This window comes from Enhydra lutris, unplaced genomic scaffold (genome assembly GCF_002288905.1).
Source record: "Enhydra lutris kenyoni isolate GAN:26980312 unplaced genomic scaffold, ASM228890v2 scaffoldscaffold54, whole genome shotgun sequence".
NCBI lineage: Eukaryota > Metazoa > Chordata > Mammalia > Carnivora > Mustelidae > Enhydra > Enhydra lutris.
The window spans coordinates 2,647,428-2,719,200 of NW_019154138.1; the positions used below are offsets into that span (position 1 = coordinate 2,647,428).

General features: G+C 48.6%; 1 protein-coding gene across 1 annotated transcript; it reads left to right on the top strand.

Moving 5' to 3' along the window:
• Positions 1-8,263: 8,263 nt before the first annotated feature.
• On the top strand, positions 8,264-31,228 carry LOC111157317 (chromosome unknown C16orf78 homolog). The gene is made up of 5 exons (XM_022518621.1): positions 8,264-8,419; positions 12,015-12,152; positions 12,679-12,787; positions 28,200-28,455; positions 31,081-31,228. Exons 1-5 carry the CDS (start codon positions 8,264-8,266, stop codon positions 31,226-31,228), a joined length of 807 nt encoding a protein of 268 aa, XP_022374329.1.
• Positions 31,229-71,773: the final 40,545 nt, after the last annotated feature.

Genomic DNA, 71,773 nt, shown 5'->3' on the forward strand with positions numbered 1-71,773 from the left:
AAGGGTTCCATCAGGTGTGCAAGGGTGAAAGGGGAGGTCTATTCAAGATCTCTGAGTGTGCAGGTGTGGTTGTGGTGTCTATCTATACATTAAAAGTAACTCAACTCAAACAAGTGTAAGGAACAAAAATAAACCTATAGGCAGAGAGTAGGAGACTTCAGGCATGGCTGGATCCAGGGGTACACATGAAACTACCCGAGTGGATGGAGCCTGAACCATCAGAGCAGCAGCGCTGGTGTCCTGGGGACAGCCACCTGCATTTGGGAAGCTTATGAGAGGCATGAACAAGATAGCAATGTTGTCACAATGTTCCCTTGCTCCTCTCTGATTCAATTATTCCCTCCCGCTCCTGGGCTTCCAGTTAAATCTGGCCCTATTTCTTAGCCTTATTGCATCTAATTTTAACCATTTGTTCACATGTCTCTGTTGCCCGATAGACCAGGATTCCCCAATGTCATTAGCGCTATTGACGTTTGGAGTCGGACGATCCTTCATTGCAGGGGCTGTCCTGTGTCCTCTAGGATGTTCAGCTGCATGTCCGGCCTCTGCCTGCTAGATGTCAGTAGCGTTACCTCTGTCACAACCGAAAATTTCGCCAGACGTTGCTAAATGTCCGCGGAGGCAAATGCTGCCCCCATGGGAGCCTCTGCAAGAGATGCTGCGGCATGAGGAGGATTACGCCCTGGGTGCGGGTGCAGGGCCTGAGACCCGGTGGGGCTCCGGTGACGAGGGTGGGGGAAGGAGAATGCAAGAAGGGCCTGACGCACGTGGGTTCTGCCCATGACCTCTCACGTGTGCCCATCTCAAGGGGGAAGATGCTAACCCTGTCATACCACATCGTTCATTTACTGAGCGAATCAGAAACCTGAATTTGTTTATGACATGTCCTGATTCCTAAAATACATACGCAGGCTGAAAAAAATACACCAGTTTGCAGTTTGCAGCCCCTCCCCGAGTCCTATTCACTATGAGACTACAGAGGCCAAACAGCAAACCCAAGGTCACACAGACAAAGGGAGCAGAGCCCGCTGGGCCTCCTACTGGGCCGCTGGCTCCTTGATCAGCAAAGTCGGCCCAACCCCATGCTGCTCCGTGTTCTCCATCACCCTTGGAGCCATCCAGCCCTGAGGCCTGGCCCCTGGGAAGCCCTGGCAGACTCCTTGGGGCCCTGCAGAGTGAAGGAAGGACATTCTCAGGACAGAGGAGACTGCAGGGCTCGGAATATGTAAATCACACCCCACTGCCCACCACATCCGTCCTGCGGCCTAATTGAGACATTTGCTTGGAGTGTCCTGGAAAACTAGGGCAGATGTGGCCTTCGGAGAATGAGAGCCACCCTCCTCGGACGCCCTGCCGAGACTGGGGACCAATGGCTGTTCTCTGGAAACGGCACCAGCCACAGGAAAACAGTTTTTGCTAATAAGATGGTGTGTGTGTGTGTATATATATATAACCATTTGTTCACATGTCTCTGTTGCCCGATAGACCAGGATTCCCCTGGTCTATCTATCTATATATATATATATATATATATATATATATATATATTTTAAATGGCCGTTGAGTATTGAACACCCAGTATCAAGGGTGTTCAAATGCCAGAAAGGAGGGCAAAGTAAAAAAAGATAGCACGCCCATCTCTACACAACCATGCAGTACCAAGTGGGAAAACCCACTGATTTTACCCACATGTATCCCTACAGCCTGAGCCTATGAGGTTGGAGTGTGTGCAAACCTTTCCTGACACCAGAGGTTTCCTCAACCTGCAGTTCGCCTCAGTGAGTACCACTTGGTGATGGGGGCCGGGGAAGCACGGTCCCCAACTCTACCCTTAATATCATCAAAGTTTTGTTCCTTTCTCGCAACCCAACCCCAGGCCCCACTCTGGCCTCAGGATCCCAGCCTGCCGGCAACAGTGCTCTATCTGATGTTGCCTACAGATATGCATGGAGCCTTCTGGGTGCTTCTCTGGCTCAGCCTGCCCGCTCTCCTCCCCACCTGCCCCCATTTCTGCTCACATTACTCAGACCCAGCCCACTGGAAGCAGTCAAGAGCTGCTTGTTGAGTGGATGAGCGAATGAATGAATGAGGGAGCTTTCTTTTTTTTCCTGTTTAAAGATTTTATTTATTTATCTGACAGAGAGAGTGTGGTTGGGAGGGGGTGGCAGGCAGAGGGAGAGAGAGAAGTAGGCTCCCCGCAGAGCAGGGGAAGCCCGATGTGGAGCTCGATCCCAGGACCCCGGGATCATGACCTGAGCCAAAGGCAGTCACTTAACCAACTGAGCCACCCAGGCACCCAAATGACTGCCTTCTAAAGCAGTGAAGCATTTTAACACTTTTGTTCTCTGGCTCTGAGCTCATTCTCCCCTCCCTGTCCCCATGCCTCCACTCTTAAGACACACAGGTGTTTCCTCCTCCCTGCACACCTGCATGACTGGGCTGCTGCTGCTCCCCCCAGGTGGAATGTGATTCCCCTGCTGTCGGAGACCCAGCTGCACTGCGTCCTGGGTGGCATCTTCTCCCCGCCCCCTCCCCATGCCCTCCCTTGTGTTCCTACAGCACATTGTTGTGATGTCACCCCATGCTCTTACCATCTCCCCTATACTAGCTATTTGTATCACACAAAAGATTTGTATCGCACATGAGAGAAAACACAACTGAGGCTCATTCAAGTTCTGAAAAGCTGTTTTGCAGTGAGTCCCTTGGCTCTGTCCTGCTCTTTGAATGGCGTTCCTCTTCACCACAGCTTCCCTCCCTCCTCAGAGCAAAATGCCGCCATTCCGGACCTTACATCCAAACACCCCACCATTCACAGGAGAGGCTTTTTCCTCACATTCCCAGCAGAAGCTCCCAAGTCTATGCCGACTGGACCCCTCTTGCCTCGATCGCTCCAGCCTGGTGAATGCAGGGTTTTGACTGGCCTTACACCAACCTGATCCCTTCTCTCAAACCACAAGGTGGGGGGCATGGAAGGGGCCGTGGGAGATAAGACCACGTGCCTACTAGGCTTTGCAGGTGTTTCCCCGAGGAAACAATAAGCTCCATGAGGGCAGGGACAGATTCTACTTGATTTCCATGTCCCCCTCCCTCACTGCCCAGCACAGCACTAGGCACCAGAGACACATCCATAAATGTCCCCTGATTTGAATGTCCTCCTGTCCCGTGAGATGATCCTTTGGGTCCTGGGTGTCCTGGGTGTCCTGACCTCCCTCCAGTCTCTTAAAATGATAAAGCTGGCTATAGCTGAAAGGGAATGCTGATACTTACATTCACAAGCATAGAGTTCTGGCAACCCAATTTCACTCCAGAACAGGGCTTCTAGAATGTAGACGCTGATTTCTACTACAGGTTTGGGCATGAGAAACCGGGTACAGAGGCCCCCATGTATCGTCCATTGACTCACTCACTCATTCATTCACCTACTCAATGCATTAATGCCTATTTATCATTGCTTTCCACCTCTCCCCCCTACACAGCCCCCACTCCACAGGGACAAACCATGTGACTGCCCCCACCCATCCCAACCACCCTTGATTGATTACAATTAATTATTTATTTGGTTCTTAATGGGGGTGTACCATTCCCTAAAAGGCATTTGGAAAATTTGGAGGATTGCCTTCTATTTTAGTTGTGACCAAGCATTAAAATATTGAGGTAGACCCAAAGGGAGACTATTTTTTTTTTATTTCTCCCTTGTATTAGTTTGGGGGAAAAAACCAAAAATTTATGTTAAGATAGAAGGTCTTACAAAATATATAAAAGGTGTATTGGCAGGGGACTTCTGCCTATGGCTGAGTAGGGAGACAGTAAATTCTCTTCCCCAAAAGCAATTATAAAGCTGGACAAAACTGACCAAAACAACCATGTAGCACTCTGGACATTAACCAAAGGCAGACCACAATGGGAGCAGTATTTGTGCATGAAAGCTAGAAATTTGGGCAATAACAGAATCTGTGGCATTCTTGCCTAAGGCTGCTCCGATTCTCTCCTCCCAGCTCCCAGCAGAGAGCTTCCACTAGTGTGAAGAAGTTTCTCTGCTTTGGTTAAAAGGGGATCTCTGGATCTGGGGCAGTAAGCAAAGCCCACGCTTGGCAGCCTCATAGGTTCAAGTGAAAGTCTCCAAGGCAGAAAAGCAGGAGGGCCAACAGCTCTACCCAGACTGAGGTTGCCAGTCGTGGTTGGGCAAATCTATCCCTGGCTAAAGCTACATGCATGCTCTGTGGAAACTAGAGAAGACCCAATCCAGCCATACGCTCCTAGCCAACCCCTGGGTTGTGCATGGGGGCAAAGATGAGAGAGAATCCAGCAGAAAGTAAACCGTAGGAAACATATGAAGATGGCCTGAATTTTTAGTGTGCTCCTGCTATCAGCTGTTCTAAAACAGCTCCTCACTTCCTAGGATTCCGGCCCCATGTAATCCTCACTTTGGGTGAGGCCAGCACATAGTGACCGGCTTCTAATAAAGGGAACACGGCAGAGGTGATGAGTGTCACTTGATGGCTAGGTTATAGAAGAAAGACTTCTGCCTTCCCTTCATGCTTGCTCTGGTTCTTCTCCCTTGCTGCTCTGATGAAGCAAGCTGCCGTGTTGTGAGCTGCCCTATGGAGAGCCACATGTCACAAGAAACTGAAGGTGGCCTTCTGCCAACATCAGCGAAGGACAAATTCAGTTCAATGACCTGCAGGCAACCCCGTCCTGCCAACAACCAGTTCAGGAACTTAGAGGTAGATCTCCCCCAGTTGGGGCTTCAGATGACTGCAACCTGGCCAACACCCTCATTTGAGCCTGAGTGAGAGGACCCAGCTAAGGTACTCCCAGAATCCTGACCCACAGAAACTGTGCAAAAATAGATGTTTTTGTCTGAAGCCACTAAACTTTGGGATGATTTGTTATGTAGCAATTGGATGACTGACAGAGCTCGCCTCTCTACACACAGATTCCTCAGCAGAGGACAGACTGTTTACTGACTTGAGGTATCTGAGCACAATCTCTGTCCATTCAGATATGCAGACAAGGTAACAACACTTTGGAAGCCAGACTTACATATAAAAACAAAAATACAAGAAATTTAACTGGAAATTTCAGTGGCTTCACACCATAAGGAAGACAGGAGTCCCAGACTGGAATTGTCTGATTCACAGATCTTTTATCCCTGGATAAGTTATTCAACAAATAAACACATAAAAAAAAAAAAAACCCAGCAACAATAAACCTGGCAGGAATCAGAATCCAAAGTTGCTACAATATTTTTTAATGTCCAGTTTTCAACAAACAAATTACATGATATGCAAAGACACAGGAAAGTCTGACATACTCAGGAAAACATCTGTCAATAGACCCTGTCTCTGAGCATTCCTAGATGGTGGATTTAGCAAAGACCTCAAATAGCTACTAAAATATGGCCAAAAAACTAACATAAATGATGTTTAAAATGTTAAATGAAAGTATGACAACAGTGAACCAACAGAAATTCTAAATAAGGAGACAGAAATTATTTTTTTAAAGGGAAATTCTGGGGTTAAAAAATACAATTGAAATGAAAATCATCCTGTAAAGATTCAACAGAAGATTATATAAGGCTGAGGAAAATTAGTGAACTTGGAGAAAGGCTGATAGAAAGTATCCAACTAAGAACAGGGGGAAAAAATGATTGAAGAAAAATGAACAAAACTTCAGAGCCCAGTGTGGCTCAGTCAGTTGAGTGTCCTACTCTTGGTTTCAGCTCAGGTCATGATCTCAGGGTCATGAGATAAAGCCCCAAGTTGGGGTCCGTGCTCAGTGGAGAGTCTGCTTGAAGATTCTCTCTCTCTGCTTCTTCCCCAACTCGTGCTCACACACTCTCTCTCAAGTTAATTTTAAAAATACATCTTAAAAAAAAAAAAGGCAGGGCATCTGGGTGGCTCAGTGGGTGAAAGCCTCTGCCTTCAGCTCGGGTCATGATCCCAGGGTCCTGGAATCGAGCCCCACATCGGGCTCTCTGCTCATCCAGGAGCCTGCTTCCTCCTCTCTCTCTCTGCCTGCCTCTCTGCCTACTTGTGATCTCTGTCTGTCAAATAAATAAATAAAATCTAAAAAAAAAAAAAGGCAACTTTAGAGTCCAGTGGGACAACATTAAGCATATCAATAGATGTGTAATGAGGGTGCCGTAAATCAAAAGACAAAGGAATAGAAAAAAAAATGGAAAAAACAATAGCCAAGACCTTCCAGGATCTGGTGGAAAACATTAAATACATATCTCAAAAGTTCAACAAGCCTCAAGGAGAATCAATACAAAGAGATCCACACCCAGACACACCATAGGAAGCATTTTTTAAAATATATTATTTATTTTGAGAGAGAGAGGGGCATGAGGAGAGGGGAGGGGCAGAGGAAGAAGCAGACTCCCCACTGAGCAGGGAGCCCGATGTGGGACTCGATCCCAGGACCCTGGGATCACGACCTAAGCCGAAGGCAGATGCTTAACTGACTGAGGCACCCAGGCGCCCCACAGTAAATGTTTAAAAGACAACAATGGAAAAAATCAGCAAAAGAAAAATGACTCATATGTACAGGGGAGCAACAATAAGATTAACAGCTGACCTCCCATACAGAACAATAGAGAGCAGAAGGCAGTGAAATGGCATATACAAAATGCTGGGGTGGCGGGGGGACTGTGAATCAAGAATTCTACTATCCAGCAAATCTTTCACCAGAAATGAAGGTAAAATAAAGACATTTCCACATACATGAAGACTAGTAGAATTCATTGCTAAAAGCCCACAAATATATTTGTAAAAACAAATGAAGCCAGATGCAAAATACTACATGTACATAACTCCATTTATATACAACTCTAGCAGACGAAACAGATCATGAAATTAGAAGTCAGGATAGTATTTTCCCTTGGAGGGAGACTGTGACCAGCAGGAGCCATAAAGGAGGAATGCTGGGGAAACTGGTTACAACAGCTGTCTTCATTGGTGATTCTGGCACATTTTATATAGATACTTTCCTTCTTTAAGAGTTTACTGAAACAGGGCGCCTGGGTGGCTCAGTGGGTTAAAGCCTCTGCCTTCGGCTCAGGTCATGATCCCAGAGTCCTGGGATCGAGGCCCGCATCGGGCTCTCTGCTCAGCAGAGAGCCTGCTTCCTCCTCTCTCTCTGACTGCCTCTCTGCCTACTTGTGATCTATCTCTCTATCAAATAAATAAATAAAATCTTTAAAAAAAAAAAGAGTTTACTGAAACAAAAAAGGAAGCTTGATCATACCATTCTACCCCTCTTTTTGAATCCCTTTATTGTTTTCCACTTCTTTCCCAATTTGAGCAAACCTATCACTTCTACGGACCTGTCTTGTCTGGTCTTTGACCACCTCACCAGCATCATTTCTCTAGACTTGATACTCTGATACTGATACTCTAGACTTCGCCCTTCTGTTGATCCTCAAGTCTCCTGTGCTTTTATCCTGCCACAGTGCCTTTGCACATGCTCACCCCTCTGGTCCAGAGCCCCCCTGAGAACTCCTTACCCTTTAGCTCCAAGCTTGAGTCATGACTCACCCATCACCAATTCAAATCTAGTTCTTTTGTTTTGTCTACTATACAGAATTGCCTTTCTTTCCTTCAGAGCACTCATTTTCCTTGTTGTTATGGATTCATAGACTAATTTGACTGCTGCTTTATCTTTCCCATTGGTCCATATGTTTTAGGAGGTCTGGCTAGGTTATTTTGCAGGGTGTCCCCAGGCCCATGCCTGGTACACAGTAGGTATCTGATAGCTATCTGCTCCATGAACATAAAAGTTATTGAGGCTATAAAAACTTCATTCTAATTAGAGTACATTGTAGAAGGCCTGGATACCAACCTAAAGGAATTTGGATATTTTTATAGGCTGCAGGGAGCCACTGAAGTTTCTTGAGAAAGGGAGATATGTGACCTCTGTTTAGGAGCTCTGTGGAAGTGGAGGTGGAGAAGCCATGAGGGAAGTCATGGCGGAGTCCCAACAAGGGACTCCAGAGGGGCAGCGACCGTGTGGGGAAGCCGATGTTGGACCCCACTCTGCCCCCACAGGCCAGCCTGACAGTGACCTCACAATCACCTTGCAGACCTCCCACTCTTGGGAGGCCAACATCCCAGCTGTCAGCCTACCTCTGCCTCTTCCATCCACCACCTAAAGGCCACACCCTGCCAACCGAGGTGCTCCAGGCCAGCTACCAGAAACAGAGGGATCGACAAAGCAAGAGTGAGCCACCTTCCTGAACCCAGCACACAGCCAGGACTCCTAAATGACGGAGAAATCAGAGCACCTAAAGAATGCAATGCCCACAGAGAGGAAGTCCACGTGGAGAACGGCGGAGGAGAGGCGGATGTCAGACCTCACGCGGGTGCTGGAGTGGCTGGAGCGGAGGCAGGGGAAGAAAAAGCAAGTGTATGATCTCCAGGTATGGACTGCCCCAGCAAAGCTGCAAGGCAGCTAAACTCAAGGCTATTCCAATAGGGGAGAGATTGAACTTGACTCCCAGAAAACAGAAGGCAGGAGGAGCTTTAAGCAAGGGAGTGAACTAGTAGAAAAATCCTGGGGGGAGACAGGGGAAGTTGTCCATGTGGTTAGGCCAGCTGTGTTGGCCACTTGTCGCTCAAGTTATTAGACTCCTACCTTCCCATAGAGACTGGGAGGATGGGGTGCTCTCTTTCCTGATGATTACATTTCATCTTTTTTTTTTTAAGGTTTTATTTATTTATTTGACAGAGAGAGAGAGAGGGAGAGAGCAAGAGAGCACAAGCAGGGGATGCTGCAGAGGGAGAGGGAGAAACAGATTCCCCGCTAAGCAGAGAGCCCGATGTGGGGCTCAATCCCAGGACCCCAAGATCATGACCCGAGCTGAAGACAGATGCTTAACCGACTGAGCCACCCAGGCACCCCACATTTCTTCTTTTTTTAAAAGATTTTACTTATTTATATGAGAGAGAAAGAGCACGAACAGGGGAAAGGGAAAGGGAGAGAGAGAATCAGACTCCCCACTGAGCAGAGAGCCCGACATGGGGCTTGATCCAAGGACCCCCAAGATCATGACCTGAGTGAAAGGCAGATGCTTAACCCTTAACCAACTGAGCCATCCAGGTGTCCTCTGATGATTACATTTCAAAGGGATGGCTTCCAGGTCCTTTAGAAGAACATTCCTGGATTATAAAGCTGGCAAGAGGCTAGGAAAAGACTTACATCTCAAAGGGCAGAAAAAGAACTTACAAGTGCCAGTTTTTAAAGGAAGAGAAAAGAGCAGTCATGGCCCTAGAGACAGGAAGGAATCTATCAGGAGTTTAATCAAGGTGAGGGGAGCATTAAGGCTGTCTCGGTCAGTGTTCCAGAAGAGTTTAGGGCCAATAGCTTCTAAGATCTTGGTGGTGGCAGAATGGGTCCTCCCCACTGTCCCCAGACACTTAAGTCCTGATGATGGCTCTAGCGTCAAAGGGCATTCAGTCTCCACTGACACTATCCCACTGGGACTCCCACTAACAAACCTCTTTTCTACCCTGTATCACAACTAGTTCTCATCCTCGGGTCTTATTCCTTTGGGGCTGCTATAATAGAATACCATAGATTGGGTAGCTTATGAACAGCAGAAACTAACTTCTCCCAGTTTTAGAGGCTGGGAAGCCCAAGATCAAGGTGCTGGCAGATTTGGTGTCTGATGAGGGCCCAACTCTTTCTTCACAGATGGCCACCTTCTTGCTGCGTCCTCACAGGAAGGAAGAGAGGGAAAACCTCTCTGTGGTCTCTTTTATAAGGTCACTAATCCCATTCTAGAGGGTTCCACCCTCATGATCTAATCACCCCCCCCCCCAAGGCTCCCTTCCTAATGCCATCACATGGCAAGTTAGACTTTCACCGTAGGAATTGGGGTGGGGGGAGGTCACAGACACTCAGTCTATAGCACTGCCCTTCCCTCTTTTTCCAGGAACTATGGCAATGAGTTTTACATCAGTTTCCCCCAGAAATCCCCCAGGTCCATCATCTATTGGAAAATCAAGCTGTGTTCTTAGAAAGTGGTCTCCTCTGTAGAAGATGCTGCCTGATCTTGAATTCCCCAGCCCCCAGAGAAGAAGGGGTGGAAAATGGTATTACTAATGACAGTGCTAACGTTTATTTAGCATTTACTGTGTGCCAGGCCCTGAGCTCAGCATCGCACGCGTGTTATCTTGCCAACTGCTCCCCGCAGGGCTGCAAGGGAGACACAATTCTTACCCACCCCAGCTCACGGGAGGTAATGAAGCTGAGTGAGGGTCAGAGAAGATATGTGCCTGCGCTTACCGAATTAATGAAGGGCCAAGCCAGGACTCCAAGTCAGACTTACCCTGTTCTCAAGCTCATGGGCTTTGTCAGGTCAACTCCCCATAGTCACTTCCACTTTCTCGGTTCCAACCACTCCAAAAACTGTGGTGCCCCCCCCCCCCGTCTTTCCAAAACCTCCCTTCTGTGTATATGCTTACTTATTTATACTTATTTATATTCAGAAAGATCTGAGTGCCCGTTCCATCAAACTTACTAAATCACATCCTGATAAACATATTTTACATTCAGGTGCTAGTGATTTATGGATAGGCTACCTCCTGCCCCCATTTCAACTGCTGGGTCGCTCAGAACTCAATATCACTCACAGAAATTTACATCCACTTCTATGATTAACAGGCATTTCTTCTCATGAAAATCATATTCTAATAATGTTTTCACAGCCTTACCTTTAATGTGGCATTTGCTGGAAATAATTTTGGATTCAGGAAGGGAACGAATTTTAAATTGAAAATACAATGAAGGGGCACCTGGGTGGCTCAGTCAGTTAAGCATCTGCCTTGGGCTCAGGGTCCTGGGATCGAGCAGGGCATCCGGCTCCCTGCTCAGCAGGAGGTCTGCTTCTCCCTCCCACTTCTCCTGCAGTCTTGTGCTCCCTCTCCCTCTCTCAAAAAAAGTAAATTTTTTAAATCTTTTTAAAAAATAGAAAATACAATGCAATCTTCAAGCATCATTATCCTTCCCAGAGGCACCTGGATTTTGAAAGAAGCTCCTGTGATTCCAGGAAATGTCTCAGACAGCACAGGTTGGGGGGGGTCCTTTAATGTAGATAGTTGGAGAGGTGCTGTCTGTGGCCTCCTCTCCCTTCTCCTGGCATCTGCACAGGGATTCATTAATTTCTCAGAATAACTCTAGGAGATAGATCCTCCTCTTCCCTCCGTCTCTGGAGGAGGAAACCAAGCCACGGCTGCTCAGCCACCAAGCAATGGAGCAGGATCCCCACCAGGCGTCTGACCTGGAGACCAGTCCCGGCTGCCGTGTCTCCACAACCACCACAAGTGGAGACCCAGTCCATTCAGCTTTCCTTGAGGAACTCGGGCATCCCCAACCCTCATAGATGGGCCTGGAGGTCCGTCTGCAGGCCCCTCCCCGCTGGACCCTGGAACTCCCTAATGAATGCGTCCTCCCTGCCTGCCTGATAGGAGAAGAAAGCCAGGCAGGCGCACAAGAAAGTCCACGTATGCCCCGAGAAGCCCCCGAGAAAAGAGAGAGGCAGGATGAATTGTGATGATAAGATGGGGAGGGCTTGGGAGAGGAGGGAGCCCTGGGGACAGAGGAAGGGTCCTGGCTGGACTCTGAGACACGGTGGCCTTCCTGTGGTTTCAGACTGGAGGCCTCGGCAGGGAAGTCACAGCTGCATAGGCCGATTGGGGGTCAGAAGGCATCCCTACCAGGTTGGGGAGAGGGGCCCTTGTATAGAGGGTAATAGGGAGCTAGGGGTGGGTTCTGAGGTTGGGAGGGACAGTCAGACCTGAAGTTTTTAAGTTTTTAAGGCAGTGTGACATTACACCGGGGTGTGTCTGGAGGCAGAAGGACAATTGTGGGAGTGGGGACAGAAGTGCCACCATGGAGGCCAAATCTGGAGGTGGGAGGGGGCAGCCCGCTCACCAGCGTGCCGTCCCTCTGTGGGGACAGAGGGTGGCCTCTGCCCACCAGACAATCACAGGGCAATCCTCTCTGTCTTCAAGCAGAAACCCAAGGGGGTAACTGCCCCTAAAACAAATGGGAAGGAAGGAAAGAAAGACCTAAACATCCTGAAACAGCAGAAAGGGAACCGCCAGGTGGCGTCTGCCAAGCAGGTGACACGGGCTTCCCACGCTGAGAGGGTCCCCGCTCTGCTCCTGCACAGAGCCCGGTTGCATTTTTTAAAATTTAAGGCTCTAAAACCCACCCCTGCCCCACATGAACCCCCAAATGAATCACCTGCCCCTTTACCCCTCCAGCCCTCATGCCACACACTGCCCCACCCGATGGAGACCGGTCCTGTGGTAGAGGGTCCTTCTTCCCAGGTGCCTGTCTTCCTCCTCTCAGCAGGCACTTCCCCGCCATGAGAACCCCCGGGGCCTCCCTGTCCCCTGAGGGCTGCGGCTTCCGTGACCCCTCATGACCTCCCTCTGAGACAGGTGGGACCAAAAGTGAGGAGTGGGTGAGCAGGCACCAACCTGCCCTCCCTGCCCCCCTCACCGGCCCCAGGGCCTAGAGCGGCCTCTCCTTTGGCCCCTTTGCCTGCTTTCAAGCAAACCCTTGAAATCACTCATTTTGGGGGTGGAGGAGGCCATGCCGAGACCTGTTCCTTGTGATTTAACTTCTTTCCCACACCCCTCCAAGTCCCGAAGGCAAAGCACCAAGAAGGACAGGGACCCCACCGTGCACGGAAAGATCTACGGCAGCGTGGACCCAAAGGGAAAACGCCTTAGCATGATTCCCAGCAGCTACACCAAGGATGGCCCCAGGAAATCCGGTAAGGGAAGCATCTTGGTCCTGGGGTGCCAGGCCGTCCTCCCGTCCTCCCTAATCGCCCGCCTCTCAGAGGGACAGGACGCTCACAGTGTTTCCAGAGCAGCAGTACCCACGTCAGCCCGGCAGCTGTGAGCCTTGGCAGAGCCCCACGTGACTCTTCAGGGCTCTCAGCACAAGCTGGGTGTGACCCGGATGGCAAGCAGGTGGAAATCTAGGCTCCACCCCCACTGGGGCAGGGGTTCTCTTCTCAGGTGCAGCAGCATGTGCCCCCCCCATGCCATTCCTAAAGCTGGTGACAGCAACCTCGTGAGCTCCAAGTTGTCTAATTAGGTACTGTGACAATGTCAGGGTAGCATACGAGGTACCACACCGGCTGGCCCGAAACCTGCCATGTGTGGCTCACACCCAAGAAGAGGTATGCTAAGTTATGCCCCGTCTCCAGTTCCCAGGGCTGCCCAGGGTTCGAATCTTGGGTCCACCACTCTGTAGTGAACTCAGAGTTGTGTGAACAGGAGTGGGTCCGCCGCTCCATCTCTGGGGCTTGGTTTTCACATCTATAAAATGGGACAATGGCATGACTTGCCTCCCAGTCCAGTTTCATGAAAGGAGGCATATAAAGCATGCACCCCAATACAGACTAGGTACTCCATAAATGGTGGCAAATAATTATTTCTAAGGAAAAAAAAATGCTGAAATGCTCAGGTGGTCTAGACCATTGTGTTGGAAAAACAATTGCTTTTATTGTGCCTGGCTTCTTGGAGAGGAGGTGTGTGGTTGGAGAAAGATGGAAGGGATTCCAATTAGCCCAAAGGAGGAATGGGCAGAAGCTTTCCAGCAGGAGCTGCCAATTCTCCTGCACCAAAGTGCTCCCATTGTGCCCAGCAAAACGTCCTTTCTCCCCTTCTCGTTTGATACACTCAAGCCGTTGAAACCAGACTGCACTCACTTGCCTATCAGATTTAAATATGATTGGCTCTAAATGCCGTGCAGGATCCTGGACTGAATCCTAGAACAACACTTCAGTGGGGAAACTGGAGAAATCCAAAAAAGCTGTTAGGTGCCCATGTTAATTTCTGAGTTTTTTTTTTTTTAAGATTTTATTTATTTATTTGTCAGAGAGAGAGAGAGAGGGAGAGAGAGCAAGCACAGGCAGACAGAATGGCAGGCAGAGGCAGAGGGAGAAGCAGGCTCCCCGATGAGCAAGGAGCCCGATGTGGGACTCGATCCCAGGACGCTGGGATCATGACCTGAGCCGAAGGCAGCTGCTTAACCAACTGAGCCACCCAGGCGTCCCTTAATTTCTGAGTTTTGATGAATGTGCCCCGCTTGTGTAAGATGAAACTTACCCCTCAGGGAACTTACCCACTGAGGGAAACTGAGCAAGCAGTGCCCAGGAGCTCTCTATACCATCTTGCCAACCCTTCAGCAAATCTAAAATTACTCCAAAATAAAAGGTTTATAGATAGATATAGATGTGGATACAGACACAGATATAGATAGATAGATTGACTGACATATGACTTATGGGAGACCCTACATCTTTCCCAAATTTTCTGTGATTCCCGGTGCAAGTCTGGCTCTGAAGTCCAAGTTCCGCTGAACCCCTGAGCATCTGCAGATCTTGATTCCAGTCGTTGCTCCCTGCTCCCTGCGCCCTGCCACTGCACACAGACACAGAACACAGCTCTGTTTCCTTCATTTGCCCCCAAGCCTCTCACATGAAGCCTTTGTGTGTAAACAGACTTCACCGAAGGTTTGGGGCAATGAAGGGAAAGAACTTCATGGCAGGATTCTACAAAAAACAAAAAACGGAATTATGAAACTCCCTTCAGGGTTCTCCCAAATCTTTTGTCCCCTGCCACCAGGAGATGGTCCCTGAATGCATTTGCCTACAGGGGGTTCCCCTCCAGCTGTTTTGCTCACCCATGCACTGGCGGGAAAGTGAGCCCAGCCACCACCCAGGTCCCAAGGTTTAAGGAGGCGCTCACTCTCCAGTTCTGACTCTGCACTTGCATGAGCCCGAGAGTGAACACCTGCTTAAATTTTGTCCCTCCCGCCGTGGCTGTTCTCACCCTGGTCCTGGGCCTGCCTAGCTCCCGCTTCTTCCTCTCTCTTTCCTCTACCCTCTCCTCCATCCTCTGCTGTCCTCACCCCCACAGTTCCCGCTGGCTTGTTACCTGGAAGGGTCACTCACTTTCCTTTGTTTCCCTGTCTCAGTCCACACTCAAAAGGAATCTATCAAGATACTTTCCTAAACAAAGGCCGTTCCTTCCCTAAGAGAAACTCACATACCAGCTGATTAAATAATTCTTTTCATGACACTGCACAAAAATGCCAGCAGGACAGGTGGAACAGTTCTTTGGTTTTCTGCATTGCCGGCTTCCCGCCAAGACAAATGCACCCTGTTCAAAGAGGGGACTTTTTTCCTACCTGATGTAATACAATAAATGGCCACTGGGGGGTAGCAGGTGCTCAGAGGCTCCCATGAACCACCAGGGCATCCAAGTGTGGTCTCCAGGAACTGGGTCAGGGCTGAGTCTGAGCAGGGCAAAGGAGCTTCCTGTGCAGGCCAGCAAGAGGCCTGCCATGAGTGGACAGGATCTGGTTTTGGAGTCAAGTTCCAGACAAAGCAGCTCCTGGGAAGGGCATGGGGCCAGTTAAGGGCTGGGGCAGGAGTCCAAGTGGAGATACACAGGGATCGAGGAAGGGTATTCTAGAGCAGGACTTCTGGTTCTGGCCTCCCCAGACCCACTCAGTATCCTGAATCATCGCTGTCCTGGTTTCCCTAGCAGCAGAGTGAGCTCTTTGCTCTCCTGACATTACATTTCTGTGATCCAGGGAGCAAGGGTCTGCGGAATGACCATCATCAGACACAACACTGCATGTGTCCACTGGGTCTGTACAGAAACAACAGCTTCTACTCGCCCACATTTGTAATGTTGCGGTGGCCCCAGGATCAAAATCTCTGAAACACGGTGTGCCCCGCCCACCCCCCGAGGGATAGATCACTGTCTCCAGCTCCAGAGCCCCAAAGCCAATAGAAAACAGCAGTGACCACCCCAATGCGAACCATAGTGCTTTTCAGAGCTGATTATTTCATATTTGTCTCCTCTCCTCATTTTCACAGAAGCACCCATTCACTCCTCTCACCAGCTGAAATGCCACGTCCATCCTGCCACTGACCACCACCTTGCCATCAGCCTCTGCCCCACCACGCTGTGTGCCATGGGCCACTCCCCTCTGCCCACGACTTCTCCTCCCTTGAATTCCCGGAGGACAGCCTTTTCCGTTTCCCCTTCCTCTTTCACCGCTCCCCCAGCCCCTGTCGGAGGACCACCAAGTTGGTTCTGAATCTGTAAAAGGTCACTCCAGCTTTGGGCCAGTAAAAGACCCTGGGAAAGCAATTGGAACATGTTTCCAAATAAATCTTGGCAGAGTCTGAGCTGCTAGACTAGAAGGGGGCATTCTTTTGACTTTCTCTCCCCTGGCACCTATGCCCAGAGCTTTCTGTAGGTGCCAGTGCAGAAAGACATCCTTAATGTGGAGGTCTGGAGGGCAATGATAACCCTCTGTTTCCATGAGTACAGACTAAGCCCCGGGAGACCCAAACACAGCCCTCTAGAAATCACACTTGCTTGTTCAGCCACAGACTCAGGAATATGTGTCATTTTTGCCCAGATGATAGCCTTTTTCTGGGCACCAGCAACCTAGGTTCACATTTTCTTGGATCCCCCAACTACTTAGCCCTGGTGTCTTGGGCACATGACTTAATGTCTCCAATCCTCAGCTTTCTCATTTTGTTAAATGGACAGGATATGCTTGTGAGACTCTAGTGCCCCCCCCCCCCAGAAAGCTCCTTGAACACTGCTGGACACCTAAGTCACTCACTACCTCTAAGTTCATGTGTTTAATTATCATTACCATTTATATGACTACTCTTCTTTCCTACATGAGACCTACCTTGACCCAGACAGTGCTCAGATATCTCAGAAAAGGCTATGGTTCTTTCTCCAAGGGATTTCCCATTTGTGTTAATGAGGACACACAGCTCATGATTCTTCTAGAACAGAACACCAGTTTCCAATATGCATAAATAGGGACTCCTCAGGCCCCCTGGCCAGGGACCTGCTGTCAATCCAGAATGCCAGACTAGGGCTAGAGAGTCCCAATACAGCCCCTAATTGATATGAGACCTTGGGCAAATCACAGCATCTTCCCAGGAGGCTGTTCCTCCATTTACATAACTGTGGGGGATCTAGACTCATTCCCCCCAGACATATCCCAGTAAAATTCCTGAACTTTATTGATGAAATCTTGCAGGCTTACAGGAAGAATGCTTTACTTACAAAGGGGGAAAAATGCTCTAGGTGAGAGCAGAGGCACCAAACTAGTTAAACTAGTTTAAACTAATTGGTTTAAATTAATTGGTTTAAAAATCAGCATCTAGACAGACTGAAAATCAGGTTTACGGGGCGGGGGGGTTCAAGATGGTGGAGGAGTAGCAGACTGAGATGACATCAGGTAGCAGGAGATCAGCTAGATAGTTATCAAACCATTCCAAACACCTACAAACCCAACAGGAGATCGAAGAGAAGAAGAGCAGCAATTCTAGAAACAGAAAATTGACCACTTTCTGAAAGGTAGGAAGTATGGAGAAGTGAATCCAAAGAGACAGGAAGATAGACAGTGGGGAGAGGTGCCGGCTCCAGGCAAGCGGCAGAGCAACAGAGCACAAAATCTGAACTTTTAGAAGTCTGCTCCACCTAGGGACATCGCTCCAGAGGCCAAGCAGGGGTGGAGCCCACACGGGAACAGCATGGTCTCAGGTCCCACAGGGTCACAGAAGGATCAGGGGTGTCTGAGTGTAGCAGAGCTTGCAGGTATTAGAGCAGGGAAGCCGGCTACAGAGATGGAGTGGAGGAGTGAGCTCTCAACTCGGGGTTACCTTAAACTATGATCCGTGGCACAGTCGGACCATTGCTCTTTGAGCAGGGGCTCCACAAGTGGCAGATCCAGGGAGACTCACCTTCCTCCTCTGGAGGCAGGAATCTACCTTGGGTTTGGAGACTTCAAGCGGGGCTTGAGTCATGTGCCAGAGACAGAAACATTTGGCCACAAGCCGGGTGAGCTCGGAGCACAGCTGGAGACCAGGGAGATGGGCGGGATTGAGCGCTTTTCTCTGAGGGTGCACTGAAGAGTGGGGCTCCAAGCTCTCAGCTCCTCCAGCCTGGAGACTGGGAAGCTGCCATTTTCATTCCCGTCCTCCAGAGCTCAATGGAAGAGCTCAATGGAAAGCGTTCAGGGAACAAAAGCTCCAGAGAGGGAACCCGAGCAGATGACAGCCGGGCCCCTGGCAAGAGCGGTACAATTCCGCCTCGGGCAAAGACACTTGAGGATCACTACAACAGGCCCCTCCCCCAGAAGATCAGCAAGATCCAGCCAAGACCAAGCTCACTGATCAAGGAGAACACTGAACTCCAGAGCTAAGGGAAAGCAGCGCATAGAATTCGTCACTTTTTCCCAATGATCCTTTAATCTTTCAAACTTTACTTTTTTTAATTTTATTTTTTTCTTATTCTAATTTTTTAAACTTTTCCTCTTTCCTCTTTTAACGTTTTTTAACTACTTTATCTTAACAATACCTTTCTTTAAAAAAAATCTTTTTAAAACTTCATTATTATAGTCACATTTTATCTTTCATTGTATCTAACTTTATTTTTTGTATACATATCAGGTTTTTTCCTCTAAAAAGTTTTGGGATACAATTTCTTCTAATAGATCAAAATATACCCTAAATCTAGCACAGGGCTTTGTTCTAGTCTCCAGCCTGAGCAAATTCTCTCCACTTTCTTTTTCTTTCTTTTTCCAACCAACTTATATTATCCATTCCTTTTTTAGAATTTTTAAAAAATGTTCATCTTTACAGTCATATTCCATCCCTTCATTGTGTTTACCCTTATTTTTGTATATATATGTTTTTCTTTCTTTAAAATTTTGGGAGGTAGTTTCTTCTAACAGACCAAAATACACCCAAAATCAAGAGGGTGGCTCTGTTCTATTCACCAGTCTAATGTGTGTATATATATATATTTTTTAATTTTTTATTTTTTTTAATTTCATTTTACCCCCATTCTTCTCCCCCTGATTTGGCATCTCTTCTGATTTGGTTAGCATCCATTTTTCTTATGTCTTTGCCACCCTTCTAGTATTTTATTCCCTCATTCATATATTCTTCTCTGGATAAAATGACAAGGCTGGAAAAACTCACCAAAACAAAACAAAACAAAACAAAACAAACAAACAAACAAAAAAGGCAGTACCAAAGGCTAGGGACCTAATCTATACAGACATTAATAATATGTCAGATCTAGACTTCAGAATGACGATTCTTAAGGAGCTAGCTGGGCTTGAAAAAGGCATGGAAGATATTAGAGAAGCCCTGTCTGGAGAAATAAAAGCCCTTTCTGGAGGAATAAAAGAACTAAAATCTAACCAAGCTGAAATCAAGAAAGCTATTAATGAGATGCAATAAAAAAAAATGGAGGCTCTTACCGCTAGGATAAATGAGGCAGAAGAGAAAACTGGTGATATAGAAGACCAAATGACGGAGAATAAAGAAGCTGAGCAAAAGAGAGACAAATAACTACTGGACCACAAGGGGAGAATTCGAGAGATAAGTGATACTATAAGATGAAACAATATTAGAATAATTGGGATTCCAGAAGAAGAAGAAAGAGAGAGGGGAGCAGAAGGCATATTGGAGCAAATTACAGTAGAGAATTTCCCTAATATGGCAAAGGGAACAAGCATCAAAACCCAAGAGGCACAGAGAACCCCCCTCAAAATCAATAGAAATAGGTCCACACCCTGTCATCTAATAGTAAAACTTACAAGTCTTAGTGACAAAGAGAAAATGCTAAAAGCAGCCCTGGACAAGAAGTCTCTAACATACAATGGTAAAAATATTAGATTGGCAGCAGACTTATCCACAGAGACCTGGCAGGATAGAAAGAACTGGCATGATATATTCACAGCCCTAAATGAGAAAAACATGCAGCCAAGAATACCATATTCAGCTAGGCTATCATTGAAAATAGAAGAAGAGGGGCACGTGGGTGGCTCAGTGGGTTAAAGCCTCTGCCTTCAGCTCAGGTCATGATCCTGGAATCCTGGGATTGAGCCCCACATCGGGCTCTCTGCTCAGTGGGGAGTCTGCTTCCCCCTCTCTCTCTGCCTGCCTCTCTGCCTACTTGTGATCTCTGTCAAATAAATAAAATCTTAAAAAAAAAAAAAAAAAAAGAAAGAAAGAAAGAAAGAAAATATAAGGAGAAATAAAAAGCTTCCAGGACAAACAAAAACTAAAAGAATTTGCAAACACCAAACCAGACCTACAGGAAATATTGAAAAGGGGTCCTCTAAGCAAAGAGAGAGCCTAAAAGTAGTAGACTAGAAAGGACCAGAGACAATATACAGTAACAGTCACCTTACAGGCAATACAATGGCACAAAATTTATATCTTTCAGTAGTTACCCTGAATGTAAGTGGGCTAAATGCCCCCAATCAAATGACACAGGATATCATAATAGATAAAAAAACAAAACCCATCAATCTGCTGTCTATAAGAAACTCATTTTAGACCCAAAGACACCTCCAGATTTAAAGTGAGGGGTTGGAAAACAATTTACCATGCTAATGGACATCAAAAGAAAGCTGGGGTGCCAATCCTTATATCAGATCAATTATATTTTAAGCCAAAGACTATAATAAGAGATGAGGAAGGACACTATATCATACTCAAAGGGTCTGTCCAACATGAAGATCTAACAATTTTAAATATCTATGCCCCTAACATGGGAACAGCCAACTATATAAACCAATTAATAGAAACACATTAACAATACAATAATAGTAGGGGACTTTAACACCCCTATCACTGAAATGGACAGATCAAGCAAAAGATCAACAAGGAAATAAAGGCCTTAAATGACACACTGGACAAGATGGACATCACAGATACATTCAGAACATTCCATCCCAAAGCAACAGAATACACATTCTTCTCTAGTGCACGTGGAACATTCTCCAGAATAGATCACATCCTGGGTCACAAATCATGTCTCAACCAGTACCAAAAGATTGGGATCATTCCCTGCATATTTTCAGAACATAATGCTCTGAAGCTAGAGCTCAATCACAAGAGGAGAGTTGGAAAGAACCCAAATACATGGAGGCTAAAGAGCATCCTACTAAGAATGAATGGGTCAACCAGGAAATTAAAGAAGAATTGAAAAAATTCATGGAAACAAATGATAATGAAAACACAATGCTTCAAAATCTGTGGGACACAGCAAAAAGAGTCCTTTCCAAAAGGAGAGGAAAGTATATAGCGATACAATCCTTTCTCAAGAAACAAGAAAGTTCTCAGGTACACAACCTAACCCTACACCTAAAGGAGCTGGAGAAAGAACACCAAAGAAAGCCTAAACCCAGCAGGAGAAGAGAAATAATAAAGATCAGAGCAGAAATCAATGAAATAGAAACCAAAAGAACAACAGAACAAATCAACAAAACTAGGAGCTGGTTCTTTGAAAGAATTAATAAGATTGATAAACCCCTGACCACACTTATCAAAAAGAAAAGAGAAAGGACCCAAATAAATAAAATCATGAATGAAAGAGGAGTGATCACAACCAACAACAAAGACATACAAACAATTATAAGAACATATTATAAGCAACTATACACCAGCAAATTTGACAATCTGGAAGAAATGGATGCATTCCTAGAAACGTTTAAACTACCAAAACTGAACCAGGAAGAAATAGAAAACATGAACAGACTCATAACCAGTAAGGAAATTGAAGCAGTCATCAAAAATCTCCCAACAAACAAGAGCCCAGGGCCAGACAGCTTCCCAAGGGAATTCTACCAAACATTAAAAGAAGAATTAACACCTATTCTCCTGAAACTGTTCCAAAAAATAGAAATGGAAGGAAAACTTCCAAACTCATTTTATGAGGCCAGCATTACCTTGATCCCAAAACCAGACAAAGACCCCATCAAAAAAGAGAATTGCAGACCAATATCCTTGATGAACACAGATGTGAAAATTCTCACCAAAATACTAGCCAATAGGATCCAAAAGTACATTAAAAGGATTATTCACCATGACCAACTGGGATTTATTCCAGGGCTGCAAGTTTGGTTCAACATCTACAAATCAACCAATGTGATACAATACATTAATAAAAGAAAGAACAAGAACCATATGATACATTCAGCATCAAAAGATGCTGAAAAAGCATTTGACAAAGTACAGCATCCTTTCTTCATCAAAACTCTTCCCAGTGTAGGGATAAAGGGTACATACCTCGATATCATCAAAGCCATCTATGAAAAATCCACAGTAAATATCATTCTCAATGAGGGAAAACTGAGAACTTTTCCGCTAAGGTTAGGAACATGGCAGGGATGTCCATTATCACCACTGCTATTCAACATAGTACTAGAAGTCCTAGCCTCAGCATCAGACAACAAAAAGAAATTAATGTGGAAAATTATGTGGAAAACCTAAAAGACTCTGCTCCAAATCTGCTAGAATTTGTACAGGAATTCAGTAAAGTGTCAGGACATAAAATCAATGCACAGAAGTCTGTTGTATTTCTATACACCAACAACAAAACAGAAGAAAGAGAAATTAAGGAGTTGATCCCATTTACATTTGCACCCAAAACCATAAGACAACTAGGAATAAACCTAACTAAAGAGGCAAAGAATCTGTACTCAGAAAACTATAAAGTACGCATGAAAGAAACTGAGGAAGACAAAAAGAAATGGAAAAATGTTCCATGCTCATGGATTGGAAGAACAAATATTGTGAAAATGTCTATGCTACCTAAAGCAATCTACATGTTTAATGCAATCCCTATCAAAATACCATCCATTTTTTTCAAAGAAATGGAACAAATAATCCTAAAATTTATATGGAACCAGAAAAGACCTCAAATAGACAGAGGAACGTTGAGGGACTCCTGGGTGGCTCAGTGGGTTAAAGCCTCTGCCTTCAGCTCAGGTTATGATCTCAGGGTCCTGGAATCGAGCCCCGCATTGGGCTCTCTGCCCAGGGAGGAGAATGCTTCCTCCTTTCTCTCTGCCTGCGTCTCTGCCTACTGTGATCTCTGTCTGTCAAATAAATAAATAAATAAAAATCTTAAATTAAAAAAAAAAAAAGACAGAGGAATGTTGAGAAAGAAAGCCAAAGTTGGTATCATCACAATTCCAGACTTCAAGCTCTATTACAAAGCTGTCATCATCAAGACAGTATGGTACTGGCACAAAAACAAACACATATATCAATGGAACAGAATAGACAGCCCAGAAGTAGACCCTCAAATCTATGGTCAACTAATCTTTGACAAAGCAGGAAAGAATGTCCAATGGAAAAAAGACAGCCTCTTCAACAAATGGTGTTGGGAAAATTGAACAGCCATATGCAGAAAAATGAAACTGGACCATTTCCTTACACCACACACAAAAATAGACTCCAAATGGATGAAAGACCTCAATGTGAGAGAGGAATCCATCAAAATCCTTGAGGGAAACACAGGCAGCAACCTCTTCGACCTCAGCCACAGCAACTTCTTCCTAGAAACTTCGCCAAAGGCAAGGGAAGCAGGGACAAAAATGAACTATTGGGACTTCATCAAGATCAAAAGCTTTTGCACAGCAAAGGAAACAGTCAACAAAACCAAAAGACCACTGACAGAATGGGAGAAGATATTTGCAAATGACATAACAGATAAAGGGCTAATATCCAAAATCTATGAAGAACTTATCAAACTCAACCCCCAAAGAACAATTAATCCAATCAAGAAATGGGCAGAGGACATGAACAGACATTTCTGCAAAGAAGGCGTCCAGATGGCCAGGAGACACATGAAAAAGTGCTCCACATCACTCGGCATCAGGGAAGTACAAATCAAAACCACAATGAGATACCATCTCACACCAGTCAGAATGGCTAAAATTAACAAGTCAGGAAACTATAGATGCTGGCAAGGATGCAGAGAAAGGCGAACCCTCCTACACTGTTGGTGGGAATGCAAGCTGGTGCAGCCACTCTGGAAAACAGCATGGAGGTTCCTCAAAAAGTCGAAGATAGAGCTACCCTATGACCCAGCAATCGCACTACTGGGTATTTACCCTAAAGATACAAATGTAGTGATCCAAAGGGGCACATGCACCCAAATGTTTTCAGCAGCGATGTCCACAATAGCCAAACTATTGAAAGAAACTAAATGTCCATCAACAGATGAATGAATAAAGAAGATGTCATATATCTATATGTCTATATATATAAATATATATAGATATACATACAATGGAATACTATGTAGCCATCAAAAGAAATGAAATCTTGCCATTTGCAATGACATGGATGGAACTAGAGGGTATCATGCTGAGCGAAATAAGTCAATCAGAGAAAGACAATTATCACATGATCTCCCTGATATGAGGAATTTGAGAGGCAAAGTTGGGGGTTTGGGGGGTAGGGAAGGAAAAACGAAACAAGATGGGATCAAGAGGGAGACGAACCATAAGAGATTCTCAATCTCACAAAACAAACTGAGGTTTGCCAGGGGTAGGGGGGTATGGAGAGAGTGGTTGGGTTATGGACATTGGGGAGGGTGTGTGATATGGTGACTGCTGTGAAATGTGTAAGCCTGATGATTTACAGACCTGTACCCCTGGGGCAAATAATACATTACATGTTAATTTTAAAAAGTTAGCCATTTAAAAAAAATCAGGTTTAATATAGAAAGATTGAAAACAAAAGGATGACCAAGAGGAAGCATGAAATGCAAACAGACGAGGTGGAATTAAGGCTAAAGGAAACATGTAGGGTAAAAGAAGGATATTTTTAAATGTTAAAGAGAATAAATAATCATAAGCCTGCACATACCAAAAATATAGTAGCTAAACAGAGAATTATTTAGCTGCAAAAAGAACTGCAAAAGAACCTAATAAAATACAATTATAGTGGGAGGTTTTAATATACCTCCTTTAGAATCAAAGAGACATAACTTCATATTTGAATAAAGAATGCATTTTTATGTGGCTAAAAAATATCCACAAATCTCATCTACTTATTCACTGCCTAGAAAACATTAACTTCCAAAAAGTTAAGATTTTAGGGCAACCTACATTATCCTAAAGCAATAATTAGAAATAAAATTTAAATTAAAAGATATTCCCAACTTAACAGTCAGAAATTAAGAAATGCATTCCTAAAATACCCTATATCAGAGAGGAAAAAAAAAAAAAACCTCATGAAAATAACCCTGTTTCTTACCTATGGGAACAAAGGCAAAATCTATCCTCAGACGAAAATTTATAGTAACAACTAAAATTAATAATTCTTGTCTTTATAATGCAAAAAAAGAGAAAAGGAATACTTTAACAATTTATTATTTGTAATACTTTAAGAGAAATAATTGATATGAGAAAGAGAGCTTTCATACATTAAATTCCAGCTGAGATTAATGAAACGCAAGATAAAAACTAGCTAAAAGGCTACATCCTAAATCCAAAGCTAGCTTTTAGAAAAAGCAAGTCATGAATAGTATGAACTCCTCATGACCATTGTGAAGAAGAGTAAAGAGGCCCCTGGCTGGCTCAGTCAGTTAAGCTTCTGACTCTTGATTTCAGCACGAGTCATGATCTCAGGGTCATGAGATCAAGCCCTGCATCAGGCTCCATGCTCAGCAGAGAGTCTACTTGAGATTCTCTCCCTCTCCCTCCCCCTTACCCCTCCCCTCATTCGTGCTTAAATAAATAAATAAATAAATAAATAAATAAATAAAATCTTAAAAAAAAAAGAAGAGCAAAAATGTACAAGATTTGGTATGAGAAAGAATACATAAGCAAAGATGGGAAATACATTAACTGAGCTATTATAGAATACTAGAAGCACTTCTCTCTGATGTATTTGAAAACCTAGAAGAAATAGATCATTTCCTCTCATACAATAAATTATTAAAATTGACATCATAAACTTGAAGAGAGCAATTTCTGAAGTAAAAATTGAAAGCAGTTGACACTTTCTCACTGAACAAGTCACCAGGTCAAAAGGCTTCAAACCAGATTCTATCTATCTTTTCAAGAATGAATAATCTCAATGTCACTTCAACTATTCCAGACCTATAAAACACAGACACTTCTGTATTAATCCAACAAGGCATCAGAACCACAATATTCAAATATTTGCAAGAAAGTAATATAGATGCAAAAGAATATATTAAAAATTTTAGCCAATAAATCAAATATATGAAAATATATTGATGTATGAAATTAATAACATCCCATGACAAAATGCAGTTTCTTTTTTTCCTTTTTTTGAGAGGATGAAATTTATTTATTTATTTTCTTTTGAGACTTTATTTAAACTCAAGTTAGTTCATACATAGTATAGTATTAGTTTCAGGGGGAGTATTTAATGACAAATAAGATTTCTTACAGCAGGTTAGGAATGGTTAGGTTATCACTATGAGAACATCTAAGAACATAATTTATTCCATCAATAAAGTAAAGGAAAAACCATATGAGCATGTCAGTAAATGACAGAAAAGCAAAAGGTAGAATCAAGCAATTATTACTAATAAAAACTCAATGTAAATTAAGAATTAAGCTCCTAATATTATAAAACATACCAAAAATAGTGGCAAGTATCATTCTAAATTATGAAATGCTTATTATTTTAATTAAAATCAGGAAGAAAATGAGGCATGACTGCTATCATCATTATTGACATTGTGTTAGAAAGTTCGTCAAATGCAGTATGTCAAGAAGAGTACATAATTTTTCTAAATGTTAGGAGGAAGATATTTTCATTTTTCCCCTGATATGATTATGTATCTATAAAACTCAAGGAATTCTAACTAGAAAAATATACATTGTAACACAATAGTCTTTTTTCTATATTTAAATGGAAATGGGAAGAAAACATACCATTCTCATCAGTAAAAATCTATAAAATACTTAGTGGTACATTTAGCAAGAAGAAAAAATTAAGTTCTCCAAGCACTAGCCCTCACAGTATTTAATTCAATACCAACTCCATATTTGGATAACATCAGACACTCACCATTTCATTTCATATATTTGTGTCTTTGTGCATGCTGTTCCTCCTGCCTGTACATGTTGTTCCTTCTGCCTTCACATGCTGTTTCTCCTGCTGCACATGCTGTTCCTCACACCGACACATGCTATTCTTCCTGCCTGCATACGCTGTTCTTACACCCACATATGCTGTTCCTCCTACCTACATATACTGCTCCTCACATGCACACATGCTGTTCCTCCTGCTGCACATTCTGTTCCTCACACCCGCACATGCTGTTCCTCCTGCCTGCACATGCTGTTCCTCATATGCGCACATGCTATTCCTTCTACCTGCACATGGTGTTCCTACCTGCACATACTGTTCCTTCTGCTGCATATTCTGTTCCTCACACCCACACATGCTGTTTCTCCTGCTGCACATTCTGTTCCTCACGCTCGCACATGCTGTTCCTCCTGCCTGCACATGCTGTTCCTCACACCCACACATGCTGTTCCTCCTACCTGCATATACTCTTCCTCACGCCTGCACATGCTGTTCCTCTTGCCTGCACATGCTGTTCCTCACTCCCTCACATGCTGTTCCTCACACCGCACATGCTGTTCCTCACACCCGCACATGTTGTTCCTCATACATACACATAGTATTCCTCCACCCTGCCCATGGTGTTCCTCCTACCTGCACATGCTGTTCCTCCTGCTGCATATTCTGTTCCTCACACCCACACATGCTGTTCCTCCTGTCTGCACATGCTGTTCCTCCTGCTTGCACATGCTATTCCTCATGCCTGGACATTCTGTTCCTCCTGCCTGGACATGCTGTTCCTCACACCTGTACATGCCATTCCTCATGCCTGGACATGCTGTCCCTCGTGCCTGCACATGCTGTTCATCCTGCCGGCAATACTTTTCTCCCCTTTAATCCAATAAATTGTTTTTCCTTTAGAAATCTCATCTCAACCAACCAACCAACCAAACAAAAAACCGTCTCAGAGTTGATCTTTGCTAGCTTCCCCTATCTCCTCCAAGCAGAGGCTCCCTTCAGGTTAGGAAGGAGAGAAGAGAAGATGGAGAGAAGGGGGTGAAGACAGGAGGGAAAGGGAGAGAGCCGAGGAGGCAGCGAGAAAGGGGGGAAGTCAAGATGAGCGAGAATTAAGCCCATGCGGAGAAGAGCCTGCAGAGCCTTGAAGAGACCTCCTACCTCAGGCTGTCTGGCAGGCCTCCCCCACTTCCTGCCCGTCCTGTCTCTCCCCTCCAGCAGATCTAACTCCCTGCTGGTATCTGTCCAATTGCAGACCTCGACATCAAGGATGCAATCGCCCTGGAGTCCATTCAGCGGTCCCTGCAGTACCACCGCCAGAGCGTCCTGGACCCCCTGCTGCAGGAAACGCCGGTCTTCGGTCGGAGGTCGACCCTCCTGAGGGACTGGGTACTAAGCAGGTCCACCGAGATCTCCTACGAGCGCAAGCTGAAGAGCCTCATGGAGAAGGGCACCGAGCCCAAGGCGGAACTGGTGAGGATGCTGAAGCCAGAGGAGGTGCTGAGCTGCCGGTGAGCCGCCCTGGTGGGCGGGGCAGGGGCGGGGCGCGGGCGGGAATAGGCTTTGGTCATCTCCTTCTGCCGCAGACACCTGGGCTGAGCCTGGGCCAGGGAAGGGCAGCGGCGATGGGCAGGACTGGGCTCTGTCTTTGTGTCCTGAAGGGCCGTTCCGGGGCTGAAGCCACTGGGTTTGCCGGCAGCCTCGCCCGCTAGTGGACAAGCTCTGGGAAGGGCACAACATTTGGGTACCACGTGTTTGGACGCTGGCACCACCCTTCCAATATTTCCATACGTTTCACAATAGAAACCATGACTATGATCCAAGAAGAAAGAATGCGTTGTCTGTGGCCTATTTTTAACAGGAAATCCCCCTAAAAGCCTTCACACCTCGGTGTGGAGTTGCCTGTGGTCCTCGCCACCATCCTGGGTGGCCATCTGCTGCGCGTGTGGGGCTTTAAACTCCCGGAGGCACTATGAACAGAGTGTGAAGCCCTTTAGTATTTACTGTCCCTACCAGAGGTCTTCCTTCTCACGTGTTCTCTGTCTTCTTTATCAAGACCTGCCGATTTCCATCCCCAAATTCAAGGACCCCTCCCAACCCCGGTGCTAGCCTTTACTGTAAAGAGGTGAAGGACAGGGCTCAGAAACTTCAGTAGAGGAGGAAACAACAGACTATGTTGGGTGTCCTTGTAGACAGAGCAGCAGTGAGCTCCTCCGCAGGTGTCAGATGGCCTCAGATGCCTGGCGTCTCGTGACCCCACTTACCAAGTCTGCTCTGCTCACTGACTGGCTGAGAGATGGGTGGGTGAATGGCAGCCCCCCAAGCCCCCAGCCAAAGGGGGCTTCTTGTTTGACCTCTCCATGGATGGATGACTTTGACGATGGCTTTCAGTTTGACAGAGGGGTGCTCATGACTCTGGCCAGCCGACGGCCGACCTGGGCTTCATGGTGGGCAGACGAGAGATTTGGACAGGGCTCCTAACCTGCAAGGGCGGGAAGAGAATATTTGGAGAGATGGCATCCAACGAGCCACTAGAAAAACATCCAAGGAAAAGATGAAATTGTCCAGAATGGGATCTTCGTGAGTGCTGATGTGTGCATGTGTGTGAGACCCTCCAGGGCCGGGCAGGGCAGAAGGGGAAGGAGCAGACCCTGCCTGGTGCTGTCAGAGAAAGGCAGTCCAGACATGAGGTTGGGAGTGCAGTGTCAGATGGCTGTAAAAACAGGTAAGGGGCACGTGGGTGGTTCAGTCAGTTAAGCCACTGACTTCGGCTCAGGTCATGATCCCAGGTTCCTGGGATCAAGCCCCACATCAGGCTCCCTGCTCAGCAGAGAGCCTGATTCTCCCTCTGCCTCTGTCTGCCACTCTGCCTACTTGTGCTCGCTCTCTGTCAAATAAATAAATAAAATCTTAAAAAAAAAAAAAAAAGGTGGGGCGCCTGGGTGGCTCAGTGGGTGAAAGCCTCTGCCTTTGGCTCAGGTCATGATCCCAGGGTCCTGGGATCGAGCCCCGCATCGGGCTCCCTGCTCAGCGGGGAGCCTGCTTTCTCCTCTCTCTCTGCCTGCCTCTCCGCCTACTTGTGATTTCTGTCTGTCAAATAAATAAATAAAATCTTTAAAAAAAAAAAAAAGGTAAGCAACAGGCAGATCTTGAAGGACAGGGAGACCATTCCCGATGGGTAGAAAACCCAGCTCATTTCAGTATGCAGCTCCTCCCCCATCGTCCGTAGCAAAGCAACCAACCAGCAGGTGGCCTGAGTAAGGGACCCACCCCCTTAGACTAAAGCAAGGAACAAGGTCAAAGCCACCGGTAGAATAAGGAGAGCTCGGAGAATATGACGGGCGATATACTCTCTAGACCACACAGTGTTGAAGGGATCAGTTCCACTCTCCAGTGTAAGTCAGAATTGTGGGGTTTTAGCTAAGATTTTAAATCACTGGCCTGTTTTTTTAATTGTTTGAGCATTATTAAAAAGAAAATACTCCCTTTTCCTACAACTTTACTCAGCTTTTATTGCCACTGTTCTGTATTTTCGCCCAGGCTTCAGCATCCCTGAGGTTACCCAGACCTGTTAGTGATGGGGCGCTCTGACAGTTGCCTCCCTCCCCACGTGGCATCACATGTCACCTTCACCGTAGGACACCTGCTTCTACCCAGTGCCGTGTCAAAGCTGGCAGAAGCGTCCTTGAGATGGATATCCCATTATTTGCTTAACCACTCCCCAGTTGATGGAATCTCCTCTTTTCCTGTTGTTGATGACCCCGAAATGAACGCTTTCATTTACATACCTTTTCATTCCATTGACTTCTCTTGGGATTAGTTAAGGCCTTAGTGGAGTTCCGGAGTCAATGATAACGAAGGAACTTTTGAGGGGGTGGAGGGACTTGCGGGGATGGGGACGGTGCCTGGCACATTTGTTGCCAAATTAATTTCCAAAAGAGCTCTACCAATAAAAACTCCCACCAATTCTATGGGGTGTCCCACTCTTCTGTAGGATCTCTGTCAGCTCCAGAAATGTCTGCAGAGCCAGCTCCCGTGAGAGCTCCCACAGTGCTTAAATCTGAGCTCTTTTCAATAAAGTTCGAAGCGACGGTGACTCCGCACTCTGCTCACCCCTCTGGCCCTGTCTTGCGCAGATACCTGAGGCTGTCCAAGAACAACATTCGGACCTTGCTGAAGCTATGCAAGGACGCGGGCATGAACGTGGACATCCACCCCCACATGGTCGAAGGAGAGATAGATGCGAAAAAGGTGTTCAACCAAAACCCCAGCGTGGCCCTCTAGGTCACCACAGGCTCCCTCTGCTGTTGGGCCCTCGGCCCCCAGACGACACCCTCCGGTATGCCAGGCCTAGGCCTTCAGACCTGGGGTGTCCCTTTTAGACAGTAGCCATCAGAAAACAAGGCTGAACTGCATGGACCATAATGCAAAGGTAGTGTTTGTCCTTGACCTGAGTTAGAACCAATGCCAGGGAAACTGCGGGTCGCCCCCCACCCAAAAGAAGATGCTGTAGAAAGGCTGTCTTAGAAAAGCAGGCTTAGAAGTGAGAAATGGAGACCCAGGGTCCCCAGAGGGACATCAGGAGGGGCAAGGGGTGAGGGGCTGGTTGGTGGGGGGACACACACCTCAAGTCTTATGCACCACCCCACCCCTGCCCCTGCGGGACTGTGGGGAGCTGAATGCCACACCTTCAAGGGACGGCTGGGTGATTCCAGACCCTCATGGGGTGGGGGGCTGCTGTGGGAGCCTCACTTCTCAGACCCCAGGTGCTCCCACAGAGTCGGGTTGCAAGCTTCTCCTGGGCATCAGCAGAGACAGCAAAAGAGAGGGGGAAGGAGTACACAAGAGAGACGCTGCCCCACTCCAGACCCTAGGGCCCCCTGGGGGCTCTCCTGGGGTCCAGAGGACTTTCCTGTGTGGACTCCACAAGCACAAAGAGCCTCCAACTCAGCTTCCTGACGTTCTGACCAAATAAACCTACAGTGAGCTCCAAGATTCACAGCTAACATTGAGAAAGGAACATTCATCCGTAGTTATCAGGAAGGCCACTGAAAAGCAACCCCAAGCCAGGGTCCCTTGGCAGACACCACCAACGGCAGCACACTATGCACAGTATTTTATAAACTCTGAAATGGCCTCGTGATTACATTTTCTAGCAGAAACACACACGTACACCAGGAACAGACTCACACAGGTACAGTCCCCTGGTTTATGGCAAAGGTGACACTGTGGTGCAGTGGGGGGAAAAGACAATCTTTTCAATAAATCAGGCTGGTCAATTAAATGTCCATATGGAAAAAAGTATCGACCCTCCGCCTCCCGCCATATGCAAAAATCCGTTCCAGATGGATGCAGATTGTGAAAGCTTCTAGAAGAAACAGAGAAGACAATCTCCACGACCTTGGGGTGGGCCAAAAAAATTTAAACAACACAAAAAGCCTCAGGAATAAAAATATTAATAAATTTACCATAGTGAAAGCAGAACGTCTGCTCTTCAAAACATCACTAAGAGAGCGAGAACGCAAGTAACCCCAGTGGGAGAAGATAGATCCTACAAAGGGCTCGTATGCAGATGACCTGTTTTCAATTCCTATAAATCAGTATGAAAAACGCAGGTAACTCAATCAAAAAATGGGCCAAAGTCTTGCATAGGCAGTTTGTGAAAGTGTTTAGCTAAGTGACCAACAAACGTAAGAAGTTTCGTTAGTTTTCAGGAATGCAAATGAAAAGAAAAAAACAAGGCAGCACCACTAACATCCACCAGAACAGCGAAAAAGAGTGACAAGAGTTGCCTGGGTGGCTCAGTCGGTTAAGCGTCTGTCTTCAGCTCAGATCATGATCCCAGAGTCTTCAGCTCAGATCATGATCCCAGAGTCCTGGGATCGAGTCCCACATGGGACTCCCCACTCAGCGGGAGAATCTGCTTCTCCCTCTCCTCCCCACTCATGTGCGCTCTCTCACTATCTCTGTCTCTCTCAAATAAATAAAGAAAATCTTTTAAAAATAAAATAAATAAAATAAAAAGAGTGATAATATCAATTATAATTGGAAATATAGAGCCAGGAGAACACTCAACACGATGTTGGGATGGGAGGTGGGCACGGCCAGCCTGGAAAGCTGACAGTATCTACAAAAGTTGCCCATACACCTGTGGGCCCAGTGTTTCCATTCCTAGATACATACCTCGCAGGATCCTACATAGGTGCCCCCAAAGACTGTCCCAGAATATCCCTCGTGGCTGCATTCAATACAGCCGAGTACTGGAATCCACGTAAACGTCCATCGGCAGTAGACAGGAAAGCTCGCAGCATATTCACACAGTGGACTAGTGCATAAAACCGAGAATGAACAAATATGTAAGAGCAAAGCACACAGCATCGTGCAGAAGTAGCAAAATAGGGGCACCTGGGTGGCTCAGTGGGTTAAAGCTTCTGCCTTCGTCTCAGGTCATGATCCCAGGGTCCCGGGATCGAGCCCCGCATCGAGCCTGCTTCCTCCTGTCTCTCTGCCTGCTTCTCTGCTGACTTGTGATCTCTGTCAAATAAATAAATAAATAAAATCTTAAAAAGAAAAAAAAAGAAGTAGCAAGATACAAAAGGGAACAACTGTATGGTTCGTGGATACAGCAATCTTCCAGGCGGGACGAGTCTACTGAGTTAGAAGCCAGGATAGAGGGTAGCTCCTGGAGGAGGAAGTGTCGTGGCTGGAGGGACACCAGCAGTGTTGCCTACACAGGTGTTCACTTGTGAGGTTCATTCCCTGTACACTTGGGATTTATGCCTTTTAGGCAGGTACATACTTTAATTAAAAGTACATTGTTTTAAAAGTATACTACCAGAGTTCTGGTTTTGTTTGTTAAAAACAGAAATAGTCTCAAAAGTGAAACACTTCGGGTTCCCCCCACCTGCGCAGTGAAGCCGGCCAGGGAGAGTAGAAACTTCCAGTTATAAGAAAAATAAGTCCTGGGGATGTGTAGTCATGATGACTTTGGTTAATAATGGCATGCTGTTTATTTGGGGATTGAGTATATTTGGGTCTTGAAAATTCTCATCACCAAAAAATGTATCTTGCACACAAGGAGCTGATAACCTATATGATAATTGTATCTCGATAAAAAATAAGATTAGAAAAATTATTTTAAAAAAAATAGGAGCCTCAAAAGTAAAGGAGGTTCAGGGTTCCTCCCTTCCCCTCCTCCTTCCCCTCCATAGCTGCAGTTCCTCCTCAGCGCCACCAGGTGGGGATCGATCACAGCAGAAGACCTGCACCCACGCTTCTCCAGCTGCCGCTGGTAGAGGCGTCAAGCCCAGGCGAAGGGCAGCGAAGCCCCAGGTGACTCCAGCCTGAGCCCGGAGCCGATGGACAAAGCCCAGCTACGTATGCACCAGTTGAGGGCCCCTGGGCATGTAACTTCTCTGAAGCTTCAATTCTTTCCCCAAAATGGGGACAAGAAGTGCAATTTCAAACAACAATGAGGTATATCGCTTTACACCTAATTAGACTGGGAAATATTAGTAAGCTGGGGAATGCCAATGTTGGCCCAGATAAGGAAATAAAGGAGCTTCCGGCCTCGCCAGTAGGTAGTGCAGGCCGTCATGGCCTTTCTTGGTGAAGTCACGCAGACATCGCAGTGACTAGCATTCCACTCCTGCTTATATAGCCCAAAGAATTTCCATCACAGGAGATCTGTTTGATCTCCCACCAGTGCTAACAGATGCTGGGGTGCTGCGGCCGTCCATGCGTGGGAAGGTGGGCGGCAGAACGTGGTGGGATGAGCTGCAACACACTAACCTTCGTCTGAACTAGAAAGACATACCTATAAACAATATACTGCGTGAACATGTGTAAATGCATGAGGACAGCTGAAATAGGAGAGGGAAGGAAGGAAGGGGAGAGGGAGGGAGGGAGGAAGGGAAGGAGGGAGGAAGGAAAATGTGGACAAGAACACCAAGTTTCTAGGATAGTTGTGAAAAGAAGAATCTAAGGGAAGCTTCTATAGATCTTTAGCATTTTGTGGGCACCCAATACATTATTTTCTGTGTATGCCTTTATACATTAATATTTCTTGAATTCCTATTGTGTGTTATGCAATGTACTAGGCCCTCTAAGACAATAATAAACAAAACAGAGCAAAAAGAAAAATTCCTGCCATGAGCTTTGAGCCTTATTCCACAAACCTGGGTGTGAAGGGAATGGCACGTTTTCCTAAAGCAAATGACCATCACTCTGATTTTGTGCCCCCGCCATGCTGGACTGGCGGGAAACTCAATTTCCGTCATCAGTGGGATTCCCTTTGTCGCAGCCCCAGATCCTGGGATGTAACTCAGAGTGGTCCCCTGGGGTATATATAGGAGTCCCTGTCCCTGGTGTCAGTCTACACTGGTCACTGCTGACTCACTATGGGTCTCAGCCCACAAAAACCCAGAAGTTCCCTACGGATGGGAAGCTCTATTTGGTTCTGCACCGAGCTGGCTCAGGGATTTCTGCAAAGAGGTCCCAAGGCTATGATACCGCCTCCTGAGAAGGGCCACACAGCCATGGCTTCCAGGAAGAACCCGTCACCTCCAGGACACTGACAATGAAGATACAACTCCATCACAGACGTGCTGGCTCCTTTTCCTATGGCTTATGCTTCTTCTCCCCCCACTTCCCACCTCCAAGCACCCAGGCCACCACGCCAAGGCACACAGGCTGTCTGCAGACACCTTCAGCCCCTGAGCTGGCAACAGAAGAGTCCTGTAGGTGCTGAGCCGAGCAGCTGGCCCCTGGGCAGGTAGGGGAGGGAGGAAGGAATTCAGAGCACCAAGCATAAAGAATTCTCAGGCTTTTAAATTCTTCTCCCAGGGTGCAAACAAAAACACAAATTTAAATCCCAATAAATAGCCCTGGCATCATTCATATTTCTAGGTTCTTATTTGTTTGACATGGTGGTTGGGCACTTACCGAATGATGTGTGTTCTAGGCACTTGGGGAGCCTTCAGTGATTGGTGTGATGGTTGATGGTGCTGTGAAGGTGGGGAGAAGGGAGGTGGCTGGCCCAACCCAGCTTATTTGGCTGCCAAAAATAGTCAGCTCTGGCAAAAAAAAAAAAAAAAAGGCATGTATTTCTGTACGTGTGGGTGTGATAGGCACGTGTGTGTACATATGTGTGTTTGTGCACACATTGTGCATATCTGTGTGTATGCATACATGCATGTAGCCAGTGCATGTGTATATGACGCACGCATTGTGCAAACGTGTGTCTTGTTTGTGTGTACATACGTGTGTGTGTGTGTGTGTGTGTGTGTGTGTGTGATATCCAATAGTTTCTAGAATTCACCTTGCTCCCATTCCTGGACCAGCATCTCTGCTGCAGACACAATCTACAGGGAGAGGGTCCGATGCCCCCCCCCACCCTGGGTCAGGGACCCATCCCTTGGCCCAGAGAGGATGGAGCAGCGGGACAGACAGTTCCATGGGAGCCACACACGGGGAAGCAGGGTAGTTCCCCAACAGAAACTGAGGTACTTACTGGTTCTCTACTATGGGTAAGAATTCCGCCCAATAACAACCCACCCGGATGATCTCACATGGCTTCTGTTGGGCCAGAGAGCTTGGCAGGAGGTCCTGGCTCAGGAGCACACATGAGGAGGCAGTCATGCTGTCGGGCTGCCTGTCAGTCGTCGGAAGGCTTGGGCAGCCTGGAGGACACGCTGGCTCATCACAGGGGTGGCCAGTCGGCACCGGCTGTGGGCAGGAGGCCTCGGGACCTCTCTGCATGGACCCGTCATCTGAGTGAGCCATCCACAATACAGCAAGGCCGACGCTCGAGGTCTTCTACACTCTCATCTCAGAAGTCACGCTATAACCATCACCAGCGCAATGTCCTGCCCATCACATTCTGGCCCCGGGCTGTGCGACAGGGAACAGGGGCAGGAAGATCAGGAGTGGAGTGTCACCGGGGGCCATGTGGGGCCTGGCCACCATAGATGCCATCATAGGAAGACAGGGACATGGAGGGAGGTGAGCAGAAGTAACACCCTCGGCACACGGATGGTGCCTTTGGAGCTCGCAGTCCAGAGGAGGACAGAAGATAAGAGTGTCCCGGCTCATCAGTAATTACTTGGCCGAGACACGCACAATAATGGAAAGAGGGTAGGAGCCCAAAGAGGGAGAAAGAAACCTTGGTTGAAAGGGTCAGGGAAGCCTCTCAGAGGAGGTGACATTTGAGTTGGACCTCGAAGGAGAGAAGTTCCCCAGGCAGAGAGGGGAGAGCGGGCGTTCCCAGAAGTGGGGTGCAGTGGAGTCGGTCCTGCTGAGTAGCACAGAAGCCCATTGAAGGGCCCCCAGCACTGCCTGCTGGTGCGGCGCCCGCTGCCTGGCCCTCCGGTGCTTCCTGTCCCCAGGACTCCTGGTCTGGCGGCCAAGGGACGATGGGCTTTGTGTCTCTGTGGGAAAGACCCGCTGCCCCCAGGCTAAGGGGCCTTCTAGGAGGATGTGTCATGAGGCCATCCCCTTGTAGGAGAAAGGCGGGACTCCGGCAGGGCCCTGCCCTGTACACCGACGGAGGGCCAGGGCGCATGGTGAAGGGGTGTGGAGGGATGAGGGGGGTGTGTCTATGGCTTCCTAGGGTCACCAGGCCCAGGCCAGCCTCACCATCCCCTACCTCTTTCTGGGATTGTGAACAGACAGTCAGAGCCCGGCTGATCCGTTTGGGCTATCCCTGGGGCTCCCAGCCCCCCAGACACACACACAGATTCCCACTGGCTCCAGGCCAGCGGACCAGGAGCTGAATTCAGCAGGGCAAAAGAAGCCACTTTTTCTAAGGCATATGCCTCCCCCAGGACACATTAGGCAGGCTTCGCTGGCCAGAGCAGGGCAAGTCTGCAGAGAAACAGGCTCAGGGGGCCTCAAATTCCCAGAGGGGTGGGGGCATCAGGCCCCAGCGGGAAAATGGGCATGGGTGCACACAGCGTCCTTCTCACTCCTCTCCCATGGCGGGAGGGAGTGAAGGAGGAGGGGGTTAAGACGCAGGCCGCAATGCCACTGTTGCATCCTAAGTAGTCAAGGGCCAGAGTCTGGTCCACACCTCCTGCCACAGAGCCCGGTGCCTGAGAGCCAAGGCTCCGGGGAGCTGCAGAGGCTGCCTCCCAGGACCCAGGGCCTCTGCCCACAGAGGGCCCACCAGCTCTAAAAAAAAAAAAACAAAAACAAAAAACAAAACAAAACAAAACAAAAACCCAACACTCAAGTCCAGTATAAAATTCCCTGTGTCCACCAAGCTCGGAGGGACAGGCTTTGTCCCAGATCTGCTGGAACCTTGGAGGGAAGAGTCCCACTTACACAGCTCCTGGCCCTGATGTGGAGAAGGGAAGGCCTTGCCCCAGCACACCCAGTTAGGAAAGCACAGAGCTGGGACTCGGCACTCAGTGCAGGTGTGTCGACAGGGAGACCTGGGTCCCCTCTCCAACGCACCAACTAAAGCATTAAGTTCTCTTGCAGCAAATATTTACTGAGCTCTTCCAATATAACCAAGACCGCTCAGCCCCAGAGAATCTGGGATGAGCAGAAAGAGACGTAGCTCCCACTGCATGGAGCTCACAGGTTAGCTGGGGAAATGGGTCTTGAATATGTCTTTAAAAATATGTGATTAGAGGGCTGTGAAGAAAAGAATGGGTTTAGTCGTACAAAAGAGCTGGGGGAAGAATGACCTCCTTCAGCAGGCGACCAGGAAAGATGCTTCTGAGAAGGTGCTCTTAAACCCTATGCAAGCACAGCAGAACCGAGTGTGGGGATTGATTAATAATGCCTGCTGTGGCCACTGATTTAGCAGGTGGTGCTGGCATGCAGGCCAGATTCTTGCTTCCCCTGGTTTATGCCCTAGGGTCCTAGGATCCCTGCTACCCAGAGAAGAGCTAGATGTGATTCTAATTCTCCTGGAGTTCACTGTGAGGTGGAGTGGATGAATATTTGCAGAAGAAGCCATGATAAACGACACTCACTGCTTTAATTAATAGAAAACTCGAGGAAGTGAAATAGAACCGGTACGAGAATGATCCGTAGCCACTAGGGTGATGTCAGTGAGGCCTTGGAGGACACGGGACCTGGGAGCTTGCTGGAAAGAAGGCCCTCAGGGCACCAGGGTGACTCACCCTTTAAGCGTCTGCCTTCGGCTCAGGTCATGATCCCAGGGTCCTGGGATCGAGCCCCACATCCGGCTCCCTGCTCAGCGGGGAGCCTGCTTCTCCCTCTCTCACTCCCTCTCCCCCTGCTTGTGCTCCCTCTCTTGCTGTCTCTCTCTTTCTCTGTCAAATAAATAAATAAATTTTTTCAAAATAAATTAATTAATTAAATAAATTTAAAAAAGAAAGAGAGAGAGAAGAAGCAGGCCCTCGTTTTAGAGAGGAGAAGGCGCTTAGCCTCAGAGAATGCTCGAACCTCTCTGGCTATGGCCTCCATGGGAGGGACAGCTGATTCCTGCTCTGGTCTCTGTCCCTGCCTGAAGATACTTCACCAGCCTTATCATAGACCTTCAGTGAGAACCGACCTTCTTCCACCGCCCACCCCCCAACACTCAGCATTCCATCAAGCGTCCATCAAGGCAAATCAGGGCTCCCCATTGCCACTGAGCAGGGCCGCCTGCTCGGACCCCCACCAAATGTAAAAACAAAGTCCTTGAGAAGCAATGGTATCTGCCCAAATGCTTTTACAGCAGCCTGCCCCTACCCGTCACTGCACTTATCACAACTGTAATCCATCCCTTTTGTGCCCCTGAATTCATTGTCTGTGAGATCCGAGAGAATGGGGACCATGTCTGGGATATTCAACACTGAATCCCCAGTGCCTGGCACACGCTGGGGCACTCAACAGCCATTTATGGATTGAGTGAGCTGTTAGAGAACAGAACGAGTTGGAACAACGTTGAGAAGCTGCGAGGTTTTGGCTTCGCCCAGGGACCCATGGTCCTCCAGGTTTTGGAGTGATTCCAGAGGGTAACGGCACATGGCGGCCGGCTGTTGAGTCCTGTGTCCCAGCCTCAGGGCGGAAAGATTCCCAGGGGCAGGGAGTGAGTCCAGACCCTCTGCCTCTCCTGCTCACCATTCAGCCACTTCTCACAGTCTAGTAGACGTCAGTGCTTCTGTCAGTGCCCATTCTACTCACCCCGGCTGTGCGCTGAGTGCTATTAGGCAGATGCCTAGGAAGCTGATGGACTTTTTGAGAATGGACTAGCCTGACCGTGAGATGGGTCAAACGTACATCAGTTCAGTGTGTGAGAGCTCACAACAGGAGTCCAGTGAGCACGGGCTAGTCTCAGAAGTCACCTGGGAGTCAGATATGTCAGGACCAATAGACCTTAGACCAGAGAAGGAAAGACTACGGGGAGAAGGGGAGATGAGAAGAGTGCAGTGGTGGGTAAGGAAGGAGATGGCTGTGCTGGGAGTAGAGATCTTAAGTAGGTTTGGGGACTGTGAAGGAAAGGCAAAGTAGAGCCAACTCATGGTGGACCTTGTGCTGTTAACCTGCGAGTCCGGAGTCCTAGTTGGAGCCTACGGACATGGAGAAGCCACCATGATCCTTTCAGACAAAGAGCCCAGAGCTGGTTGTCTGGACCCTCAGAAGCGATGGCGGAAGACACATCCGTGGCCCCTTGGAGGCCAGATTTTGTAGACAAGGGGAGAAAGGCCTCAGGGAGCCGGCAATGGATGATTCCTCCAGAGGCTGGTTTTCAGACCAGCCTCATCAAAGGGGCCGGTTGCCTTATTAGTTCTCCAAACAGCACGTCTTCCCTAGATCAAGAGTCCGGTGGAAACACAATGGCCACAAAAGTGGTTTTTGTGTCTTGGTTTTCTGGGTCTCCCATTCCCCCCCCTCCCGCCAATATCTGTTCTCCATTATTGGCCAGACAAAGCCCATCCCAAGATGCCCGCGACTCCGTTGTCGGGAACATCTGTCCTTGCTCACCTGCACGTTTACCCATCCGCATCTCCACGACGTCTTTCATCCGGTCCACACTGTAAGGATTCAAAGTAAGGAGGTTCACGTCGTCAAAGAAGCCTTGAACTGAATGCCTTCCCCCCACTTTCTCCTTAAATGAGTTGTTAACAGGAACCCAAGTGTCTGTTGAACCTAAAATACTTTTTTTTTTTTTAAATATAACATTTCAAGGTAACTTACGGCGCGCACTTTAAGAAGCGAGGGCTCAGCGTGCCCCCGCAGCTTCCTCCTTGAAGCTCCGGTCTTTAGGGCTGTGGGAGGCATCCAATCAGACAGGCCGCCGCTGAGGGCCAGGGGAGGAGGGCTGCCGTGGTTTTATTTCAGATTTGAGCTAAGGCCGTGAAATGGAAGGCAGGAGGAAAAGTGAGGGAGCGAGCGGGTGTGTGTGCATGCGTGTGTGTGTGCGTGTGTCTGTGTGCGTAAGGCCAGAATAATGAGTTGCACTAATTCATAGAATTCCATTTTGGCCATCACACACGGCTCCCTTTTCTCTTGAAGGCCACTTTGAAAAATCCCGTTTTCATAAGTCATTTACTTCCCCTAGGAGGGCAGGCCTTCTAAAAATATTCCCCATTTCTTACACCTCAGAAGCAAATTATTTATGTTAAAGCAGCTTCGTTATCCTGGCCCCACTGGGCCAAGCTTGGAAGTGGAGGTGACTTCAAGAAGGTACCATTGTCAACAGCAGAGCCCTGGGAGGGGTCCGTTCCAGCCAGGCGAGGCTTTCTGTGAGGCCGAAAGAGCGTTTGTGGGTCAAGAAGGAGACGTTGTGTTCTCTTTGCCACAAATGTTTATGGACCAGGCACTGCACTAGGCCCCGGGGAAACCACTGTGGACTGACCGGCCAGCTGGCAGGAGCTTGTGTTTCAGTGAGGGGAGATGGGTCCTTGATAAACGCACACAAAGACATGAAATGGGGGAGAGCGCCCTCTGCAGGGTGCACTTGGTCTTCTAGAAGGGTGGGTCATCAAGGTCATGGGAAGAAACGACCAGATGAGAGGACTTGGAGCTAGGTTGTGCAGGGAGGGAAGGTCTAGGAGCCAGGTTCCGCAGAGGGGGGAGGGCAAGGGTGAAGATCAGAGCTGGGGTGAGCTGGGGGTGTTAGGAGGAGAGTGGGGGTGCACAGGCAGCAGGCAGGGGAGGTGAGCTTCGCTAAGAGGCAGGAGGGGCCAGGACAGTGAACTTGTGTGCTCCCCGTTACTCTCCATGCTGGCCTCCTGTGCAAATTTATCAAGAATCCAAACCCTGTAAGACCCGTGTGCCCCAGTAAGAATGGAGTGCTGGGGAAAGCGGCTGCTACTGGTCCCTGGCGCTGATAAAGTCCCTGGCCCCGGGCTCCTCTTCCCTATCAGGAAAACGCAATTAGAAATCACCTCTGGAAAGTCGGCTGGAACCAGAGCCGAGCCAGGGAGGGTGCGCGCTCTCCGTGTAGGTGGAAACTGCCACGGCCCCCAGGAGGGGGATCGCCCCCCCCCCATCAGTCACAAGTCCTGTCCTCATCCAATGGGGAAGGGAAACCACTCCCTGGAGAAGCCCCTCCGTTCTTTCCGTGTCCATAAGGCAATTAAGTCTTAACATTCCTAAAGCTGAAGGCTTTCAGGGACTGAGCCAATTGGTGTCTCTGTAATGAGTGTGGGGGGGGGGGGGGGGGGGCTTCTGCTCCAAGAGACTCATTTTCCCAGAGCTTATCCACAGCCCGGGCCTCATGGAAAGGCAGGGGGACAGGGAGGCGGGAGCAGCCTGGCTGCTCCCAGGGCTTACCTGGGACAGGGCACACAGAGCCCAGGATGCCAGAGGAGGCCAGAGGCAGGGTGGGCCCAACGAGGGTGCCGACAAGGGGCAAGCCCTCCCGGTTAACCAAAGCGGGGGACTCTGTCGCACAGCTGCCAGGGTAGGAGCCCCAGAGCCGTGGGGCCGGGATGAAAGACATGAACAGCCTCGTTACCAATGAGCCTTAGTTTAAGCCTCTATTATGGGCCTAACTGGAGAGTTAATTATTCGGTGACATTGTGTGCCGCCGAAGAGCGAGGGTGCCTCACCCAGACACCGGGCCGGGTTCGACACTGTTCGACCCTAGAAGCGAGGGATACAAAAAGGAGCAGTGACAACTGTAATCCCAGGGGATGGGAGGATGTCGTGGAGAAATGACCCGAGATAACACAGTGCGGAGGGGATACTTGGGGGGGGGCATGCTGAGGGCAGTAATAAAGACCCCCGCTTCAGGCTGGGGGCAGCAGAGCCAGGGAAGCCCTCCTAGAAAGAGACGTTGAGAGAAAGGAGCCAAGTGATGGCAAGGGTGCTCCAGGTTGGGGGGAATGGCATGTGCAAAGGCCCTGGTAAGGGACCCGGAAAATGGCGCTGAAGGGGCTGGGTATGAGGGTAGGAAGTAGAGACTCATGGGAACAAGACTCTGCAGACCGTGAAGACATGGAAGGGATTTTGAAACTCAAATCCTTCCCTACCAACTCCTGCAACTGTCTTCAAGGTGCTAAGAGCTCCAGACACAGTCACAAGGACAGGGGACCCCGTTCCTCCGAAACCCACCTCCACTTGGGTGCTTAAGGCTGGCAAAGAGACAGGCAGAGAGGCTCTCTGGAGTAGACAGGCCTTAACTTCCCCTGTCAGGGGCCCACTTGGAGGAGGAGGAGGAAGACAGAGGCATGGTGAGACTTTCCTGGAGCCACGGGAAGTCCGAGCCCTAACACCTCACATTTTCAGGGTTCACAGGGACTGGACTTTCTGTGGGGCTCAAACCTGTGTGTTTCCAAAGCAACGGTGAGTAATCCCAGGAGTCAGCATTGGCTGGGGATGATGAGGGACCTTGAAGATCCCAAGGACCCTCCCAGTCCTAAAGTCCCAGAACCCCCTTGAGTCAATGGATCCAAAACTCATGGGGGGCGGGCAGGAGGCGGTCTTGGCACAGCCACTCCCATAACGAGGGACGCACGTGGCTTCTCCTTCACGACAGCCCCTTGAAGGGAAGTGGACAAGCCCGTGGCTCACACAACCCAAGACCCTGAGCTTTCTTCATGACTATTTTGGTGGCAAAATTGGCTGCGTCATTCCTCTGAGTTTCCTGGGGTGGAAGCCTGCTCCTTATTAGTAAGGACAGCAGCTCCTGACACAGAGAAGCGTGACATGCTGCTATGCCCTTTGTGGGCGTCCTCAAACCTTACAGATGAGAACCAGGATTGGGAAAGTGGCGTGAGTTGACTAGAGTTACAGGATGGTCAAGCCATCTGATCCCAAATGCTAAGCTCTTGGACTTCTTAGTATGCCACAGTAAAGGGATGGCGTTTGGCGTTTGGTGGCATGTATGGAAAAGTCAGAGCTATCCTTTGAACTAAGATATGGACTGGCAGGTCCACAAGACCAGCAAGGAGCTGGGGCCCCACTTGGATGGTCTCCTCTGAGAAGCCCAGGGCCTGGCCAGGCTGCAGATCCCCTGGCCGTGGACCCAGGCTTTTATCACACCCACCCAACACCCCTAGCAGGCAGGGGCCTGGGCTGGGCGTCAAGGTCTCTAACAAGTTAATTGCAATGGTGGAATGTGTCTCCCCCACCCTCACCCGGCCCCCCATCAAAGCAATCCCATAATGACATGGGACCATGAAAGGAAGCTCGCAGGTGGCTAAATGACGTATCTTGCCTTTGCAAGGCAGGGGGGAGGGGAAGGGCTGTTTTGTTTAAGGAAAGCTGCTGGGCCACTTTGATGTGAAGCTCATTCTCTCACAGAGCAGATGCTTGTGCGGGAAGCCTGTGCCAGGATGGGTAGACGCTCAGAGCTCTCCATGGCAGATGGAGGCAACAGGCAGAGAGATAAGGCAGCAGAGCCAAGGCGGGGTGAGTGGGGGCCAGGTTGCTCTCTTGTCTTCCTAGATGCTGTCTGGAGTGAGGCTTAGTGCTTCCCACTCCTCAGTTCAAAAACTTACAGTGGCTCCCCCGGGCCCCCACAAATGGGTTTTCACACTTCTAAGGGGTGATGTGTTGTAGCTGTTAGGAATCCTTTAGCTGCAAGTGACAAAAACCATAACCCAAGGTGGCTAATCTAAAAGGGTAATAGTTAACTTTTATTAACCGACAAGTCTAGGGCCAGTTTGCCTTCAGATATGGCTTGATCCAGGAGCTGAAAGATGTCATCAGGGGGTCTCTTCCACCCCTCAGCTCTCCCTCCTTGGTGGGTTTTGTTCTCTGGCAGAGCCTCCCCTCAGGAAGGCAAGGTGGTTGTAGCTGTTCCAAATTTACCCCTCCCAGCTTTGAGGCCAGCAGGAGGAAGACTGAATGCCACTTACTGGTCACTCAAGTAAATGCCTGTTGATTGGCTCTGACAGCGTGGCTTGAATGCCAAGGACCCCCAAACCAATAACGTTGGCCAGGTCAATGGGGGCTTCTAAGAACTCCAGAGGCTTCAGACCTGGGAGCTGAGCTTGGAGCTAACAGCTAGCACTCTTGTGGGGACGTCCTCAGCCCTAGCCAGGCCAAGAGTGAGACGGCTCTTACTGGGCACCAGGAAGAGATACCAGCTCATGCTAATTGCAAACCAGTTTATGCTTGTGGCCAGGGTCCCCTGTGCCTTAGCCTATCAGGGTTCTCCAGCAGGGGAGGCCGGGGTTCTTCTATTTATCTTCAGTGGTCCTCCAGGTGTGAATCATGCCGACTTTCATGCTCTCACCTCTCCAAGATCCAGGTGTGAATCATGCCGACTTTCATGCTCTCACCTCTCTAAGCTCCTGTGGGATTCACAGGCAGAGAGCACCACCCCCCTCCCCCACCCATAACTTAGCCCAGAAGAACTTAGCCTCAGCCTCCAAGGTCAAGTCTTGGTTCTACCAGGAAAAGTATCTCACCTCTAGCAACCTCAGTTCCCCCATTTCTAAAATGAGGGTAATAAAAATATCTAATTTATAGCATCATCAGGAGAACCAAATAAGGTCACACATAGTGCTTCACCCAGCGCTCACCTGGATAAAGTTCTGAAGGCAGGGCTCCTGGGCCTCTCAGCAGAGACTAGCAGCCCTGGGTCATGGGAAGGGTGCACTGGCCAGACGGGGCTGGAAGTGGGGAGAAGACCCCGCTGGGAAGCCATGCCTTGACATCCTTGGATTCCTTCCTCATAACAGCACCCTGATTTTGTCAACCAACACAGCCCTCTGTGGCTCTAAGGGGACTGTGGGCTATAGCCCAGACAAATAGGATCGTTGCACAAATATTTGTGAAGTCCCCACCCCAAACGAACAGTAATAAATACTATCTGTTGAGCTCCTAGGATGGGCCAGGTGCTGGGCTCGGCATGGCCCATGCATGAGCTCACTGCATCCCTCAATGTCTGGCCGGGTGGATCTACCATTAGCCCCATTTCCAGGTGAGAAAACAGGTTGAGAGAAGGTAAGTGGCTTGCACAAGGTCCCAGACCTGATGAGCAGCAGAGCGGCATCACCCCCCGGAGCTGTTGGTCTGGTACCCATCGGTGCTTCACTACCAGAAAGGACACCCACAAGCCGCAGGGGCTGGGCCGCAACCACCTTGCCCTCTGCCAACCCCTCATGAGCGCGGGAATGCCCCCAGATCACAAATCCTGCCCCTGGGGCTCGGACCTGCAGGAAACTCCAGGTGGCTAGACCCCATCCTAGTTCCCTGGCTTTCCTGGCCTCACTGAGAGCCCACTGGGGCTCCCTTTGCCCAGCGGACCACAGACAAACAGGACATGCCAGCCTCCCCAGGGTGCCTGACTCCAGACCTGGGGATCCCGCCAAGCTTCCGGACCTCCTTAGCTCAGTGCTGCATGAGCACAGGTCTCCATGGCCTCCGCTGCCTGTCCTGCCCAGGGCAGGGCCCATTCAGTGTCTCAAGGTCAGGAACCCAGCACCTCCATGCCACTTAGAACCACTGTGCCCCCGGCGAGCGTGTGCAGTGTGGGCTACTGGACAGGCGTTCTGGAAGCTTCCTTAGCTTTCTGCCCTCAAAGCCCGTCTGCTCAGCCCTGTCCGAGGCTCAGCCTGGAACCAGCAGTGGGACCAGCTCAGTCCTTCCAGGAGCTGTGGAGGGCGAGGCGACCACAAGCACAGGACAAAGGTCCCCCCTGCCCTGGTCAGACCCCAGTGTGGATGGTGGCCATCAGAGGGCTGCTTTTCAAGAATGCCATCAACATATGTACCCGCCCCCTCTGAGTTTAGCGTGCTCCCTCATCTCTTTTTACTGACAACTTTGTGAGATAATAGTGTGTGTCATGGGCTAGGCTCCGGGCTGAGTGCATTTTACACACTATTCATTCACTCACCAATGGGTTCAATAAGTACGTTTAACTTAAATCGTGGAAATGTTCAAACCCACCCAAAATTAACCCAAATGCAATCATTTTCTGATTTTAACAGTTAACACTTGGCCCTTCTTGTTTTGTGGACTCCCAGTTTTAACTGGAATATTCTAGAGCAAATCCCAGGCATGCCACTTTACTCACAAATACTCCAGCTTGTGTCTAATAGTTAAGACCTCTTGATATTCACCCTGATCGCAATGCCATTATCACACTCAACCGAATTAACAGTGATTTCTTTATTTTTAAATTCATTTATTTGAGAGAGAGAGAGAGAGAGAGAGAGCATGGGGGGAGGAGAAGATGGAGAAAGGGAACCTCCAGCAGACTCCCTGCTGAGCTTGGAGCCTGACTCAGGGCTCAATCCCACAACCCTGAGATCATGACCCAGGCCAAAATCAAGAGTCAGATGCCTAACCAGCTAAGCCACCAGGCGCCCCAACAATGATTTATCATCTGATTCCCACCTCTTAGTCCGTTCTTCCCAATCCTTGCCAAAATGCCTTTCACAGCCAACAAACATTTTCCGGCACCAACACATTATTCACTCTAGTGAATAACTAAATGCTGTAATTTCAGATAGCAATAAGGACGAGGAAGAAAAAAAAAAAGAACAGGCAAAGTGTGAGACACACACATATGGATGCTCCAGGCAGAGCGGACAGCAGGTGCAAAGGCCCTGTGCAGGCATAGGCTCAGTGAGCTCCAGGAAAATGTGGCTGGAGGGACAGTGAATGGGGTGGGGGGCATGTGGCAACTGAAGACAGAGGGCCTTGCTAGTTGCTATGAGGTGCTGCGTGGGATAGGAATCATGGAAAAGTTTGGGAAAGAGAAAGGAATTGACTGGGATGGAGGCAGGATTTCATTTGGGACAGATTACATTTTTTATGTCCTTTCGACATTGAGGATGAGCTATCAAGTGATTTTCTAATTTATACGGCAGCCCTAGAGGAATATGCATCATGAGCCCATTTCATCGATAAGGAAACAGAGGCTCCAGGTGGTGAAAACCATGGTACAGCAGGCATGGGTTGGAGTCGCCCTAACCACCATATTCTGTAAGCTCCTAATGATCTAAGAGGCAGGTGGCAGGGTGCAGATGGGGAGCCCATTCTGCAGATGGAAAGACAGAAGCTCACACAGCAAGACAGCAGCAGAGACCAGACTGGAACCCATGCCTGCCACCTCCTCTTCAGCACCCTTGGGAATGGCTGGGATTGCCGGGTGCCTACGGCTCCACCAAGAGCTGCTTGCAGGCTGGGGCACCTCTCTTGCTTCCTGGGGAGCCTGGTCTGGTAACATGCGGGAGCGGATGTGTACCTGGCTTCGTTTCTGTCAACCTTTAAATTCCAGGAAGTGGCTCTCATTCCAGATGGGTTTCCAAAGGCGGGAAGAATTACCATGAGGACTGACGAAAATTCTGTTGGGTCCTTGCATGGCTGGAGGGGTGGGGGTCAGTGCCATCACCCGCTCGTGGTCCAGCAGTGAGCACAGGTCTCAGAAAGCCCCAGTGGGGGTGTGTTCAACCCAGAGAGACAAGACTCCAAAAGAAGGCGAGGAACTAGACTCGTCTGGGTTACTCCAGATCAGCACTCTTAGAGTCCACCTTTGCATTTTGCACAGATGATGTCAGACCTTCAAGATAAGACATCAGGTCAAGCTTGTTCTCTAATCTCATGACATGCCTTGAGGTCAGTATCATGGCCAGCACCTCAATATCAGGAAACTGAAGATCAATTTCATGAAACCTGCAAATATGGGTAGAGAAACAAATGAGGTCTTTATTTTTACTCACCTCCACCTAAACTCTGTGATTCCTTAAATTACAAAATGTAGGCAACAAATTACAATAGTGTGAGTGGTCCCTGTGACTGTGTCACCACGAGAAAGCACAGGTATTTTTTCCAATCACACCATCGTTGGGGCAGATGCCCCCAGATAGCACACATCGTGCTGTAGAAGATAGTCATCATTCACCTGGCATGAGTATTACACAGAGTGCGACCAAGAAGCATGCCACTAAGTCACAATTGAAAAAAATAATTTAATAACTGCATTTCAGGGGCTCCTGGATGGCTGTCAGTTAAGCATCTGCTTTCAGCTCAGGTCATGATCCCAGGGTCCTGGGATCAAGTTCCACGTCGGGCTCCCTGCCCAGCGGGGAGTCTGCTTCTCCCTCTCCCCCCTGCTCATGCTCTCTCTTCCTCTCTCTTTCTCAAATAAATAAACAAAATCTTAAAAAAAAAACTGCATTTCAATGTAATTGGCTCCCTTCCTTTGAAATGCTCTATTTCTTTATCTTGTGCAATTTAAGAACATTGGTCTCCGACTGCCAATGGGCCATTGGGTCCATGGCCCAATGGAGGTGAAGACGCCTGTCCCCGATCAGGTGATTAGGTGGGCACAGGTCCTGATGCCACGCTGGAGTTCTGGAAGGAAGGGGGTAGAGGTAGAGGACATTGAGGTTGGGCAGGCAACGGCGTGTACCCTTCAATGAAGAGACCTGCGGAGCACCCTGAAGCCAGTACTTGCCGACATTTCCGCTCATGCAACGCATAGTGCTCACACTCCTCTTCTGACTAAGCGTGTGCAGGCTCCCTTTCCTCCCCTTCACTCTGGGCTTTCCCTTCTATTTCTGTTCTGTTAAAATTACCCGAGACTTCCTGTGCTATTAGTTGACCCATATCCTTTTAGGAAAGTGATGGAATCTTTTTTTTTTTTTAAGTCAAACTTGTGAAGACAGAAAGGCATTTTTAACCTGATTTCACTCAGAAAGGAGCTGACAGTCAGAACATATGAAGCGACTCGGTGAAGATCTCACATCAGGCACCAGCCCCTCCAGCTCGGTGCACCTGCTGCTGGACCCTACAGAAAGACAAGCGCACGCCAGAAGCAGAGCGCAGCTGGCCGTGGCCAGGGTTTAACTCAAAATAGCACACTCCACGCGGTCACAAAGGTCGAGGACCCCAGACGTCTGGGGTGTGAAGAGCCAGCCATTGTCCCCTTCCCCATTCCTGCCACCAGATTCATCCTCCTGCCACTGCCTGAAGCCAGAACCGACCTGGCTAAAGGATCACACGTTTCTACATCATTTTCCACTTCTCAGTTCTCAAAGTCAGTGAGAAGAGCGGATGTTAGATGTCCTATAGGTCTGCGAGTGGTCCTACCTTTTGCTCCACTTTGGCCTGGACCGTGACAGACGTGGGGTGAGGCAGTATGACGACAGTGTATTGGGCTAAGTCTGGCAGAGTCAGACCCCCCACGTCGCAGGGGTGCCAAGTAGCTGCTTACGAGGGGAAGCAGAACCTTTGCAAGCGTGGCCTCCTAAAAGCTTTGACAATCTCCTGTCTGAGCTCACATTGGGGAAGTCTTCTATATTACCAAGATAATAGTGTATTAAGAGAGATTTTGTATTTGGTGTATTTAATGAGCAAGCAACTCCCCGAAGACCTTTCAATAAAGCCAGTAAATTTAACAGGAGAAATGCATCAGTTGGCTTTGCTGCTCTGGTTAAGAGGGCTGCCACTTTCTCCTTTGACAAACCCTCGCATTTATTATGCTAAGAAAGCCCTAGAATCAATCTTCGAGAGAGGGCTAAAAGGTGGGTGCAATTAAGCGGCTAACGTCCAGCCCCAGCTGCCCCCAGTTGAGGTGATTATTTTAATGTAAAAGTAATGAACGTGATGAGAAGTCACCCAACTTGAGAAACTGCCTGTTTGCTATCAGAACGTCCCTGCTCTGAAGGGTCGCAGAGCGAGGCTGTTCATAAAGGCAGGCTAGAGACCAAATGAAGGAATAAATACATAAAGGCATGCCGTACGCCGAACAGAGCGCTCGAAGGACGTTGGCTAATGGAAGGCAATATTGTGGATTTTGATAAGAAGGGAGAGAATATAAAATATTCATACCCATCATTTCTTCAATGTGACAGACTTTCATGTCACGTTGGTCCCCTTGCCTGAGAGGAGTGGGCAGAAGTTACATATGGGGATGGAGGTAGAGGGTTGTTGGGCAAGACCTGGGTCTGGTCTTGTCTTTACCCATAAACAATATGGAACCTCAGCCCATCACTCACCCCACCTGGTTCCCAAAACTCAGCTGGAAGTTCTGGTGGAGTGTGTGTGTATGCGTGTATGTGTGCCTAATCAATAAACATTTTTAAGAGCAAGTTTAGGTTCCCGGCAGAATTAAGCCAGAAGTACGGAGGGTTCCCAGATACTCCCTGTCTCCACACGTGCACAACTTCTCAAACTGTCCATATCCCACAGCAGAGTGGTACATTGTTATAATCAATAAACCTACATTGAGGGGGTGCCTGGGTGGTTCGGTCAGTTAAGCCTCCAACTCTTGATTTTGGCTCATGGTTGAAGTCATGACATGATATGGCATGAGGTCATGACAAGTGACATCATTTGAGGTCATGATCTCAGGGTTGTGGGATCAGCCCCACGTGGGGCTCTGTGCTCAGCATAGAGTCTGCTTGAGATTCTCTTTCCCTCTCTCTGCCCCTGCCCCAACTCAGGCTTGTTCTTGAAATATAAATACATATATACATACATAAAGTATTTAAGAAAAAAAAACCTAAATCCACACAACATCATCAAGTCTGGTGTGTTTATAAATGGAATTCACTCGGTCTTTCAACACTTATTAAGCACCTACTGCATGCCAAGTTCCTAAAGTAGTTACCATCGCAGGCATCGGGCAAGGACAATCTCATGAACTCAAGTCTCCAGTACAAACCTACAGATACTTTGCTCATTGCGGGATTTCCATTACACACAAGAGTATCACTTAATGCTTTTTTTTTTTTTTCTTAACAAACCACCCCAAAACTTAGTGGTTTAAAACAACCATCCATTTAGCTCCTGATTCCATAAGTTGGCATTTGGGGCTGGACTCAGCATGGCAGGTCTTCTGATCTTGGCTGGACTCCCTTGTGCATCTGCGGTCAGCTGCCGTCCGGCAGGGGGGCTCTGCTCCTGGAGGCTGGCTGGCTGTTGGCTGGGGTGACGGGGAGCGGAGAAGGGGGCAGCTAGAACACGGGTCTTTCATCACCCAGCGGGCTAGCCTGGGCTCGTGCGCAGGCCGTCTCAGGATTCCCAGAGCAGGGAGAAGGCAAGTCCCTTCCCGGTTCCTGTGTCAGGTTTGTCCCTATCTTGCCGATGAAGGATGTCACAGAGAAAGAGTCTCTGTCTTGCGGGAGGTGCTACACTCTGGATGGGCATGGGTACAAAGCCAGGAAGAATCTGGGCCACTTTGGCCACCTGCCACATGTCTGCGTCCAGTTTAAGAGAAAACACAGAATCAAGGAAATCACTGACTCTCCTCTCCTTTGTGGCCTTCTCCACACGGTAAATTTCCCCAAACGCTTGACATCTGCTGCCTTTGTCCCGGCTGCTTGCTTGTCCCTGCCGCGCGAGGACAGTGCACATCCGCTAACTGCCAAATCTCGGTGCTGCTCTTCCGACCTTGTCGTCCCGGCTCTCTCCACTGTGTTTCGAGCTGTTTGTCCCGCCTTTCTTCTTCAGTCTCTATAATCTGTGGTCAAGGGCAGAGCTGTTCAGGATATCCGTGCTTCTTTCTGGAGAGGATGATATCATCCTGTCATGCTGACCTCAGGCTTGGCCTGGGCCTGGCTTTGGCCAAGAAAATGTGAGCAGGACGGGGTATCTGTCGCTTTGGAGTGAACGTTTCCAGAACTGGCACCTGGTTGCAATGTCCCCTTTTACCTCTGCTGTGAGGCTAGTGTGGTGGCAGGGACAGCTGCCCACCCCCCTACCAGCCCGGACCCTGGCAGAGGGCAGGAGCGGACCTGACACGGCTGCGTTACGCAGTCTATGCTATAGCTCTCTGCTGCGGGAGGCCCTGAGACTCCGCAGGCTGTTTGTTATCCCAGCAAATCACAGCGTATCCTGATGGATGCAGGGTCCCCTGACTTCCGGAGCTCCGCATTCTTCCCGTTTTCCACCCGCTGATCTTGATGCTCCCTCTTGGGCTCTTCTTCTCTTTTCCTCTGTCCCGGTGCTCCATGTCTGGCTTGCTGATTGTCTCACTCACCACGCCCCAGGGTTTCCCCATCTCTGCAAAGCCTCCTGGGTCCGTATGATCAGCCCAGATCTCTTGCTCAAGCTCAGCCTCCTGAGCTCAGTCATCGGCTGGGTACGTACCATCAGATGTTCCACACGTTCACTAACCCACCCCCTCCCTGCACCGTAGTTCTCCACTGGTGGCTCCTCTGTCCATGAAATCCCCAGGCTGTCCTTAATGTCACACTCTTCCCTGGGACGTCCTAGCCGTCGAGCACTATAGTCAGTATGCTTGATGTCCCCAGTCTATCCCCTCATTATCCCATCCACTCTGCTGCCACTTCCTTTGTTCCAGCCACCAGCCACCGTTGCCCAGAGTGCAACAGTGACCACAGAGACCACAGCTACTGGCAACCTTTACTGTTCCCTCCAGTCTCCTTTCCCCACTCCCACCTTCTGTCACCCAGCCCAGACCATAGCTCATTTTGGCATTTAGATCTATCAGAAATCTACATCTGGCTAGGTTGGTCTGTTCATAGCTGCCAAAGTTCCCCATTGTCCATGACACAATCCAAACACCTCACCGAGACTCACAGCGTCCTCGTGGCGGGGCCCCTCCCAGCCTATCTCGTTTGTCTCACTGTACACACCTGCTCATGCCAGGACCCTTGTCTCACTGTCCATTGTCCCCTTAACCCAACCCCCGCAGCTGCTGGGCCCTCTGTCTGGACTGTGTTTTTCCCAATACCCTTCCCGCTATACCCTGGGCAAGTCCTGCTTTCTCTAGCACTCAGCCCAGATGTTATCTCCTCCAGGAAGCCCTGCCTCACCATTGCATAAGAGATGATCAGTCCCTTTTAACATGTTAGAAAACTAAAGCACAGGGAGGTTACGTAAATTTCCCCTGGCCACACAGCTTTTAAATGGTTGAACTGGGATTCCAGTCCCGGCCGTCAGTCCCCAGAGAACATGCTCTCACTCCTCCACTTCTCTGAGCTCATGTACTATAAGCACAGGAAACATCTGATGACTCTGGTCGGGGACAGACTGATCGGTCATTTAGACTTGCCCCACCAATCCTAACATCTAACCAGATCGTTCTTCGAACGCTTTGGCCACCAAGACATGGGTTGTGATGGAAGGGCCTGGAACTTGGAGTCTGAAGAGGCAACTGCAAGTCTCTGCTGGGCCCACACCATCACGTGTTGGACGTCTCTGACCCGTGGTTCCATCCCTGGAAGGTGGGCCGTTGCTACGGATGCTGCAGGTGGAAATCCCAGAAAGATGTCAGGGGCTCCCTGAGGCACCATGCAGACCCGCCCTGGTTCTCCAGGGAGAACCCCTCTCCCTCTTCTCTACCGGAGAAAAGGCCGTGGCATAATGCACTCGCCTCACCTGTGCTGTGCGACACCCAACGCAGGCAGCCAAGAGGCCGTGGCTCGTTCCGTCCACCCAGCACCGCAAACAGACTTGGCCGTCCCGGTTTCTTTCTCTGCTGAAGTGATGGATTGTTTTGGCATCGTGAGGACAACCCAGACTGGATGCCAAAATATCTCATCAGTCCCATCAAACCAGGTGTCAGGCAGCCCGGCGCCAGCCACCAGCCCTTGGATTGTGCCTGTCCTCACAACTGGGTGAGGATAGGGTTGAACTGGTTGATCTCAGTCAGCTAGCAGCTGCTAACCAGCTGTTCAATGGGGATCTGCTCTTGTGTTGTTATTTTTCATTTATCTTTGCAAGATATTTATCAGCCCTACTCCGTGACTTGCACTAAGGATTCAATGTCAAAATCAGCTTCTTTCCCCCAATTTCAGGGGGAAATTCAAGCAAATCAAAAGTTGGCTGATGTGCAGACCACAGAAAGCACTGAGCTCAGCCTTACCCAGCTCCAGCCTCCTGCTCTGATGAACCCAGTGCGTACGCTGAGCCCGGACACAGACCCATGCCCCATGACTCTGCTTTTCACCCTCCCGGCACTCTCTTCCCATTCTACCCAAAGCCTCCTCCTCCATCCAAGCCTCCCTTGAGCCCACCTCCCCTCTAACCTTCGTGGGCCCCTGCCACCCACCTAAGTGCCCCTCCTCTGAACTCTTGGTTCATAGTACATTTGCTCTGGCCAGCCCTTTAGGAGGGGTGGAAATGTGCTGCCCTGACCACAGGCCATGCTATATTAAAACAAAACCTTTCTCAAATACTGTAATAAAATGCGTGTTTATATTATAGCATGCAGGTAAGCAAAAAACAGTCACATGTCACTGCAGACATCTCGATGTCTATCCCTCCCATTCATTTTCTTGTAGACACATGTGCTGGCATGTATATTCTATTTTTGTCCCTTTGTTTTGTAACTGCCTCTCAAGGACAGGAATCCTGCCCTCCCATCTTTACAAACCCCCAGGACCTCACCTCCAGCAGGGACTCACAGCCTGTCGTGGCTATTTCCAGGGACAAGAGCTCACAAGGCTGAGGACTACTTGAGTCCAGGGTTCACGGCCCATCTGGGACTCCGGAACACTCGAGAAGGGGCTCATTTTGAGCAGGTTGCATGTGTTGCGCCAGTGAGGGGCCTGCTAATAGGCTGCTGAGCACTGGTGCCCCCTATGGGGCTCTTCTGGGGTAGCCCTTGATCACCATCTCTTGCAGGACTCCTGTCTCACAGGGGACAGGAGAAGCTCAAAGAGGAGTGCCAAGAGAAAGAGAGCGACCCTCCGGTTTCCACCCAGAAGAGAGTGATGGCAAAATCCACCAGCAGATGCATCCTGCCTGAGGTCAGACCATTCACCCTTCTGCTATCTTCTGGGGACTCTCTAGAATCAGATCTTGTTTGTTCATTTATTCTTATCCCACAAATGGAGGGTGGAGCACCTACTATGTGCCAGCCATTTCCCTAGGCTCAACGGGTGCAGCAGCTAGCAGATGCCTTCCTGATGCTTATAGTCTCAGAGAAACAGGCAATGAACAAGGGAACAGTAAGTAAGGAAATAAATAAATAAGCCAAGTTCCAGATAGCAGCATAAACAATAAATGGGGAGACAGGATAGAAGGATGTGTGGAGGGAGTGGAGTAGAAGCTACTCTACTTTGGACGATCAGAGAAATACCTCTTAGGAAGTAAAATGTGAGCTGAGACCTAAATAATAAGAAGGAGCAGGGCGCCTGGGTGGCTCAGTGGGTTAAGCCGCTGCCTTCGGCTCAGGTCATGATCCCAGGTCCTGGGTTTGAGGCCCACATCGGGCTTTCTGCTCAGCAGGGAGCCTGCTTCCTCCTCTCTCTCTGCCTGCTTCTCTGCCTACTTGTGATTTCTCTCTGTCAAATAAATAAATAAAATCTTTAAAAAAAAAAAAAAAAGAAGGAGCAGCCAAGCAAAGACCTGGGGAGGCAGAAACAGCAAGTGCAACAGCCCTGAGGCATGAACAAGTTTTACATATTTGAGAAACAGAGAGTAGAGTCCTTTGGCTGGAGTAGCATGGGTGTGGGGCTATAAGAGGGTGTCCATGGCACATGAAAAGGTGCTCAACATCACTTACCATCAGGCAAATGTAAATCACAGCTACAGTGAGCTAGCACCTCACAGCTGTCAGAATGGCTCAAATCCACAACACAAGAAAAAAACAGATGTTGACAAGGATGCGGAGAAAGGGGCCTCTTACACTGTTGGTGGGAATGCAAACTGGTGCAGCCACTCTGGAAAACAGTATGGAGGTTTCTCAAGAAGTTGAAAATAGAGCTACCCTATGACCCAGCAATCACACTACTGGGTATTCACTTAAGGAATACAAAAAAATACTAATTCAAAGGGATACACACACCCCGATGTTTATAGCAGCAGTATCTAAAATAGTTGAATTATGGAAACAGCCCAAGCACCCATCGACTGATGAAGGGATAAAGAAGATGCTGGGGGGTATATATATATATATTATAGACATATTTACATATAATATAGACATATACATGTATGTGTATATATGTAATGGAATATTACTCAGCCATAAAAAAGAATGAACTCTTTTCCTTAGCAATGACATGGATGGAGCTAGAGAGTATAATGCTAAATGAAATAAGTCAGTCAGAGAAGGACAAATACTATATGGTATTTCCACTCAGATGTGGAATTTAAGAGACAAAACAAATGATCATAGGGACAAAGAGAGAGGGAAGCAAACCAAGAAACAGACTCTTAACTACAGAGAACACACCGATGGTGACAGGAGGGGAGGTGGGGTGACGGGGAACTAGGTGGTGGGGTGAATAAGGTCACTTGTGATGAGCTCTGGATGTTGTAACTGCTGAGTCACTGTGTTGTACGCCTGAAACTAATACTACACTGTATGTCACCTACCTGGAATTTATATAGAAACTTAAAAACAAAGAGGGCATCAGTGGGGTCAGGGACAGATCACTAGTCACGGTAAGAACATGGATTTTATTCTAGGGGGTGTGGGACAGGATTGAAGGGCTTCTTTCACCAGGTCTTTACGAACTAGAAGGTTCTAGAGCTGGGCCAGGCTTGAGTGTGGTCCCAGAACAAGATGCAAGGAAGACAGAAGTGGAAATCAGATTAAACAGCTACGGTTCGCCCGCCAAATAACTTCATTTCCTTCATTACAAATGATACCACGGGGGGCTTGGGTGGCTCTGTCGGTTAAAGCCTCTGCCTTTGGCTCAGGTCACAATCCCAGGGCCTTGGTCTCGCCCCGTGTCAGCCTCCCTGCTTGGCGGGGCATCTGCTTCTCCCTCTACCTGCCGCTCCCCCTGCTTGTGCTCTGTCTCCCTCAAACAAAGACATAAAATACTTTAAAACAATAAAAAATAAATAAAAATGATACCACAACTAGAAATCTGCAACAATGTCTTTCCAGAACTGAGGCTGCCCCTGGGCTCAGTGAGTTCCACAGGGTCGAACACGTGGTTTCCATTCACATTCATTCCTCCCCCCGCCTCTGTGCCACCCACCTCTGCTGGCTGGTGGCACAGCCCTGGCCAGGGGACTGTGGTTCATCAGGCCAGTGAGTCCTTACCAATGGCCATCCACGATGGCCAAACCCTATACAAGGGAGTGGGGGGTTCCATAGCGGGGACGCACTGTAGCTCCTGACCTCACAGCACCAGGCTTTGGCCAGGGAGCCAAGATACGGAACAAATGGTCACACACGTGCATCACTGACCACGCATCAGTGTGAAGGGAAAGATCAGGATGATAGAGGGGCTGATCGTGGGGTCTCGAGTCTGTCAGGGCTCAGGACACGCACTGAACTAGATGAGACAGGAGTGGTGGAGGAGACAGATTCCAGCAGAAGACAGCCCACCCCAAGCCCCAAGTAGAACATGTGCTGAACACGACCCATGAGGCACGAGCCACGAGCCGGTGGAGATTCTCAGAAATAGGCTCAAAACAAAACAAACACCAACAAAGGTTTTTGTTGGGCAGAGAGCTGCCACAGCAGGGAGGGAAACATCTCCCAGAACTCTGGACACAGAAGCTTCTTTTCAGGGTCCCTGCTTGGCTCAGTCGGTTAAAGCATCCAGCTCTCGGTTTCAGCTCAGGTCGTGATCTCAGGGTCGTGAGATCAAGTCCCGAGAGGGGCTACACGCTCAGCAGAGTCTGCTTAAGACTCTTTCTCCCTCTCCCTCCACCCCTGCCCACTGCCTGGGCATGCTCATTCTCTCTCTCTTTCTCTAAAATACATTTTTTTTTTTTAAGCTGCATTTTCAGCCTCAGGTTTTTCCTTCCACTCAAAGAGTGGGCCTTTCTGGGCCTCAGCCTCCCCATCTTTCAGATGGATTACCCCGACCTGCTCCACAGGCATTTCATGGGGATCAAATGAGGTAATAGCCGTGAACACACTTTTGAACAAGCACGCCGTTCAGGAACGGGATGCGGCTGCCATCAGGCATGCCTGAGGCCGTGCCGCCCTTTAGTGATGGGCTCCCAGATCCTCCAGCCCAAACTCGCAGAGGAAAGAAACCCTGAACAGAAGCAAAAATCATTCCTACCATTTAGGAGTGAAGGTTTTAGAATCAGAACCAGATAACTTTGAGCAAAAGACCTCAGTTTTCTGAACCTCAGTTTCTGCATCTGTAAAATGAGGATAGTAACCATACCGGCCTCACGGGGTTGTGGAGTAAATGAAATGATGTGGGCAGGGTACTTTGCACCCGGTGAGACCCATTCATGTTGGACATCACTACTGCAATCTGATTTCCCCCAGCTCTGACACTTCCTTGTCAGAGAGGCCAGCCTGGACCTAGCAAAGGGCAAGCCAGCACCTCCCCACCCCCACACCCCTGCATCCCAGTGCCCCAGGGGACAGTGTCAAGGGTGGGGTGGGGGTGAGTAAGGGGTTGCAGCAGGGGCCCAGGCAACTCAGTCTCAAGAAAGCTCAAAGAAAGAGCCGATTCTAAGTTTTGAGCTTATGGAGAGCCTCCCTGCGTCCCCCAGCTTCTGGCCTCCCATGGATCCAGCCTCGGGCTAAACCTGCCGCAGTAATTCAGGGAGCCGGAACCGGGAGAGAGATGATGGTGGCGGTGGCAGCTGAGCTGGCCCCACAGGCCCCCAGAGGACAGCCCCAGCCACGCAGTCGCAAGCAAACCCAGCCAAGGGGCAGCAGTGAGGGCACAGAAGGACCCCAGGACCCAAGCTCGGGACGTTTGCTATAATCAAACCAGGAAATGCAATGGTGCATTGAGGAGACAGCACGTGCTCCCCAGACTCGCAGCCAACAGATTCGAATGCAAATGGCACAAAGGAGGACAGGAAACAAGGGAGATGATCTGGGCGTGGGGGACAGGAATGTGACTCGGCATGGGGAGAGTGTGTGTGTGCATGTGTGCGCACAGATGTGAGCGTGCTGGGGGGCAGGGCGCTGGGTGTGGCAGCAACAGAGAGAACTTCCCCAACCTCAAACTTGGAAGCTAGTGGCCGTTTTATTCTATCTCATTCTGGCCTCCTCGCCCCAGGTCTGCCTCCGTCTCTGGTTCTTTCCTCCTGCCTCTCCCTTTCTGTGTCTCTGGTCTTTCAGGCTCAGTTTGTTCCTGTTCTGCTGTCTCTGTCTCTGTCTCTCTGTCTGCCTCTCCCTGTGTGTCTCCCAGTCTCTGCTCCGTCTCTTTGTCTCTCCACCCGTGTGTGTCCCTGTCTCTCTGTCTCCTGTGGACTCTGTTCATTCTCCCCCCAGTGGCCTCATCTCATCTCTCCCTCTGACAATAGAGTATCTTCCTCCATCCCCCTCAGCTGCCTCCTCCTCCTCCTCCTCCTCCTCCTCCTCCTCCTCGATGGGAGAGGCGCTGTTTCCAAAAGAGCAGACCCTTTGGGGGATGCGGGGTTGCCAGCTCTGCATGCTTTGTGTAACATTCCTGCTGCACAAGGGCAAAGCTTCCAGCCACATTTTATCCTGGCTTATCACTCATGCCCCACCAGCCCTGGTGCCGCTGCTCCATCCTCCTCCCCAAGCGGTGCCCAGAGGAGGGGGCACATCTCAAGTGTGCTGACCACCCCCTCCCGCAGCCCTCGTGAGGGACACTGGGAGTGAAAAGTCAGGAAATTCCAGGAAATACCTGCACCCTCTCACCATCCAGAAAATGAGCCTAGGGCTCAGGAAGGGCAGCTCAACTCAGCTTTTCCCAGAGTCACAGCCATGCTATCAATTCTCTTCTATTCTATTCTAATCCCTTCCATTCTATGAACTGCTGCTTACTGGCTTCCAATTGCATTTTGTTCTGTTAGAATTTGAAAAAAATGCAAACCTACATAAAGCAGGCAAAAGTTCCTCCACTACTCAGGTGAATGAAAACACACACAAGAATTGGCTTACTCCTTATAATGTGTCCCCATCTTACAGATAAGGAAACTGAGACACGGAGAAGTTAGGTAACTTGCCAAGGACATAGCCTACCTTCAGGGACATAGGAGCCCCCGGGGCAGAGCCACTCACCTTAAAACACAGAAACGCACTTTGTCAACTCTTATAGAGCAACCTTGCCTTTCCCTCCCCGGGGCCTGTGGGGCCTGGGCTCCCTCATGTCTCTGTAGGGCTGCTCCCTTCTGATCCTTCTGCTCTCAGCCCAAAACTTATTCTCAGGCATTCCCTGAGCCCCCTCAGGACAAGAGCCCCTCAAGTGCTCCTGAATATCACACTGTTCATTCCCGCCAAAGCTGATCACATTAGAGATTTCATTGCTATTTTTTCTAAACCTGCATTCTTAGTTACTGGCTCTCCTCGCCGGTTTAATACCGATGTCCAGAACAGAGTCAGAGTTCCAGAAATGTTGCATAAACAAGTAAATGCAGAAGGAGCAAGATTTGGGCTTGTCCAGATACGATGAGCAAGAAGATCAGGAGTGTTTCAGGAGGAGAGGACCTGTGAGCAAAGGCACAGCAGTATAAAAACATGGTGTAGACCAACCCACATAGACGTTCTGCACCCTGTGCTTCTCGGTGGGGCTGGCCAGAAGGACTGGAGTGGTGGATGGCCTGGAATTAAGGGCCTTGAATGCCAAGTAAGGAGTTTGGGCTTTACCAGCAGGCAATGGGGAGCTAATGAAGGAGTAAGGGAAATGGCAGGACACCCACTCTGGTTTCCGGAGATTGACCTGGCAGGGCGAGGGTTGGGAGCAGGGATAGGCTAGGACAGGAAGCCCCACAGGACCTCACTGAGGGCTCATGGCAGCAAGGAAGATCCAGGGACCTTGAAAGGGGAGGGCAAAGGAGGCCCAATCTTGGTCTTTAGGTAGCCGTACATGGGTGCAGGGAGAATGCCAGCTGCTCATGGTAGCGGGGGCAGGACTGAGAGAGAAGGAGCCCCCCGTGATCCGAAGGCGTGCCTTAGGATTGGAAGGAGTCCCCCATGATCTGAAGGAGCCCCCCCGTAATCTGAAGGACTCCCCCACCCCATGATCTGAAATGGCCCAGATGCATTTTCTGCAAATCAGAGCAGCTCAGAATCTTTGTTTTCTATTTTTCCCCCTGCCCACTTCAGGGCAACGCGGAGCAGATTGTGTTTCCAAACACATCACAAGAATCTGCAGTGGAAGTTGGAAGAATAACCCCAGGCTTCTTGGTCTAATTCTCAAGGTCAACTGATATCATTAGAATAACATGAACTCAATTTGAGTTACAGCAGGGAAATCACGTTAGGAAATATGGGTCACTCATCGCTGAGGAATGAAGCTGTTACCTCGCGCGATCGCAAACGCGCTCAGAAACCCGTCAGCCATCCTCACCCCATGGATCGGGCTTGCTCCTAACAATGGAGTCACCCACGAAAACCCAAGACCACTTGGAGAGGGAGGGCGACGTGTGGCTGAGCCAGCACCTGCTCATGCCTGCAGCCTCCAGAGCCAGCCAGAAGGGCGGGGACGTCCCCGAACAAAGGGCAGATTTGTTCCCATTGGTTTTCATTGAGAAGCCTTCGTTGTGATTTTTGAGATTTTCCTTAAAAGCCACAGCGGGACACAGGCAGAGAGAAAGGCCCTGAGATCACCGAAGAGGCAAAACCCAGGGCTCCGTCCGCCAGGGAGGACTGGTGAAGGGGAGAAACCGCCAGCGCTTGCCCAGAAGCTGGCCCCAGCAGTAGCTTGTGTCGAGGGGTAAGTCTCCCGACCCAGAGGTGTAACCAAGGGTCGTGGGCCAGATGTAGCACACTAGAGGGGACAAGACCATCCACTTTGTAAAAGGGACCCCAGCTGCCTGCTGCCAGCCTCCAGCAGCACCCCAGGAATGTAGCTCTCAGTTGCAGAATCTCCCAAAGATTCAAAGAAAACTAGAAATTCAGAGCTTTGTATGAAATCTCCTTTTTGTAAGATTGGAGGCAACTGATTAAAAATATCTCTGAGGCTCCAGGCTGGCTCAGTCGGTAGAGCTTGTGTCTCTTGATCTTGGGGTTGTGAGTTCAAGCCCCACGTTGTGTACACAGATGGCTTAAAAAGAAAATCTTCAACAAATATTTTGGGGCTGTCACACCTACACAAAACATATCTGGGTGTTTCCAGTTTGTGACTTTCACTCCTACTCTGCCGGGAACTTTAGCCCTGGGGTTCAACTCAGGGATCCATGCTACGAGGAGGGAGGCACTCTAGGCACTGGAGCTGGACAAGGGCTCCAGCCCCTTGTGGTGGATGCCCTGGTGCCCCCCGCCCCTCAAGCTGAAGCATTTGGCAGACAGTACCTAGGAGACAGTCGGCCCTGCTCTCCGCGGAGTCACTCCTGGTTAAGAGATGGTTCACGCGCAGACACCCCCGCCCTGGAGCAGCCCACATCTGGGGGCTGATGTTGGGAGCTGGGAGTACCATGGAGTCCATTGCCCTGACCCAGAGTTCCTCAACTTGTCACTCCGGGCTCCCCAGGTTCTTGGTCATGGAGGACAAAGGCCTTGTTTGTGTGTCGAAGAAGTTTAACAGCCTCTACCCACTAGATGCCAGTAGCAACCCCCAGTTGTGACAACCGAAAATGTTTCCAGACCTTGCCAAATGTCCCCCAAGAGGCAAAGTTGCTCCCACATGAGAACCACCGCCACCCTAACGGATTAAAAGTCCCCTGGGGCCACTGCTGGTGGAGACCCCAGTCTGGGCCCTTCCCAGGCCTCTTCCCTCCCAAGGAACTGGGGATCCAACCCAGGGCCAGGGGTGGTATGGGACAGTGGAAAGAGCCCACACAGGGGACCAGAGACACCGTCTCTGTGTGCGACCTGGCAAAGGGTGCCCTTCCCCTGTCTCAGTGTCCTCCTAGGAAACACAGAGATCTCCGCTCTGCGCCTTTTGACCTCCCAAGGACTGACAGGTGTAAGGGTATTTTGACAAAATAAAAGAATCATGGGCAAGTACAATAGAAGTGATTCATATCTATGGCTAACTGTCTTACCCAAATTCAGCGAAGTGAGCTCAGCCAGACAGAGCGACAGAAAAACAGGCACACAGACAGAGGGGCCTTTGTTCACGCTGTCACCCTTCCTTGGCCCCCAGCCCCGCCTGGAAAGGGAAGCCACAGCTAAAACGCCTAAGAAACAAAATTAATTAAATTCTCAGGACCTACTAGATTCCAAAAGTTTACAGGATCTTCGAGGTAAATTTTACTCGGTAAAATGCACGGGCGATTTTGCCTTATTTGGCCACTTTCCTAACCTGGAGCAGCACGTGACTTGGCTTTTCTATTTTTTACTCCAAAAAAGTGAATTAAAAGCCTATCCGAGAAAGTTATGCTAATGCGACAAGCACATTCCACCAGCAGTGGGCAGCAGAAACAGGGGAAGAAAAGTTTGCCTCCGAAAAACACCTGGCGGGAGCCGGCACTCTAGCTCCGCCTTCCTCCGCTGCCCGTCCTCCATCCTTCCCGCCCTGGAACAGAAGGGAAGCAGCGAGATCCTGAAATAGCCTCGCTCCCAACGGCGAGGCAGGAAGCCACCAGCCCCACGACTGAAAGCCATCATGCAGTTGACACAGGGAGCCCGCCACTGCCCGCGTCATTTTCCTTCGGGGGACGCGCGGCCGCCCACGCAGCGGGGGAGGGGAGGCCGGCGGGGGTCCGCCAGGGGCGTGCTAACCCCCCACCCCCCGGAGACCTCGCCGAGAAGGCAGGGTGGACTGGGACTGGGTGGACAGGGGGCGACTGGCTTCCTCGCACCCACCCCGAAACCCCTCCGGCCGGCTCTCCCATCCCAGACCCGCGGGCTCAGCTCGCTTTGCCCTGGGATAAGCGGTGGAGTCCGCGGCTTTCTCTGGGGCCAGTAAACATGCGTGAGATCCAAAAGAACAAACAAACAGAACTAGGGTATTGAGTGAAACACGAAAAGAGAATTAGGAAATCCAAACCACTAATAATCGAATAATGTCAAAAGTAAGACTCTAAAACCCTTCTAACGTTTTTAAAGCAAAGTAATTATACAAAATAATTTCGTTCAATGGAAGCTGATTTTGATCATGGATAGGTTGATACAATATGGAAGACGTCTGCAATCCGCCCCCAAAACGTGCTCCTGTCACCTCCTGGGGTAAAAATTCTCTTACCCTGATGTACCTAAATGGGACACGAAGGCAGAAAATCTCTGAGCCCTCAAAGCAGCCTTCTTGAATCTGCACTATGATAACCCAGAGACCCCAGGGGGCACAAACACAGTGAGAGCCCCTGTGCTGAAGTGAGGGAGGGTCTCACGCAGATCTGAGTCCCTGGGAGCCGCCAGTGTTAAGCACCTGCTTTCATTTCGGCAAGTTTGGTGGAAGGTTCTAGGCCATGAGTTAGGAGCAGGGTTCAGGGCCGAGACTTGCGGTCTGACTTACAGACAAAGGAAATACAGTACTTTCTGCATCAGTGTCGCTACAAAAATAGAGAAAAGCATGATAGACGGAGGGGGCCGTTTTTACTCAGAAATAAAGACGGGGAAAGGCACATTTCCTTGTGAAAGAGGCCCAGTTCTTTCTGAAAGAAGGAACTCTTCTTGCTGATTCTAGATGCAAATAAATCTTGCCTGCCTCTCCAGCTTAGCGTCCCATTCCGCTTACCGGCTGGCCCGCTGGATGGGGCAGGGGTGGGGGCACCTGACTTTGCAAGCCCCAAACTGGGTGCTTTCGCCCTCTGACGCGGTGATCTTCCCAGGTCCTGACGTCCTCCAGGACATCACAGGCGGCCAGGGGCGGCAACCTCTGCCACTGCCTCCTGGCTACCGTGGTTGGCAGAAATCTCTCTCCACAGTTGGTGGGCAGGGTTGTGTTTATTTTGCAATTAACAAAGAACAAAGGAATTGGCAGGGGGTGGGGGGGTGCTCAAGGAGACCAGAATTCCTGCCCTGCCCCTGGTTCTGTTGACTGCAGGTCTGGATGTCAACGCCCTCAACGATTTCATAGCCGTCTCTTTTGGCCAGGTCACCAGCTGTGCCGATGGGCCTGTTCTCCAAAAGAGGCGAGGGGCAAAGCACAGCTCTGACAGGCCACCTGGCCCGCACGGGTCTGGGGTGATGAGGCCAGGTGCCCCTTTGCCCATTGGGGGTGACTTTTGGAGACCAGCAAACCAAGGGATTCTGGCTGGGCAAGTCTCAGAGAACAGCCCCTGCTGTTTCTTTGTCGGACCATCTTCAGAGAGGGCACCGGGTCCCCGTGACCCAATGAGGATGTGGCAGACCCCTGGTAATGACAGCAGAGAAATTTGGGGGGCACGGGCGGTGCTGATACAGAAGACAGGGCTCCAAATTACCCACAGTAAACAAAGCAAATTATATTTACTTCCACGGGAGCCTGAGGTTTTGACAGCAAAGAGAAACTTATGCTGGAGTTGTTGCTGCATTTATATTTAATAAATTTAAGAGAGAGATGAAATAGACTTTAGCAAGGCTAGTGAAATATTTATAAAAGCACACCGAAGCCATGTAAGGGAGAGAGAGGGAAATAAAACAGCTCACGTGTGGGATCAAATCGAGCAAGCCAGCTTTTAACCTGACAGCTCCCTAGCACTGCGGGCAAGAAAGCTGCCAATGGGCCACAGATGCACCACACCTGAGCTAGCCGGGAAGCCGAGGGAGGTTTGGAGAGGGGAGGTGGGATGGGACGGTGGTGTGTGCACAAGGCATAGCCAGCTCCATGTGGTCCAGGGCATCTGTCACACCTGCCTGGCTGCTCAGGTGCGCCTGGCATCTCGCAATGCCAGCCAAAGCAGGTTCTCCTGCCTCTGGCCTACGTCCAGTCCAGCCTATGGCCTGGTAGGAACATGCAAGGCCCCTGGGAAGCCTCACAGACCGATGGAGGCTGGACACCCCTGGGCTTCCATCTCGCAGGGAGAGCTGGTCTGTCTTCCAGCCACTGTCCCAGGAAGGTCTGGTCTTGAAGGGAAACAGGGTAGGTTTGTTGGTTTGCAGATTCATAACATTTTTTTTTTGAAATACACAAGTAATATACACTCTTGGTGGAAAAATCACTAGAAAACACATTAACAAACAAGCAAACCCTATCACCGATAATCCTAACCACTGTTGGCATTTCCAGCCTGGCTACATACCATTTATCAAGGGGTGGTTTTAATATTATGCAGGATCATTTGGAAGGGAATTCTACCTGATACTAACATGATACGGTACATGCTGGTCATTGTACCTCTCATATCTTAGCCTCAGCTCTGGGCCTTTCCCTTCACCTGGAAAATCCTTCTTTCCTGTCCCCATCCAAATCTAAATTCATCTTGTAGGCCGATGTTTACCCTGTCTCCCCAAAAGGACATTCACCATCACCTGCTGCCCCTGTGGCCCAGTTTTTCCTCTGCTGAACCCCTGTATCATCTTTTATGTTACCCCATTTGTCATCCATTCTTAGACCATCTTGTTTGCTGACCATGTTTGATACTGATTTTTCTTGTCTTCCTTGTCCCATGCAAGATCCTGCTTGTCCTCTTCCTTTCTCTCTGCCTTCATCAGGCACCCCCAGCACAGCCTAGGCCCACAATGGATTCCAGATAACACCCCACTCACAACCCTGTCCAGGGGATCACATCACATCGCTGTTTGTCGGTTCCTCCCAGGGGCAGCACGCTGATTCACAAAAATCAGGCTGGGGGATATCAGCCCACCAAATGATCCGCTGACCTAGCTACTGAGGGGTGTTTTAGACGTTTCAGTTCCCCTTTTCTACTCTTTGCCCTGTTAGGGTCAGTTCTCCTGCCAATGCATGGGCTTTCTCAAACTCTGCTTGCCTAGTGCCCTGCCTCCCCACCCAGCCTTGCCCTTGACACAGCTGCAGAGAACAAGGCTAGACGGAAGTGTGTCTGACTATTCATTCAGCAAACCAGACTTGGTTATACAAATCCTTTGCACATTGGCTTTTGTGAACAGGCTGGGAAGGAGGCTCTGAGGCAACTCTGGGACGTGGTCTGGGGCCCATCTCCCTGCCCATCCCCAGGCCACCCCCTCCAGCTTCTGAACTCGTAATACTAGGCACCTCCCATCCTCTCCTTCCATTGACAACCCCCTTCCTTTGAGCCCTGCCTAATTATTCAGAGCCCCGAACCCAAGAGAGGGCTCACTCGAACACCTCATGGAATGGCTGAGTGTCACGGGGGCCTTGCAAGAAGAAAAACCAGGACCGCAGTGGGGCAGGCCTGGGCACTGTCCAAAGCTTCCCAGAGATCCTGAAGGAGGCACAAAACAAATTATAAGCACGTCACAAGGGACCAATAATCAGTTTCATATCTCCCTACTCTCAACTTCCTGCCATGTTCTCCAGTCACGTAGAAACTTCTCTCTTCTTAGAACCCCTTGTATCCTCCTCTCCAGACCTCTGTAACCTCCACCTGGAGCACGTTCCCATCCCTTCGCCTTCACTACCTTCTTTTAAAAAACAACAACAAACAGTTTTATTGAGGTGTAATGAGAGGCAATAAATCACACACATTTGAAGAGCATATTGTGCTAAGTTTGGATCCACATAAATAATCCGGAAACCATCACCGCGGTCAAGGTAGTGAGCCCATCCATCGTGTCCCCAAATTTCCAAATTTCCTCCTGATTCTATACTCCCTCCTCCACACCCCTTGCCCCCGGTCCCCAGGCAACCACTGATCTGCTTTCTGTCTCCACAGATTAGTTTACCGTTTCTAGAGTTTTATATACATTGACTCATATGACTCCTATCACTCATATGCCTTTTTATGTCAGGCATCCTTCACTTGGCATAAAGATTTTATGATTCACGCATGTCCTTGTGTGTATCAGCAGTTCATTCCTTTATTTTGCTAGGCGTTATCCAGTTGTTAAACATAAAGCTGCTATGCACATTTATGTTCAAGTTTTTGGATGGACATATGCTTTTATTTCCCTAGGAGTAGAATGGCTGGGTTGTACAACAGGTGCACGTTTAAATTTTTTAAGAAACCGTTCAACTGTTTCTCGAATCAGCAGTATAGTAAGTATTCTGGTTTAACAGCGTCCTCACCAACACTGGGTATGGTCAGTCTTATTCATTTTAACTATTTTATTTTATTTTATTTTAATTTTTTAAAGATTTTCTTTATTTTTAGAGAGCATGAATGAGGCAGGAGAGGGGCAGCAGGAGAGGGAGAGAGAATCTGAAGCAGACTCTGTGCTGAGCGCCAAGCCCGACGGAGGGCTCATCTCAGGAGCCTGAGATCATGACCTGAGCCGATACCAAGAGTTGGTTGCTTAACTGACTGAGCCTCCCAGGCGCCCCCCTTTTAACCATTTTAATAGGTGATTAGAGGTAACTTACTGTGGGATTAAGTTGCATTTCCCTAATGCCTAATGATTCTGAGCATTTTTTTCACGTGCTTGTTTGCCAGGTGTCTTCTTTGGTGAAGGGTTTCTTCCAATCTTCTGCATTTTCTATTGGTTTATTTGTGTTCTTATTATTAAATTTTGAAAGCTCTTTATATATTCTAGAAACAAAGCCTTTATCAGATATGTGAGTGAAAACTGTCTATCATATTCTGTAGTTTGTCTTTTTATCTCTAATAATATTCTTTCAAAGAATAGAAGTTTTTAACACTGAGGAAGTCCAATTTACTGATTTTTTTTGCTTCTAGGGTTTTGATGTCATTTCTAAGAAATCTTTGCCGAACACAAGCTCAAAATTTGTCTCCTGTGTTTCTTTCATGTTTTCTTTGGAAAGGGTTCATATTTTACATTTAGGTGTATGATCCATTCTGGGTTACATTTTGTATATGACGAGGGTTATAAATCAGAGTTCATTTTTTGCACGTGGATATCCAATTGTTTCAACACTATTTGTTAAAACAACTACCTTTTCTCCATCTTTGCCCTTCTGTCAAAAGTCGGTTGTCCATATATACGGTAAGAGCCCCATTTCGGGGTTTTCTATTCTGTTCCATTCATCCCTGATCTTTACATCAGTACCACACTCTCTTGATCACTGCGGCTTTTTGTAAGGCTTGAAATCATCCTAATCCCTAAATGTGTCTTTTGCAATGTTGTTTTGGCTCTTGTACTTCCCCCTTTGCACTTCTGAATGAATTTTAGAACTAGCCTGTCAATTTCAACAACAACAAAAAAAGGCCTCGGGGATTTTGATTGGGGTTGCTTTGATCTGTAGATAAATTTGGGAAGGCATCTTAAAAATACTGAGTTTTCTGACCCATGAACAAGGCATAGCTCTCTATTTCTCTCAGCAATGTTTTGTAGTTTTCAGCTCTCACTCATCTTTTGCCAGATTTATTCCTAAGTATTTTTTTCATATTAGTATAAATGGTATTTTAAATTTTAATTTCTATTGTTCCTTGCTAGTATATAAAGATATAATTAATTTCTCTGTATTGATCTTGTATCCTGCCACCCTCTTAGTCTTATTAATTCTAGTGGTTGTTTTAAAGATTCCATCAGATTTTCTACATAGACAATCATGTCATCTGCAAATTAAGATATTTTTACTTCTTTTTCAATATAGATGCCCTTTCTTCTTTCTTTCTTTCTTCCTCCCTCCTTCCCTCCCTCCCTCCCTCCCTCCCTTACTTCCTTCCTCCCTCCCTCCCCTTCACCCAATCTCCTCCCTTCCCCTTCCTCTCCCTTTCTCCTCTCCCTCCTTCTCGGCTTCCTCCTTCTCTTCTTCTCTCTTCTCTCTCTCTTTCTCTCATTTCCCATTCTCTTTTCCCCATTTCACTGGCTAGAACCTCCAATATAGAACTAAATGGTAGCATGAGAGTAGACATCCTTGTCTTCCTCCTTATCTTAGGAGGAATGCATTCAGTCTTCCACCATTAAATGTGATATTACCCATACGTTTCTCAAGTTAAAGAAGTTCCCAGGGCTCCTGGGTGGCTCAGTGGGTTAAAGCCTCTGCCTTCGGCTCAGGTCATGATCCCAGGGTCCTGGGATCGAGACCCGCATTGGGCTCTCTGCTTGGCGGGGATCCTGCTTCCCTCTCTCTCTCTGCCTGCCTCTCTGCCTACTTGTGATCTCTGTCTGTCAAATAAATAAATAAAATCTTTAAAAAAAAAAAAAAAGAAGTTCCCTTCTAGTACTAATTAGTTGGGAATGTTTTTGTATCAGGAAAGGATATTGAATTTTAGTGAGTGCTTTTTCTGTATCAGTTAAGGTGATTATATAGGGTTTTGTGCCTTGTTCTCAAATATGGTCAATCACATTGATTAATTTTCAAATGTTAAACCATCTTGGTCATCATATATCATCTTTCTTAAATGTTATTGGATTCAGTTTCCTAAGACTTTGCTTAAAATTTTTTACATCTAAACATGAAGGATATTAGTCTATACTTTTTGCATGTCTGAAAAAGTCTCTTTGCCTTCATTTTTTTGTTGTAGTAAAATACACGTAATTCATGAAGGAATTGGTCTGTAGCCTCCTTTTATTGTAGTGCTTTTCTCTGTTTTGATATCAGGGCAATGCTAACCTCATAGGTGGTAATGTTCCCTCCTCTTCAATTTTCTAGAAAAGATGTGTAAAATTGGTATTATTTCTTTTTTTAATGTGAATAGAATTCACTAAAAGGCACCAGGGCCTGCAGTTTTCTTTGTGGGACTGTTTTTAATTACAAATTCAATTATTTTAAAAGACAT

Bases quoted from the DNA above. Each gene is read 5' to 3' on its own strand.
- LOC111157317 (XM_022518621.1), top strand. From the start codon at position 8,264: ATGACGGAGAAATCAGAGCACCTAAAGAATGCAATGCCCACAGAGAGG. The intron at 8,420-12,014 runs GTATGGACTGCC...TCTGTCTTCAAG, and splicing joins AGCAAGTGTATGATCTCCAG to CAGAAACCCAAGGGGGTAAC. The intron at 12,788-28,199 runs GTAAGGGAAGCA...GTCCAATTGCAG, and splicing joins GGATGGCCCCAGGAAATCCG to ACCTCGACATCAAGGATGCA.